Source organism: Neophocaena asiaeorientalis, unplaced genomic scaffold, assembly GCF_003031525.2.
Source record: "Neophocaena asiaeorientalis asiaeorientalis breed wild unplaced genomic scaffold, Neophocaena_asiaeorientalis_V1.1 scaffold134, whole genome shotgun sequence".
NCBI lineage: Eukaryota > Metazoa > Chordata > Mammalia > Artiodactyla > Phocoenidae > Neophocaena > Neophocaena asiaeorientalis.
The window spans coordinates 11,957,187-12,029,275 of NW_020185339.1; the positions used below are offsets into that span (position 1 = coordinate 11,957,187).

Here is a 72,089-nt window from a genome sequence, read left to right on the forward strand (position 1 = left end):
AGATGACTGCTTAGTTATTTGAGGATATTAGTGGTCCTGTTACAGTCATTTTTAGTAAGGTTACTTCTAACTCTTCCTACCATGTTGTGGAGGAGTAGGTCTTCCACAAAGGAATATTTTAATCTAAAAATGTTTCTCAACCCTGAAGCATAGACTGATAAATTATCCTCTTCTCTCCTGTGGACATACAGCTGCAAGAATGAGGGAAAGAAGGAACTACAAGACAGAGAGAACCATGACTTTTAGTTTCTAAGAGTGAGCAGTCAGTGAGAGGCATGAAGGCCCATATTTGGGACATGTTCTTTCACGTCATCTTATAGTTATGGGAGAAAATAATGTAACAGAAATGGAGTGGCATTAAATGATCTAATCAAGCCATAGCTACATTCCCTGGATATTCTTAGTGTCTTGTGCTTTTGGTTGAATGAGTTGTTCCAAAACGGCCTCATTCAAGGAAATCCAAGAGAATGATCAAGCAATGCAGAAAATGCATTTGACTGGCCCTACATAGCTGGCCTAAGCCATAACTGAGGGCTCTCACATCTGTGTGCTGCTCAGGATGACGCATGGGGTAAGTGCATCCTGATTAGTGTCTTGGGATGGACAGAGAGCTAATGCAGGAGAGTCAGTGGTTTATAAATCTATTACCGACATCTTGGCTGAATCTGACCTTTGCAGTGCCAGAGTAGGTGACAGTACAATACACTGATACCAAGGGCTAGCTCCCAGGAAAGTGTACGCTTCATTCTGAATAAAATTTTAATGATGAACCAATAGCAGAATCTATAGGTACTCATAGCCTTCCTATCTTTGATATTTTGTATTTTACTAGGACAGCATATTTCACATGTATATAGAAGAATATATACCTTATTTGGGGTACCTAATTTTTTTCTTAGAATACATATTGCTGTCTTTATGTATTTGTGTATGTGTGCGTGTATCAAACACTTTAGATAGATAAATCTTAACAAAACTAGAGCTGTGTTAGGTTGTAAAATTTAGTTGTCATTAACCATCTTGATTGAAGTCTGTTTCTTGAGTTGAAAACACTGCATTTTCCACTTAAGTCTTGAAGTTAAGTCCTTCCATTAATCAGGGAGTCAGTACAACAGAGTTGTTAAAGCATAGTGCTAGAGTCACCAGTCCTGACTTCTGATCCCAGCTACACCACCTACTGGCTGGATGACCATGGGCAAATTACTGGCCTTATTGAGTTTCAGTTTCTTCCTCCATCACAAAAGGAGAGTAACACCTCCCAGAGCTCTTGCGAGAGTTTGGTGTGAAAATATATATTTTGTAAATTGTAATGCTTTTCTTCCTCATTCTTAGTGCGCTTTTTATTTCACCATTTTCTTCACTGTATGCTCATACAGAAGAGTAGATTGTTCTGCTTTTTTGTGGTTAGGAAAAATATTTTTAAAAATTAATGGTGAAGCCACTCATCTGAAAATGTCTTCCCCCGTGAATTTCCAGTTCATTCCGTTTGATCCTGGGCCATTCTACTCTGAATACAGCTTAATTCACATCAATTCTTTAACTTGTAAAGATAAATTATTGCCCTTCTTTTTCCCTCTTATCTGTAGATATCTCTCAGGCAAAAGGAAAGGGACTTCGTGATTGATAAAGTGGCTCTGTGAAGCATGGTGCAGGGCAAGTACATTATGGATCTCAGTAACATTTTGGGCATTGTCACCTATTGCTCCTGTACACTTTGGTAAGTTCCTTGAAGTCATTTCACTGTCTCGTGTCTCTTGCACCAGCTCACACCATCCCACAGCCTCTCTTCATGCAGAGCAGTTAGAACCTGCTCATCCAGCTGGGCTCGGCTCATTTACTGTTCTCCACTAACAGCTTCTTGCCTGCTACACATTCCCACCTCTGCTGCCACCCTCCAAGAAGAGATAATCTCCTCTGGGAATTCCCCTGCGGTCCAGTAGTTAAGACTCCGCACTTTCATTGCCGAGGGCACGGGTTTGGTCCCTGGTCAGGGAACTAAGATCCCACAAGCTGTGCTGTGTGACAGCCAAAAAATAATAATAAAAATAAAGTCAAGCCATTAAAAAAAAAAAGAGATAATCTCCTCTATCCTGCTCTACATTACTTTAAGCATCCTTCTCCTTAAGTTGTTCTAAGCGTGATTCTACCTGCTGTGTGTCTCTGTTCACTAGATGCTAGACCCCAGAGTCCACTGCCACAAGCAGTGCTTCACCTTTCTGGAGACCATCTCCTGTGGGTGTGTCTCACCAGACCTTTACTGCCAGGTCTAGGGTCAGTGTTCTGCTCTGGCCCTCATCTAATTCTAGTGAGCTGCCTACAGGTGTCACTATTTATGTTTATTATATGGGCAGTAGTATATCACAGTGGTTTGGTATCAAATTATCTGATCGCACATCCTAACTCTACCAGTTTACCTTTTGGTTGATTACCTACTACTTGATTTGGGGCAAGTTGCTTCTCTGTACCTCAATTGTCTCATCTCTAAAATGAGATGATGATAATGCCTCCTTGTAGGGGTGTTATAAAGTTTAAATGGGACATCCATATGCTTAGAGCAGAGCCTGGCACACAGGAAGCACTAAACAGTGTTAGCTCTCATTATATTTAAATAATAATCATAATCAAATAATTTAAATAGGAAACTCTAACAGTCAGTGGATCCAGTTTCTTTAAAGTGTCCTGGGGAAAGATGGCCAAGATGAATGGTTTTCATCCATTTATAGACATGTTAATCTGGAGGCTCATAGCAGTTATATTTGGTTTGAGGACAGGCTCTGAAAGGCTTCTTTCCTGTATAAATTCTTCCTGACTCTCACTTCATAAGAAACAGAGACTGTGCATTTTGGGGGGAGAAAAAGTCCACATGACTAATTTTCTGTTTCTCTTTCAAAATGTAAATGATTTCCTTTAGGACACAGCTCTGTAGGCCAGTACCAATTTGCATGGCTCTCTCATATTAATTTCCATGCTTCTTTACATTGGAACTTTTTAAAACCTTGGCACAGTTTGTTAACCAAGGTTCTTCTCTAAAATACCAAATTGCCTTCACTAGTGTTAGATCACAGGTCAAGGGGAAAGCAGCATCTATGGACTCACAGAGAATATGTCTCAAAGAAATAAGGGATTGACTTTTCACTAATGGGCTAATTCACTTACTGTCCATTGACTTCACATGTCATGGGATCAAATCTATTGAAGGTATATTAGGTCAACTCACCAAGGAATATGAATTTTTTTTGCTCCTTTATCTTTTACAAGTAAATTAATAATTAATATCCAGTCGCCAAAATTACATCTGGAGGTTATTTTTACCATGCTGAACTCTTCTAGTAGTATATCTAGTTGAATTAGAAATTGGGAATTTTGCTGTGAAGGGGATTTTCATGCACAGTTTAATAATTCAGCTACCTGCACCCCTGGGCAAAATAAATAGCTGGCTGAATGCTTTTTGGCAAAGTCACAAAAAATTATATTATTTGAAACTTTAAATGTCCCCCCCCCCCCCGAAATAAATGTTGGGATTATCTGTGGGAAAGCAAAGGGTTCAGGGCATTATAGCAGCATTTCTTCATTTTACCGTATGTGCATTTTCTTCTTGGAGAGCTATGTAAGTGTGGTAAATTTTTTTTTTTTTTTAGGGAGGACGAAAATAAGAGAAGCACACCCACTGTAAGTGGACTACAGTTATTTCGCTTCAAGTCTCAGCCCTGCCGCAATTCTAGTACCTGATGTTAGATGAGAAGGGCTACTCCTCTAAGTTTTAAACACAGCTAAATATCTACTTAGTAAGAATTCCAAAGGGTCAGGATAATTGTCAAATTGAATTTTATCAGCTAATTGCTTTTGATTTATTCCTTTTTTTGAGCACCTGTTTTGTGTGAGGCACTACTGTTCTAGTCAGTTGGCATACATCAGAGAATAAAATTGTCAAAGATGGGCTTCCCTGGTGGCGTAGTGGTTGAGAGTCCGCCCTGCCGATGCAGGGGACACGGGTTCGTGCCCCAGTCCGGGAAGATCCCACATGCCGCGGAGTGGCTGGGCCCGTGAGCCATGGCCGCTGAGCCTGCGCGTCCGGAGCCTGTGCTCTGCAACGGGAGAGGCCACAACAGTGAGAGGCCCACGTACCGCAAAAAAAAAAAAAAAATGTCAAAGATATCTGCCATTGTAGAGGTTGGATTCCATTGTGGGAAGGGGGGTAAGGAAAGAGATAATAAATGATAGATGTAACAAGTAATTCTTTTGGTATGTTAGAAACTGATATATGCTGTGGGGAGAGGATACTGGGGAAAAGTGAATCTACAGTAGGGAAAGAGGTTACAGCTTAGAGAGGTTTTGGGCGAAACGGTAGTGCCACAGAAATGGTATGTGACACACCCATGTGGGGAAGTGGACGAGGTGGAGTGGTAAAGCTGCATTTATCTCTATTTTCAGCATAGAAGTCCTGTAAACGTATTAAAAATACATTTCACTCTCCCCCTTCTCTCAACTATTTGAGTGTAATTCCTAGCCTTGCCTCTCAGTGCTAGAGATAAAATAAATTATAAAGGAAATGATACTGCCTGGGCTCTGATCCTGTGACATCCTGTCTAATTTAAGCTCTTGTGGGTAGCATGTTTCCCATTAGTTGTCCCAATTCACAGAGGATGGAGGAAGAAAGCATTGAATGAGATATGCAGTTCAATTCAACAAGCACTTACTCCTACCTCTTATTTACCTAGAACCACTTTGTTCAATTTAAGTAATACAAAGATGCAGAAGTTCCTAGGGAGCCTTGGGCTGTGTTGTGAGGCAACGCTTAGCAAATGTTGTCTATACATTCAAGTGTGGAAGAGAAATATTGTAATCTGGAGTTAGCCCAGGGCTTTCTGGAAAAGTGAGATCAAGGTTAGACCTTTTAAAACTTGAATGTGGTACTGAAGCCAGTGGGAGCAACTGGGGAAGGGGCAATAGCATCCCATGAAGACACAGAGGCAGAAAAGTCAGAGTTGCTGGGATAGTTAATGGAGAAAGTCTGGCCAAGGGACTTCATGACTAGGAGTAATTAGCCACTGGAGTAACAGAAGCATCTCCACACTCCAATGTCACAGATGAGGGGGGAGGAACACCTGTATTTAGCCTGTTGCAGACTCCCTAGAGACACAGAGCTGCACGGCAGGAGACCAGTTACAGAGGTGATTCTATTACCTTTCCCCTTAGAAAGTAAAAATGGAGACTGAAGATAATTATCTCCAAAAAACAAAAAGGTGCCTTCTTCTCTTCAATTACATGGATATATCCCACTTCTGTCACTATGGTCATTGGCTTTGAGCTTGAGAAAGTTTAAAAACAGGGACCGCGCTGGAGACAGGCGAAAGAGAAAAGGGACCGTGTTGGAAAGAAGGCACCCCCAGGGTGCACGTTTACTGCTTACACCCAGCAGGCTGCCCCATGACCGCTCCCCCTGGCAACCCTGATTAGAGGAAGACACCTGTACTCTATTCCCATAGGCAGCCTGGAGAAGCTGGGCAATCTGCGGCCCAGGAAGCGTCAATTGCTAGCAATGAGCTCTGTCGACGTGTAAACCAAGATTTGGGGAAGGAGCAGGGTGGGTGTAGAGGTTGACACTTTCTTAGGCTCTCTCCTCTGGTTCCTCAGATGGGGCCTTCATCTAGTCCCACCCCCACGTTTTGGACAGATGCCGTACCCCTGACAACCGTCCCAAGATGCTTTTCCCCCCCGCCCGCGCCCCGCGGTGGAGCCTGCTCCCCTCGCAGCCGCAGCTAAGACCCGGAGAAATGGAATTTCACTTTGAAACTCGCGTGCGTGCGGCGCGAGGGCCAGCGCTGGGCATGCTCAGTAGCCGCGGCGCGGCGGAGCTGCTGCTCGCGCTGCGCTGGCCCCGGGCTCCAGGGCTGGCGCGGGAGTGCGCCCCGCCCCCCCGCGCCTTCCCCTCCGCGCCTGCGGAGCTTCCAGAAGGCCGAGCAGGAGCGGCTCCCAGGGCGTCGGCCCCCGCCCTGCGCCGCCCAGCTCGCCGCCGCATCCTACTCCTCTTCCTCTCCTCTCTTAAGGAGGCGAAGCTGGTGCTTCCTTCTGTGGGCGCCACACACGGCTCTGCCAGCCCGAGCCGAGGACCTGCGAATGAATCCCGGAGACCAGAGGACCATCGGCGGGGGCTCTTTCCAATAACACTTTGCCTGAAGTGGCGGCGTGGCTGAGTTTCTCCTCCACCTCTCATTGCAAACACTATGCGGAGGACGGTTGGCTTCCCTGCGCTGTGCCTGCTTCTTCACGCTGCAGGTAAGGGGTTGCCGGGCATAGAGCCAGAGATGTGGATGCGCTGGGAGACTGCACATGCTTGAGGGCTGTAGGAAAAGCCTGCTTCGCGAAGAAAGCCTTAGGAAGGCAAAGCAGGACAGTGCTGACAGGAAAGCGGTGAGGGAGTCATGCACCTGTTGGAAGACTGCGGCCGAAAACTTAAAGCTAAAATCAGCTATTGATTTTTCCTTACCTCGTATGAACATTTGCAGTACGAATAGAGGTTGGCTTGCTCCACCCCTCCCCTCCATGTAGACTCCCAGATTTTGTTTCTAGGCTCTGCACTTGACTGCCAGTTCTTCAGGAGGCAGACAAGACATCCTACTGGATGTAACCTTTTCTACTGCAGCGGCTACATCCGTAAGGTCTCTTGGTTTAGCGAGAGCTCACAGGGGTGCACTGGCTGTAACGTGATGGACCACATCTCCTCCGCAAAGATCGAAATACATGGTTCGCATTAATGATGCCGCTCCAGGCTCCTTTGGCCCCTGCTCTTGTCAGTCGAATTTTCTAAACCAATGAGAGGAACGAAAGATTTAAAATAAGACCCTCTCTTCTCTTTCAGCATCATGGTCAGATTGCGAGGGCACTAGACAGAAACCCAATCACAGTTTCAAAGCTGACAACCCCGGGGTCGGCACTGTCCCTGGGACAGATTTGATGAGGTCTAGCCAGGAGTGACAGTGAGACTAATTCCCAAATATAAACATATTTGATACCAGTATCAGGTTTCGTATGGAAGCAAACCTTAGGAAGTACCTGGGGAATTTTATATGCGATGTTGCTACAGACCCTGCTTTTTGGATACATGCAGCCTCTATGTAATGCAAGGACTTGCTGGACTGAATCCTTTATCATTTTTACACACACGTGAACCAAAATAGAATATGGCAGAGAGATTTTAGGAACCCTACTGCGACAGCAGTTGTCCATGCAGTATCCCTGTAGCAATCAAGGACTAGGTATTTTCCTAGAGTTTGCCTGTTATCCAACCACACACGTTCATTCATTCTTTCAACCAACATTTATAGAGTATGTACTACCTTCCAGGGGTAATGAATAAAAATAATGGTTGCAAAATTACAATTTTTGTATTATCTTTTAAAAAGAGTGTGGGTGAGTCCTTTTCTATATGGGTGATAATGAGAGTGAAATATGGTACTTCCTTATTTCTAGCTAATACTATTTTAACATATTGTGAATCTCTTGAACAAGTAATGTTTAGGGACATTCTGGCTATAATTAAGTACCCATGTTAATTGTATAATTATGATGTTATATTGTGGAATTTTCAGGAGTTCTTTGACACTTTTTGAAAACTAAGAAATAGCTGTGACTTGGTTATTAAATTATTTGCAAACAGTTATAGTGAATACTTTCATTACCACATACAATTCTTTAATGTTGAAATATAGGATGAAAATATACACATTGGGTTGAGGTTTATTTACGTTATTGTTTTATTGTAGCACTGATAGAAACATCTGTTACTGAAAAAGCCTCAATTCCTGTCAATTTAGCTGATTTAGCTGATCTGTGAAAAATTTTAGTGTCGTATTTTTAAAGCTAATATATAACATTTCTAAAGATAACATTGAATATATCTTGAGTAATTATAGCTTAAAAGCTATAAAAGCTATCGATAAACTTAAAACTAAGCAGGTGGAAAACATTTCTAAATTTATTGTAGATGAATATTTGGAATGAGGAAATAGAAGACTTTTGTTCATTAAAGGAGAAACCTAGGCATCTGTAGCCCTAGATTATACATGGAGTTCTGCCAAAAGGGTATATTACCAAAGACAAACCAGTCCAACTCTACTTTGACTTCTTAATTTGCAAAAAAAAAAAAAAAGACTATTTAATCAATTTGAATTTAATAAGGCAATGCATTGAAGACTATCTTCAGATTTCAATTGCAAGATGCTGTATAGAAATTAATTATATTCATATTTAATGTAGTGCTTTTGATAGGTGTTTTTTCACAGCAGATTGCAAGTTTAATATTGTGGTTGTCTTGCCAGTTTCATTTTGAATGCATTTTAATTTAAACAGCAATTTGTGGGTCACAAGCTGTCATCAGATTAAAATTCATCACAGTTATCTAAATAACATTGTTAGGACTTTTCATTAGAACTGAGACAAACCAGATTTCTTGATCTCAGCTCCTGTAGATTTGGGTAATAAGAAAATGAGTAAGTGGGAGGGCAAAGATCAAGAAGTCAGTGATTGTCTCTACTTGTTGAATGTCTGATTTGGCTTCTCTTGCAGAAGGTTTTCCTCTCAGGAGAGAAGTGAGCTTTATAAAGAAGGGAAATGAATTCTATAGAGTCAGGCCTCTTTGGCTGAAAAGCTAATTGATCCATTTTGGTTATGTCCAGGGTACCAGCAACTACTTTATACTGGTGGAACTGATGACAGGTTACACCCCTTTTGGGATGGGAGAAATTGGCTGCCAGGATGTGAGTGCTGTTTGTAGCTATACTAGGAACTGTTGACTTCAATTGTCATTCTCCTAATGATAAGTAGCAAACTGTTTTCAGCTTGAGCGTCATCTCCAATTATTTGGTCATGATCTCCTGAGTCACTATGCAAAAAAAAAAAAAAAATTTTTTTTAAAAATTCTGACCAACCCTGAGTTCTGATTGCCTTAACAGTGAAAAGTATTGTATCTGTTTGTAATGTCTGTGGGAACAAAAAGGGGAAGAGGGGGTACAATGCTGTGTAATTAACATCTCTGGGTAAGATAACCTTAACGAATTACTGAGCATGGAACTTGTTAGAGAACCTGGACTCAACTCTTATCTATGGCGGCTGATTTTCATAGATGTCTTTAACATGAAAAGTGTTAATTATTGTCCATCTAACTGCTTCGTGTACAGGTGAGAAAACTATGATCCAGTAAATGATAGCTGGTAATTACTTTAAAGTGCCAATTAACAGTATAGCCAGGGTAAAAACCTATGTTTCCAGGCCTGTGATTGCACACTATATAAAATCCTACACTGTTTCTGACAGTTGAGGCCACCATTGAGATAGTGGTGCCAGATTCTTTTTCACTAACTGTCCCCATTCTTTTTTTTTTTTTAACATCTTTATTGGAGTATAATTGTTTTACAATGGTGTGTTAGTTTCTGCTTTATAACAAACTGAATCAGTTATACATATACATATGTTCCCAACCCATTTTTTACCTTTCTGTGAACCAACATAATGTATCAACTTCTGTTGAAAAGACCACTTCAGGAATATGGAAGAAGGCAGCTAAAAGCTACCCAATAATATGGATGGCAAAAATATCATGTGGAAGAGCCATAGATAGCTTTTCTTCAGTGTTTCTTCTCTTTCTTTTCCCAAAGAACTATATTCTGTTTCAGGAGATGATATTTATTGGGTAGTATTGTAGTTGCAAAGGAGTGAATGTCTTGAAAATTATCATGTGAAAGCTTTCTTTTTCCTATTGAATAGCAGTAAGACATAGAAGCTGATGTCAATGGATTACTCTCTCGTCAAGCTCTGGAAAAGGTTCTTTCAAATTTCTACATTGTTCTTACTATTGGCCTTTCTGGATGACACAGAGACTACCTTCAGTGTATCTTCTGAAGATGCCTCTTCATTCTCAGAGAAGTGCATAGTCAGTTTCTCTAGTCTTTAAGAGGGAAGAATTCCTATGGGATCAAGAGGATCAGGGAAGTCATTTGCAGAAACATCACCCTCAAAAGAAAGGGTAGACGGATAGGAAAATATGTTTTAAGATGTCTTTTCCTCAAAGAAGAGTCCCTTAGAACTCCCAAATTGGTTTTTCCTGTTCAAAATCACTCAACGAAGTCCTTACACTGGCCCAAGTTCTACTCTGTTCTATCCTCCCATTACCTCTCTGATATCTCTCACTGCTTTCCTCTTTTTTGTCTCTCTCCAGCTACAGTAGTCTCCTTCCTATTCCAAGAAGATGCCAGGCACTTGCCCACCTCCCAAAAAAGTTTTGTTTATTTCTTTGCCTGAACTATCCTTTCTCTGTATTTCCATGGCTTAATCCCTCAATTTTAGGTCTTTGCTCAAGGGTTACTTTCTCAGTGAAGCCCTCACTGGCTATCCTAATTAATATTTCATATCCCACCCCCCAAAAACCCTCTGATACCCCTTCCCTGCTTTACTTTTTAAATTAATTTTATGAAGAATAGTTGATTTATAATGTTGTGTTAATTCCTGCTGTACAGCAAAGTGACTCAATTATGCATATATATTCTTTTTCATATTCTTTTCCATTCTGGTTTATCACAGGATATTGAATATAGTTCCCTGTGCTATACAGTAGGACCTAGTTGTTTATCCATTCTATATACAGTAGTTTACATCTGCTCATCCCACGCTCCCAGTCCTTCCCTCCCCCACCCCTCTCCCCCTTGGCAACCACCAGTCTTCTCTATGTCTGTGAATCTGTTTCTGTTTTGTAGATGTGTTCATTTGTGTCGTGTTTAAGATTCCACATATAAGTGATATCATATGGTGTTTGTCTTTCTCTTTCTGACTTACTTCACTTAGTATGGTAATTTCTAGGTCCATCCATGTTGCTGCAAATGGCATTATATCATTCTTTTTCATGGCTGAGTGATATTCCATTGTATATATACCACATCTTCTTTATCTATTCATCTGTTGATGGACATTTAGGTTGTTTCCATGTCTTGGCTGTTGTAAATAGTGTTGCTCCTGCTTTACTTTTTTTTACCAGAGGTCTTTCACCATCTATCATACCAAATATTTTACTTATTTATATTGTTAATATGGTTCCCCCTCTCCCCATTAAAATATAAGTAACTTGAAGGCAGAGGTCTGTTTTGTTTACTGCTGTTTCTACTGCAGATTCTGCCCAGCCTAGCACTGGGGGTGGGGAGTAGTGCCTGGCATAAAACTCCTAAAGACTAAATAAATACATTGAATAAATAAAAACAACACAGTAATATTTCTGGTCTCCTCTTTTTGCATTTAGTTTCTTCTTGGCACTCGTGCAAGTCACCTTGTCAGCTTAGCCACTTCCAGCATGAACTTCAGCAGAGCTCATTTATCCAAAACTCAAGTTGCTCCCCAGGAGTCTCACATGCCCAGGGGATATACCATCTCAAACAGACTTTGCTACTTTGGGAACTGAAGGGCAACTGGGGGTGAGCTTGAACTACTTATAAACTCAGTGGCAAAGTCCTTCCAACTGATTGCCAGATGCTATACAGCCCAATGCCTTGCTGGTTGGCTATATTTTTACTTCTTAGTAAAATGCTTTGTACATATGGGAATGGCTATAGTTATATGAGAGGATTCATACAGCTAATTTACAAGCAGGGTTTAAGGCACTAGGACAAACTTGTCTACTTCTTTGGCATTTGAGGCATAGGTATATGTATACAGTAAGTCCCCTACATATGAAGGAGTTGCATTCCGAGAGCATGTTGATAAGTCCAATTTGTTCGAAAGTTCCACAAAGTTAGCCTAGGGACCCAACTAACACAATCGGCTATATAGTACTGTACTGAAATAGGTTTATAGTACTGTCCTGTAATAAGTTTATAATACTTTTCACACAAATAATACATAAAAAACAAACACAAAAAATAAAGAAAACATTTAAAAATTTTACAGTACAGTACCTTGAAAAGTACAGTAATACAATACAACAGCTGGCGTACAGGGGCACGTTCATGTCTTTGAAAGTTCGCAATTTGTACCCTACCTTTGGTGTTTTCTTCCAAAAGGTCACCAAGTCTACTCACCAACTCTTCTCCACTTTCCGTGTCCACATCACTGCCTTGTGCTAGGTCCTTATTTCTCATATAGTATTTCACAATAACCTGCCATCAAATCCATCCTTCATAATGATATCAGAGGTAAAACTTGAAAAAGCGTACCCGATCACATTCTTTCTTTATAAGATTCTCTAATACAGCTATTTCCTTTTCTCTTAGAGTAAACCTAAACTTATTAGCATGGGAGAATCTTTTACTAACTCCATCTTTATTTCCTGTCATCATGTTCTGCTTTGCACACTGTTATCATACTAAGAGCAAATTTCTTTTGGTTTGCCATGCCTCTCATCCTTTTCACATACTGTTCTATTTATCTTAAATACCCACCTCTGCTTCTTTTTCCAGATAACTTTTTCTCCAACTTCAAATCTTGGTCATTGCCTACTTTGAGAACCCTTCCTGTGACACCCCACCTCATTCAAGTAGCTTTCCTAGGTTTTCCTTTTAGGCCCTGTATGTTTCTCTATTAATGCACTTAACCTGAATATTTAAACATTTTGAGGACAATAACAGAATTGTAGCTTTTATTTCTATGTACCAATAACATAGAACTGTGCTTGTTATCTAGTGCACCATCAATAAATGTTGAATGAATGACTAAACATATTCAGGATGTATTAGACAAAATAAATTATGATTAATTTATATTGACAGATTGTATCTCATTTTGATCATAAAGAGTAGAATTGACTTTACTACTGCTCTTTCAATCCAATTTACATTTACTGCTTACAAAGAAGTGGAAATGGGGCAGAAAAGCTTTCATTCAAACATAGTCTGTTTAAGGTAAGGTTGTGTTCTACAGGCATGATGCTTATTGTAGTGGAGTTGTTTGTTGAACTCCCCCTAGATAGACATTCCTATATGATATTCTAGTACTACTTCAGGATGGGAGTGAGATGAATGTCTTTATTTTAAAGAGACCAGATAATTAGGTCAGGTACATAGCATGATAGTTTTGCACTAAGGAATGGACCCAGAACCCCTGACTCATTACTGATTGGTTATCAGCTACCTTGTAATAACAAACATGAACCACTTACACATTCAAAATCAGGTGCGAGTGTGAGGCAGTGGGTTCAATAAACGGAGACCAAAAATAATCCAACCCTCCCTTAATTCCCCCAGACAGAAACCAAACGATCACAGAAAATGTCTGAGTATTTGGATGGTTTTATACATTTTTTCTGTCTCTTTATATACAGACAAAATCTTTATAAAACCGTAAACAATTTTTATGGGAGCCATGCTTATACCTGAAGAATGGAGACTGGTTTACGAATTAGAAAAAGTCACTTTTTATGAGACGATGGGATCACACATCAAAGGCTCATTTATCGCCGTTAGTATTAATGATAACATGGATGTTATGTTTCATGGTGAGTTTATTGTTAAATCTCTTAAAAGGTGTCTGTAAAGTCTGATTCAAAAGGTAGAGAAAGCCATTTTTCCCTTTAAAAGACGATTTTGAAAGATCCCACTTGGCCATGAGTGCATTCTTCATCTTCAAAGTACTTAGACAAATGCTGACACACTTAGAGTAGCACTGATGTTTCCCAACAAAAGGGATTTTAATACCCTGAAAAAATTTAATGGTAATACATTATTTTAAGATCAAATTTCCTAATGCTTATTGACCAAATAATATAACTGTGTCTATTATTAAGATGATACTTGCCACAGAATGACAATTAGCAAATTTATATTATGAATATGAGCACTTTCCATTTAAATTTTTATTCATAATGGCTATCTAAACTTTTCTCATAATCAAATCTCATTTGACTTCAATTTATTAAGATGTTGATATCCATTAAAATTGCAGCCACATGGACCAACAACAAAACAAAACTAATTGTTTACGTGAAGCAATACATCTAGATCAATATGTCTAATTGCACTGAAGTAGATGCCAAGTTCAGTGGGGATATGAATTATTTTTTGTCTTAGTTCAGACCTGAAGCAATGTACATTTGCTGACTTAAATGTGCAGAATGGCTTAAGGCAGCCCTAAACTACTGATTCTTTGGAAAAGATCAATAAATGAGCACAGAGTAAGAGTGTCTCACAGTGATTTACTGGCCTGTACAGCAACATGTATAGAATAAGACTCTACAGCTATTTCACTGCAGTAATGATCCAGTTCCAGATGAAGACTAGAGGGGACATGAAGCAATGCCCATAACTGCAGAGTCAGCTCCCATCACTAGGGTTACTTTCACTTACCTGGGAAAGATGCTGAATACAAAGTATGCCAAACATCATGATGAGTTAGTTTGAAAGGCCATCAATCCCTCAATATAAAGATGTGGTTTTAAGTTAAAGTAGTTCACCTTCTTGGTCTTGTTGATTCAAGACAGCGTTTTTATTCTCCCTGGAAGAAAATGAAATGGCGTAAGCAGAGAAGTAAAAAGAAAATTGAAATAAAGGAGAAAATGCCATATTTTTAGATGACTTTTAGCAGAATAAGGTAGTAGTTAAGAGCATGTATATTGTGGTCCAGCTCAAATCCAGGCATGATCACTTACTATCTCTGTAACTTAGGCCAACTTAATCTTTCCAAGTCTCAATTTCCTCTTTTTAAAATGGAGATCAGGTACTATACAACTGTAGGGTTGTTGTTGTGTGTTAAACAGGATAATGTAATGTAAAATAAACTGTGCTGTCTTAGTAAGTGCCATGTAAGTGTTAGGTATTATTTGACTAGGGGTGGGAGAGGTCAGATGCTAAATGGTCAACTAGTATCTTGGAGCAATTTCTCATTCTTTTTGTGTTTGAGCCAATGCTGGAGAAGCATGCATGCCCGAGAGAGATTCTGGATTCAAATCATTTCTTCAATTTGATCTTATCTGCATAGTTTTCCTCTACCTTTGGCGTGAGACTTACTAAGTGTGCCGGTTTGTGATGGACTGTGAAGTTCCAAAACATCCACCTATTGCTTTTGGCCACCGAGAGGCTGGAGAGAGCCTGGCCAAGCCTAAGACATCAGATCTCATTCTCCCAGCCCTTCCTCAATAGCCCCCACCAAGCCCCTCAGTAAAATAGTTTGACATCCTCCCCCCATCCCAGTTCACCTCCCCCACAAATCTCTCTGTAATTCCTAAATCTGGACATTAACTGAAGCTATGAAAATATAATAAAAGGGTCTCCTACCAAGATAAACATTATATTTTATAGGGAAGAAACAAATAGATTTCCTTATAAGAAAAGAAGGAAAATACAAAGGACTATTTCCTGAGTCCCTATGATGTGCTACACTCTATCCCAAGTGCCTTATATAAGATAATCATCTCACCCTTTAGGATGGAAAGTTTGTTTGAAATGACATGCTTGTACTACAGAAACAGCAAAAATACACTCTAACTCATGTAGCATAGTAAAAGTTAAAAAGTTCTAGAATCTGACTGCCTGGGCTTGAATCCCATCTCTGCTGTTTACTATTTAAATTCTCTGTGCGTCCCTTTTCTTATCAGAAAAAAAAGGCTAATAACATAGTAACTACCTCATAAGGTGGTTTAAGGATTTAAAGAGCTAATTCCTAAGGGCCCACAGCATGGGGGCTGGAACACTGAATACATTCAATGGCTAGTAGTTGTAAGAATTATCATATTAGCATGTGAAAACTTTCATTGGTCCTATTTTTCAGGTTCCATACTTGAAAAGGAAAAAATGTGCACATTGACTATCGGCCCACTAAAAAGAAAATCACTCTAAAGCCTTCTTTTGTGAAGAGTGCCTGCCATGAAAATCTGATTTTCATGCCTCCATTTAAAAAAAACCCTTGTAGAACCTTTGCCTTATAAATTAAAAAATGCTCATAATTAGCAAGTTTGTGTTGGAGGAAATAAATGCTGTTTTCCAAAGTGGAGAATCTAAGAGAAAAAAATCCTATAGCCCCCAGAAGCACTGCAATCATGGGCAACCGTCTTCCTGGTAAAGTATCTCTTAGTCTTAGGGTTGGGTAGGATTTCTAGTATCATCCCTTCTGCTGTCTCACTCTACAAACTGTCTGAACTCACAACATCCAACAGGAGTCCAAATATCCCACTTCTAATGCTGAACCCTCTCCATGTCCACGGACACCTTGAAAACCCTGTGCATTGTAGGGTTTGCGTACTCCACTTTGAGAGCCCTGTCCACATACCTTTGGTGTGTGTGTGGCAGGGGAGGGTATAGGCTTCATGAAATCAGAGTTTCCACACGTGCATTCTGGGGATCAGGCATCCTGCCTTCCCTAGTGTTACATTCTGCTGAGTCGACCATAAATTCTCAGCGGGTGCAGAGTCCATGCCTCCAGGCCAGTCCTGCCCCGTGCCTGAAGCAGAGGTGCGTCTGGTCTCCTATACTTCAGCCTAAAATCAGCCCTCACTGCTGGCAACCGCCCACCCCTACCCTTGATGTCTTGACATTCACCCTCTGGAGCCGTGTGCTCAGGCTGAACCTCAACCTCCTACTTTCTTCTTCCTCTCCACCCCGATTAAAGTCTGTAGTTCTTGCTTCCCATTGCAGGAGAGGTCTCTCCTCAGCTAGCTGTATTTTAGAAGAGATGTGACACACTGATCTACGCCTGATAAAAATAGCTGTTAATTGGATGGTCTTTCCCTAGCCAATGTTCATTTTGTCCAAAGACCCATGAGAAAGCAGTACCTTAGACCAGTGGCATTAATTTCAAGTGATGGATGAAGGGACTAGGGCAGGATGGAGTAGAAGTGTTGACCTGAAGGGCCTACCAAGTGCCCCTCAAATCCCTAATGCAGGCAAAGGATACTAGGTCAGGGATCTCTTCAAGTGGCCACTGTGGACCTCCTTCCTCACCCTCCTCTTGCCCTAATATTCGGGCCTTTATGTCTCTGTAGTATCATTGCTATGACAATATTGTAATTTTTTATATGTTCTAATATTCATTTTGCTATATTTTAATATAATTCCTAATCTACCACAAGAATTATTCTTAAAATAGATATTTCTTTTTCCTTGTCCTGCAGTGGAGTCAGACTTTTAAGTCATCTGGAGAACTCTACTGTAAAAATGATGGTAATATTTTATAATTCCTGTAACTATTTATAAATAGTAATATTTTAACTGTTTGCATAACAATGAGGCATAAATATCAGATTTTACAAATGTACTTGGTGCTTCCTTGTTCAGTAAGTGCGCTTGGAATGCGATTCCTATGATTTCTGCAAAGGCTCCTGTTTCTCAGCTTTATAACCCTATGATCATTTTTCCCCACTTCTGCATTTCCCCAGAGGGCATATCTTGACAGAGATCTTCTCTTAATGGCTGTGAAGTTTAAGAGATAGTAGCATTCACTCCTGTCAACCTCTCCTCCAGGCACCCTCCAACTCAGTTCTTCAGGAACTGGGGCGCTTCTGTCTGAGCCAACATAAGTCTCACTCAGCAGGGTCCGAGGCCAGTGGTCTTCACCCATTTCTCCTTTATGACTTATGTCTAGTCACGCTGCCCCAAAGAGTGCTGTCCTAAGTGTATTATGTTTCACTCTGTAATACATTTATCAGATGAAATATAATGCTAGTAAAGCTGGGCAAAACCCAGGAAACATGAAACTCTTTTCATTGTAATTTTGCCACCAGCGCATGGCAGGCACACATTTTTCCATTCTGTGACTCCCAGATAGAGTTCTCCACTGTGCAGCTCAACTTTGACTGGAAGGGATAAATAGGAAGAATTGAGGGTCACCCACAGTAGTTACAGTGGGCTGTAAGTGGGTGTAGGAGCCACATTTTCTAATGGAATATTTGAGGAAATGTGAAGGAGTGTTTATATCAAAGAACATGCAGGAAGAGTTTACAAGATGCCTTAATTAAAATCATTCCTTATTCTTGTAGGATTCAGGGCCTTTCCTACTTGGAGAAGAATAGAGGCAGCTCTATAAAAATAAGACTAGTTACTTTGGTGTTCGTTTCTTATTTTTATTTTAGATATACTAGGTACATCACTGGCCAAACATGTGAAGCATTTAAGTAGTATCAGAAGAAGACGCAGAGCTTCATCACGGGATTATATTTTCACATCCTAGAGACCAGTGCATAGATTAGATTTTAGGAAAAACATTTCTGGAGGGAGGTGTTCTTTCAATGACAAGCTCTTTTTTGGAGGGCCCATGATTGTTTACAATTTTCATAAATATAATTATAATTCAATTAAAATTTGTGTCTGTTATCTTTTAGAAACATATTTTATTTTACTTTTTATGACAGCATTACTGGTCTGAAGATGTACTTTTTTTTTTGTCAGATTGGTTGGTGTCAGGATATAAGATAAATGTGTACACATATAACTATATACATACATACATATAACGTATGTTGTAAGAACATAACTAAGACACACAAACTGAATTTTACAAAATTAGCTTTATATACAGACAGAGCCATAGTGGAGTCTTTCAAAACACTGATATAATTTGCTATTAAGATTAGTAGGAGTGAGCACAAGTTATACCTGGGAAGTTATTCTAACAGACCTCAGTTGTCACATCTTGAGATGGCTATAGTGTTCACCAGGAAGATTCAGTGTTGGTACTGTGGGTGCTTCTAACTGGAGATTAGTGCCGTGGTGACCTCATGGGTTAGCATTACCAATAGAATTATAGAATAACTGGAAGAGTGGGGGTTTTGTTTGTTTGTTTGTTTTTTGTGGTACGCGGGCCTCTCACTGCTTTCTGATGAGAAAACTGAGGTTTAGAGCGGTTGAGGACACATGCTCAAGTTCACATAGATGAGAGGGGGTGGGTATTGAAGCAACAATCTAGGTCCCTTATCTCTTATTCCATTGCTTTTTTTAAAAAAAATATGTTTCTTTCCTTTCTCAGTACTATTAATTGGCATTTTCTAAGTAAACTTCCACTGGTACTTGTGTATTTTTAACTTTGCCTGAGAGACATTTACAAATCAAATGAGAACCTTGTCATTTCTCATGTAGAAATTCCCAAGGGACTTCCATGATGTTATCCACTTATATCTCCTTTCTAGAGAAGAAAGTGCTGGCAATCCTTGAAAAACAATGATTGTCCTTTTACAAAATGATCAGAGAACAAAGTTGCCTTTGTTCAGAGAACATATAAAATTATATATAATATGTATTGTATATAATTATGTATATTATATATATAATTCTGCTTGAATTTTCATTGTAATTGGGGATAATTAACATCCTCATTATGTAGAGTCTTCCAATTCATGAACACAGTATGTCTGTCTATTTATTCAGGTCTTCTTGTTTTACTTTCTCAGCGTTTTGTAGTTTTCAGTATATATATCCTGTACATGTTTTGTTAGAATTATACCTAAATATTTTATTTTTTGCAACTGTTGTAGATTTATTTAAATTTCAGTTTTGAATTGTACATTGCTAGCTTAGAAAATGCCATTGATTTTCATAGGTTGACATTATATTCTATTAACTTGCTAAACTCACCTGATCTACAAAAATTTTGATAAGTTCCTTAGGATTTTATACAGACAATCATGCTATCTGCAAATAGAACAATTTTGTTTCTGCTTCTCCAATATGGATTCCTTTTACTTCTTTTCTTTGTTTTATGGCAGTAACTAGGACTTTCATTCAGTACAGCATTGTATAGAAGTTTTAAGAATATCATACTTGCCTTGTCCTCTATCTTAAGGGAAGGAAGCATTCAGTCTTTCACCATTAAACCTAATGTTAGCTGTGGGGTTTTGTGCAGGTGCCTTTTACAAGGTTGAAGAAGTTCCCTTCTATTTCTAGTTTGCTTAACTTTTTTACTATGCGTTAATGTGAATTTTGTCAAATGCTTTTTCTGCATCAATTGGTGTGATGTGGTTTTCCTTTGTTAGACTGTCAATATGATGGATTACATTGATTGGTTTTCAAATATTGAAGCAGCCTTACTTACATTCCCAGAATAAGCCCTACTTGGTTATGGTGTATTAGCCTTTATATTTCTGCATTCAATTGCTAATACTTTCTTGAGGAGTTTTGCATCTGTATTCATGAGTGATATTGGTCTATAGTTTGTTTGTTTTTTTTAGTACTGACTTTTTCTTGTTTTGTTATCAGAGTAATTTTGGCCTCACAAATGATTTGGGGAGTGTGCCCTTCTCTTCTGTTTTCTGGGAGAGGTTGTTTGGAATTGAAGTTAATTTTTTCTTTAAATGTTTAAATTTACCAGTGAAACTATTTGATCCTGAAGATTTCTTTTTCAGAAAACAAATTTAAGTAGGAATTCAATTTCTTTTATAATTTTAGGACAATTCAGGTCAGGTATTTCATCTTGGGTGAGTTTCTTTAGTTTGTGGGTTTTGAGGAATTGGTCATTTCATCTAAATTGTTGAATGTATATGCAAAGGATTGTACATAGTATTCTCCTATTATCCTTTTCATGTCTACTGGGTATTTAGTGATTTTCTTTCATCTGATTTTGGTAATTTGTGTCTTCTGTATTTCTTTGTCAATCTTGCTAGAGTTTTATCAATTTATTGATGTTTTTCAAAGAATCAGCTTTTGTCTCATTGATTTTCTCTATTGTTTTCCTATTTTCAGTGTAATTATTTCTGCTTTTAACTTTTTACTTTCTTTCCTCTGCATACTTTACATTTATTTTGCTCTTCTTTTTTCTCATTTCTTAAAGTGGAAGCTTAAATTCTAATATAAGCATTTATGCTATAAATTTTCCTCTAAGCACTGCTTCAACTGCATCCCACAAATTATGGTGTTGTATTTATTTTCTCCTGGAGATGTCTTTTTCTGCACTTTGGTGTCCACTGTGGGTTGCCTAGAGGATACTGGGGGCAGGGGGAGATGGTAAACTTACTGCTGATGTTGTGGAATTTTGAATTCTGTTCTTCATCCCCAATCCCTCTGCTACTGTTTACTTTCCAGAGTTCTCAAATAGCTGTTTTATGCATTTTGTCCAGGTTTTATAGCTCTATTTAATGTAAGCAACAAGGCGGAGTGTGTTTGCTCCATCTTACCCAGACTCAGAATCTTTCATACCCTTTTAAACCCTTTAAAATTATTTTACTTTTGTTCAGGGACTCAACAGGGAGGGTGCTTTGCTTTGTGCTTCTAGAATGCTGTCCCCAAACCTTTTCCGTGTTGAATCTGGTCCTCTGAATATCCAGGCTCAGCTGTCCACTGATGAATTTTAAATCAGTAAATCCTATGTAAGTGTTTAGAGTTGTCTTGTTTGAACTCTCAGACTGTCAGTGACACTGGACACTGACAATCACAGATCCTTGGTATACTCTTCCCATGGCTTCCATACTTCCACAGTCTCTAATTTTTCTTCTTCATCCTCCAGCTGCTCCTTAAATGTGGTCTCCTCTGGGTCTTCGCTGCAGACTCATAATTCTTCTCATTCTACAAGGCAGTCTCCTCACTCAGGCACTCAGTTTTCCATTACTATGCTTATGGTTTTTAAGTATTTATCTCTAGTCCAGAACTTTCTTCTGAGTTCCACATAAACATAATTGCTTTCTAGATGTTTCTGCTTCTTTATATTGTAGGCACCACAGAATTACATTTCTCTGTCTCAGTAAAGGGCACCTCCATACATTGGGTTGCTGACTAGAAATAGAATTATCCTTAAATATCTACTGTTGGTTCCTTCCTACAACATTAACTCAATGACTGAATTTATTCCCCTTTTTTTTTGGTCAATTCCTATGTCTTAACACTTCTGGAATTTGTCTCTGCTTTGTCGCTCTACTGCCACCTTGTCTGGGCTATTCTGTCATCTAAAATATTTTACCTGGTACCATTGCACTTAGTCTTACTTCCTCCCAATCCATTTTCTTGTATAGCCAGAGTAATTTTTGAGAAACATAAATTTTATAATATCACTTCCCTCCTTAAATCTTGTAAAATGTTCAATGTTTCTAATGCTTCATGTCTTCAATGCTGTTAAAGGTATTTTACACCCCATCATGTTATCCTCAGTATCACTCAGTCTTTCTGCATTAGTGTCCTGTTGCTGCATGACAAATTGCCCTAAAATTTATCAGATTAAAACAATATATATTTATTATTTCTCAGTTTCTGTGAGTCAGAAATCTGGCCGTGGCTTAACTGAGACTTCTGCTTCAAGGTGTCTCGTAAGACTTCAGTTAAGGTGTTGGCCTGCACTAAGCTCCTAGGAGAAGACTCAACTGAGGAAAGACTTGCTTCCAAGCTCATTTACATGATAGCTGGCAGGATTCAGCTCCTCAGTCATTGTTGCAACTGAGAGCCTCAGTTCTTCCCTGGATTTTGGCTAGAAGCCTCCTTCTTCACATGGACCTCTCCAACATGGCAACTTGCTTCATCAAAGTCAGCTGGAGTTTCCCAGCAACACAGAAGTGACATCTTTTTTAGCAGGAATGCTAAATGACATCCCATCACCTGTTGGTTAGAAGTAAGTCAAGAGCAAGATCTTGCTCACTGTCAATGGGCATGAATGCCAGTAGGTATGGGTCTTAGAGTCCCATCTGAAGAGTCCACTACAAACTCTTACCTTCTTTTTCTTATCTCCTCTCTTAATTTCTCTGTGCTGCTTTCTGAATTATTACCGAAACTTTTCCAACTTACCAATTCTCTATTCAGTGGTGTCTAGTCTACTGTCTAACCCATATATTGCATTTCATCAATTATGATATTTTTCATTTCTACGATTTCCACTTGGATTGAAACATGCCTGTTCTCTTTTCCTCAAATCCCTTATTCTTATTTTTCTCTTTTATCTCTTTGGATGTTTTAATTAACTTATTTTGAAGGCCCCTTTATTTTTCTCTTTTATTTATTCTTTCTTAGATAAGAATCTTCCTACTTCTCCATCTTCTGACCATCTCTCATGGCAATGGTCACCATGTGCCTTGTAATTTTTTAAGTCTATGCGTGTGTCTTCAGTGTGACTTAGCTTGCATGGAAACATGTGGAAATTCCATTTATATTCTAGTTTCTAGAGACATCACTATAAGATTGATTTTCAGTTGCTTCTGTCTAAGACCCTATAATGCATACAGGTTCTAAAACATTTTTTTTCTTAATCTTCTATGAACTACTCTTTCTTGGTTTTCCTCCTACTTTACTACCATTCCTTCTCATTTATCTTTGCTGGCTCCATTTCATTCAGCTCCTTGACACTAAATATTGTAATTTTACCAGGAGTTCTGTCCTATATACTATTCTCTTCTCAATCAATCTCCAGTCACTTGACTTTAAATTTTATCTGTATTGGATGACACAAATCTCTCTCTCTCTCCAACCATGAATTAAACATTTATTAAATTTCTAATTCAACATCTCCACTTTGATATTTAATAGACATCTCAATCTTAACATTTCTAAAATGTTTACTTGAGTATATTTATAATGTCAAAGTGAAGGAGGTGATGATAGAGGGGTAATGTTTGAAGACAGAAAAACTAAAACTTATTCCAGATACTAGCTTGGTGGTCCTCAACTTTAGGGTTGGAAAGTGAGAAAATTTCAATTAGAAATCCAGATTTGTAGGCTACATATCCAGAGATCTGCTATGGTAGTTCTAGGCTAAGATCTGGGACTCTGCATCTTAATATCCTAGGTAATTCTGATGTAGGGATCTAAGCACAACACTTTGTTTTTTTTTTTTTTGTTTTTTGCGGTACACGGGCCTCTCACTGTTGTGGCCTCTCCCGTTGCGGAGCACGGGTTCCAGACGCGCAGGCTCAGCGGCCATGGCTCACGGGCCCAGCCGCTCCGCGGCATGTGGGACCTTCCCGGACCGGGGCACGAACCCGTGTCCCCTGCATCGGCAGGCGGACTCCCAACAACTGCGCCACCAGGGAAGCCCAAAGCACAACACTTTGGAAAACATTTTCTTACCTAATGGCTATGGTGGGGTTCCTAATATTGTGTTGCCATCTTGGTTCTCATTACTCAAGGCCAAAGCAGGACTAAGTCCTTTCACATATACGACTGGATAGGGCTGGGAAATGTTAGTTGTGTTTCAACTGCGCTTAAAATTAGACTTTTTTACCTTTCCCTGTAGGCCAATTTTAGCACAAGAGACATCTGTTAGTTGGACTCACCTATTTACATAAGGTGGCTCTGAAAAGGTTTTCTGTGACTGAGATCATATAAAAAGAAAGATTGAAGATAGCTGTGTAATTTTCTCAGTTCTTCATTCATTTTTCCCTTCCTTATAAATCTGCATTCTCTGATCTTCTGAGCCGCTTCTCTTTCTTAGTGAAATTCTTCACCATCCCCCACTATGGGGTTTTTTTTGCTTCCCGAATCTTGCAAGCTTTTTTTGCATGTTAATTTTTATTAACATGACTATTTCGATAGCACTATCATGTTAGATACAGTTGCCATGCTACTGAATGTTATAGATTCCTCTTTTTGGTAGAAGAGCCAATCCCTCAGGTGAAAAACCCAAATTCATTCAAGTATGCAGTATGCCTTTCCTGAAACAAGAGACCATCTTTAAATGAGGAGTATTTAAAGAGTCAACTAGGATAAAAATAATATATGTGCTCTATTTCTTAACCCCAAGGTGGCCATGTCATTGTTGCTCTTCACAATGTCAGACTCAGTCCTTTAATAGGGGAGGGAGGAAACTTCACCTGTAGTATAGAAATGCTGTAGGACACTACAGTATCATTTAGTGAATTACTTTTAGTAAAATACTAAACAAACATTTGTGGTCAGAAAGTTAATATAAATCTAAAATATTTTAGCACTAGTCTCCATTAATAAAACTGCAATAGGGCTTCCCTGGTGGCGCAGTGGTTGAGAGTCCGCCTGCCGATGCAGGGGACACGGGTTCGTGCCCCAGTCTGGAAGGATCCCACATGCCGCGGAGCAGCTGGGCCCGTGAGCCGTGGCCACTGAGCCTGCGCGTCCGGAGCCTGTGCTCCGCAACGGGAGAGGCCACAACAGTGAGAGGCCCGCGTACTGCAAACAAACAAACAAACAAACAAAAACTGCAAGAATATTAACAGTGAAGGACCGTATTCATTTACATATGTTCCTAATGACAATGTCATTTCCAAATCTGAGGAACTCTTATTTCATTCAGAGAAACAAAGTTTACAGTCATTTCAGGGTAACACTGTCCAATCATCATCTTTGGCAAATTATGGTAGCTTGATTTTTTTTAAAAAAAAAAATTACAGTCAATTCAGTGTGCTCAGGATTGAAGACGTGAGGACTAGTTTCTCTTGGGTTGGCCAAAAATTTCGTTCGGGTTTTCTGTAACACCTTAAGGAAAAACCCGAACGAACTTTTTGGCCAACCCAATATGACTATCTCAGAATTCACGTGAAATGTATTTGTGATTTGAATGCTGTAAAAGCCTAAAGTCCCTGGGACCCAATGATTCCCAAACTATTACATCATGATGAAAGCACTTGAGCTGACTGAAAAAATAACCTGTCTTCTTATCTCTAAGTGAAATTTGACAGCATACTGGTAAGACAGGATTGCTGAAGGTGCTAGAAATATATACTGGTCACAGAGGCTTGATGGATGGAAAAAGCTGTAAAAACTAGCAATTCCTCTACTGTAAATATTCAGCAAGAATTCTAGGCACCCCAGAATTCTTATAAAAGGAGGGAAGTAATCTTCTAAGGACAGCACTTGTACAGCTGTTGTTGCCATAGGCATACCCAGGGAAAATCTGTGGTGCTTAGGGTCGCTAGGACAGTGTGGGTGGCATTACTATGTTGTGATCTGTTCAATCTGCTTATCATCTTATACAGAAGGTCTTAAATTTACTTTTCTAATTGGTGTTTGACCTAGTGATATTCTTTTGACTCACATGTGTATGTTATCTGTTTCCTCCTGTGGCCAATGACAAATAGGAAAAAGTTATTCAAGTCAGTGGATATTTACCTAACAGAAGAAATAAAGGAGCATGTACTACTTTATCTAGATGGCCATATTACTAAGTAAGAAGGAGAGAATGGATATCATTACACAACTGGAAGTTGCTACCACAATGCGTATACTCAGATTCCTGCCCTTAGTCAGCTTAAAATAGTCTATAAGTATCTTTAAAATTGCACATAGTTGATTATAAGTAGGATAAAAGAAGTATAAAATAAGAATTGTGTGAAATGCTATTGATTAAAGGGAAGAAAGCTTGAATATGATATAAATGGTTGTCATTTGAGGAACAGTTAGGACATCCAAGAAGAGATGCTCAATGGGGTATTACGACCATGAGCTTAGATAAAGGAGGAAATTCCTAACTAAAAGAGGCATTAGAATATCTTTTAAATAGAACTTTTTCAACTATACCCACTTCTGTCCACCCAAAGTCTCTGAGATGCCTCCATACCACCAAGTGTGTTCTCATTGTCGGGGATAATGGAGCAGGGACAAAAATGGAGATGAACTGATCTAAATCCTTCACAAGCCTTAAAGCTTCCTAAGAACGGGTAATTCTCTTTATCAGATATTCTATTCAACTTACTGAATAAGGTCTTTGATTTTCGTTTCTGTTTCTTCCCCCTTTCAGGGTGCCTTTCAAGAAATAATGATCACTTTTTGGCAATTCATCAGAAGAAGAGCGGGAAGCCAGCTTTCATTTATCACCATTCACAAGACATTGAGAAGAGCCTGGATATAGCTCCACAAGACATACAGAAACATAGCTACCATTCCTCTTCTGAAGCTCAAATAAGCAAACGCCACCAAATTGTTAATTCAGCATTTCCTAGACCTGCATATGACCCATCTCTCAATCTACTGGCCATGGCTGGTCAAGACCTTGAAGTGGAAAACCTGCCAATCCCAGCAGCAAATGTGATTGTGGTGGTAAGTACTGCATTTAACTGATGCTCATCTGATGGTTTCCTCTGTGGTTGATACTTTAAAACAAACAAACAAACAAAACCTAATGGTGAATAGTTATCATTGGATCTCAATGACTATTTACCATAGCACTTCTTATTCTCTGGTATTTCTTTTTTGTTACTTGATTATTATCTGTTGGCTTCCTCTTGAACGTAAGCCCATAAAATAAGAAACCTTGTCTGTATCTTCTCTACACAGCACAATGCAAGGTGCATAGTAGGTGTTAATAATTTGAACAAAAAATTGCTTCAGGAAGTCCTTACAGTTATGTTGGATCATATCGTGTATGGAGCCTCCTGACTTCTGTGATAATCTGTTCTAAGAAGCTAGGCCTGAGTCTCAGTTTATGTAAATAAATAGTACTTATTAAAGATCTTCTGGTCACTTGACTCAAATTACAAGAAATGAAGAGACCCTGAAAGGGAGAGAGTGATGTACAGGGAGGAGAGTTTTCTATAACTGGAGTAGATAAGATGGTTTGGAAGTAATTGATGGATAATATTCCTAATATCACTGAACAAGCATCACCTTTTATTAATCAAGGTGATGTAATGGTTCCATTTTTGTATTCTTAGGGTATGTAACCAGGCCAGAGGTTCCCAATTTGTGGACGTATCATAGTTTAAACACATGCTAAGGTTGACACACTGTTTGGACTATAGTCCCTCTCGAGTTTAAAATTAACAATAGGAGGATCCACATTAAAACTACAAGTCAGTAGCTAAATGGTTGTTAATTGCGTTTCTGCCCCCAACCATAACCAAATATGTTGACTTTTAAGGCAAGATGATTCAATGAACCCATGTTTGCATTTTGGCAACCTCTCTATAAACCTAATGTAATTAAAATTAATAAGCTTTTTCCTTTTCTTTATTTTTTTAATCTACTACATATAGGACACTTAGTATTGAGAATCAAAGATCCATTCATTGATGTTTTCAACTAGTATCCATTCAATATTTATTATGATCTGGCCATCATTCGGGGTATCTAGAAATACCCATCATTTGGGGCATCCACAAGTGAAATGGAGTCTCTAGTTTTGCTTGGGAAATGTCTGGGGAGAAATGTTGGTAAGCCAATAAAAATCATAAATAGAGAACATAAGATGAGCTGTTGTTAAGAGAAAATATGTGGGTGATTTGGCCTCCTGAAATACTTGAACAAATTTTCTGCATTTACACGAGTAACAGATGTTCTGAAGGTGAAAGCCATGCGCTCTGTCTATTGAGTGAAGACAAATGTTGTTAATAATGTCTCTGTATCTGGATATGCCTGTGCTAATGCTCAGGCTCAGGAGAGGTATTTCCTCTATTGACCATCATCCACCCATAGTCGTCAACTCTTCAAGTCGCTGTGAATTACGGTTCAGGAGGTTTGTTCTATCTTATAATGTCATGTACTGTCTAGTTAATTTAATATTATGGAGAATAAAAGGCATCAGTGAGGAACTCTGGCAGGTCCTTTCACTTTTAGCTCATTTGTGGTTTGGAGATTCATGAAGAAGCTGTGCTTTTTCTTTTGGGTGATGATGACATGAAGGCAATGGGGGATTTTGCGGCTTAGCCTTCCCTAACCTCTCTTGATCTAGTCTCTAACGGTGCCATGGCGCTGGTGGCTTGCAACAACCATTGCTAGTGCTAATGTTTCCTGTAATCCACTTACATTACTTAGGCACATGGTGATTTAGTAGGAAAACCAGGGAAGTGGAGTTATTTTTAAATAAATCAATAATTTTCAGCTTACTCAAAAAAGCAGAGGGTCAGCATTTAACCAAGTATCAGCGGGTTTGAAGGTTCATGCTTTACAGAAAAGAGATTTAGGAATAGAACGTACATGATGAAAGGGAGAGATTTCAGCTGCTAAATGAATTTGGTTGAGTAATTGATATGTGTTTGCATACGTGTGTATGTGGGTAATACATGGCACCAAAAGAATTCTTGTGGTACCAAAGAATTATTTTGTGGCTTAATTTATACCAAAATGAGCAGTATTAATGAGTATTCATTTCCTGAATTGGGGGAATTATTGTGATTTTCTTTTAGCCAGAGTAAAAAGCCACTCCCAACTTCCAAAGTGTACAAGTACATAACTTTTAAATCTTCCTAGCTCAGAGGAGAGATCAATTGTTTCTTTTTCTCTCACTTGTTTCTGACATCATCAAAACCATGAGTTTTAAAATTAAAAATTTAACAGGAACATGAAAGATGCATGTATCCCTCCTCCTTTCCTGATTCCAAGTTTCTGGCACAAAGCATTTCATAAGAACATTTGTCCACAAATGAATTTTTTCCTTTATCTTCTTTCTTTTAGAGTCAGGAAAATATGCAGTTTATTTATTCCAAGGAGAGGACAGCACAATTAGAATGTTTATCCCAAAGCATTCTAATTATGTTCCAGAGGTTCAATTAAGAAGCTGTTATTAAGATTTTTGTACAAATGCAATATACAGGGAATATGAATGTCCTCAAGGTCAAGGCTGTGGTAGGAGAAAAAAAAATGGCTTTAACCAAATGAGTGCTGAGAATTCCATCAATATACATCAGGCCACAAGGCTACCACTTTAGGAAAGAGGGAACCCCGGGGTGTGAGGGAAAATGGTAGAGTGGAAGCAGATGCAGGCTTTTCCAGTTCAGCAAGTTCAGCATAGGTTGCTGGGTGAAGAACATTTTAGCTTGTGCAAAGTATGAGAGAACTGGGGAATAGGTAGGCTTTGGAATATAAAGGATGAGGAGATTATGGATTACTCCTTTCCTTGAAGGAAGGAAAATAAAGGGAAGGAATAGGAGGAAAGGTGGAAGAAGAGGAGGAGGATGAGAAAGGAAAGGGGAGGAGAAGGACAGGAGGGGAGGGGAGGGAAGGGGGAAAGGGAAGGGAAGGGGAGGGAAGGGGACAGGAGAGGAAGGAATGGAGGGATGGAGGGAGGGAAGGAGGGAAGAGAGGGAGAAGGAGAAAGGAGGGGAAAAGAGAAGATATAGTGGCAGTTTTGGGGGCAGTGGGAAGACTTCTGTGAGCACATGAGAAGATGATGGCGAGTCTCCAAGAGCCTGAGATGGTCGCTGTGAGATTCCTAGAATCCTGAAGCTTCTTGTCTTGCTCACCACTCACCCAGACCATCACCCAGACAGACATTCTCTTGTTTTTTGACACAAAACATTCTTTGCAAAGATTTTTATCAAGTGGTTGATTTCAAAGACCATTAAAGCCAAAAGCTCTGGCTAACTCTGTGTTTCAGTTACATCCTGAGCTCTGGTTTATGCCTCTCCTCAACTTGGTTCTGCTGTTGACCAAGTTTTTGAGTTTCATCTTGCAGGTAAACAGATAATTCCTAGATGTGGTTTGAAGGGCTTTGAAAGTCTTGCCTTCTCATTTCTTTGCTACAGTAAATAAATTTTGTAGCATTTAGTGTATTATGTGATGTGTATAAATAATTGTATTTTAATAGACAAATTAGTTTAATCATAATTTTGTATTAGTATAGTGAATGTCCCAAAAGGTGAGTTTAAGCTGTATAACTACCCCTGGAATTCTTCCATGTCAGGGAAGGCTTAATGGTTAAGAATATTTTGTAGCAAGTGACAAGAACCCAATCAAAACTAAAGAACATTTCATGGTTCAAATGTATACTACGCTTCTGTAGTATATCTAGCTTTAGGTATAGTTTGATCGAGGGCTCAAATAATTGGCCAGGATCAATCTCCCATCTCTGCTTTCCATGGAGTGACTTTATTCTCAGACTGATTCTTTTTCATCTTATCATGGTTTCCTGAAACTCCTGGAGTTTTATCCTTGGAGGTTCATATTCAGTGGGAAAGAATGAGTCTTTCACAACTGTCAATAATATCCTGAGCATCCCTATAGACCAATATAAGTTAATTACTTACTTCATCCCTGAACAGTTTGTGGCCAGGTGATTAAAATAAGGCAAATTATCTCAAACCTAAACCATATGCCTTACCCCGAGAGCATCCCTAAAAACCCATAATCTGTTTATGAGAGGGGAGGTTACCTGAATAAAAATTGGGACACTATTAACAACCAAAGGCAGAATGGACACCAGATAGCAGCTAAATGTATGCTAAAGCAGAGATCTAGACTGCAGTTGTTACTAAGACATGATTGCCCCTTCAAGAAATAATGAGGATATGACAGCTTACAACTTGGCCTCAAGAATATGATTCTTGTACAAAAACAGGGTGACTAAAGTCATTCTCTGACAGTGGCCCAAAAAGGCAGCAGATTCACTCTGACACCGGAGAAAATTAAGGTACCTGGGCTGTGTCCTAACGCCCAGACTATTTGCCTGTGAGGACTGTGATGTAGGGCAATCTGTTGGACCCAGGATATTTTATCCCAAGAATGTTTCAAATTTGTGAAAACCACTGTAACCTGTATACTTCTTGATAGTGACTGCTTATGTGGTGGGGACCAGAAAAGCTACATTAGTACATAGGCTAAGTGAGTTGCTTGTGGTAGGCAAACTCACAGAACATGGGAAGCAAATGCCGGCTTTGGGAAAATTATGAATTATTATGTGTCAAGGGTATTCGGGGCCGTATAGTAAATACCAAGTCCAAAATACTACATGGATATAAGACACAAGTCTACTGCAGTGTAGGATGTGACTCTGATGCCTTCCAAGGCTGTCCTGGGACTAGACCCAAGTTCCTGGAAGGAATGAATATAAAAGCCTGAGAGAAAAATCTCTGCCATGTTTTTATATGGTAGTACTTTTATTAAAACAATCAAATGTGTAATTCTTTTCCTTGATTTTCAAATAAATGTAGTTATGTCTACCTTGAAAATGGCATTTTTTTCTGTAGACCCTACCACCTTTATCATTTTGGATTTGGTCTGTATTTATTGTCTATTGTTGCATAACATATTACCTCAACATCTAGCAGCTCTAAACAAGGACTATTTATTATTTCACATAGTTTCTGAAGGTCAGGAATCTGGGAGCAGATTAGTTGTGTAGTTCTGCCTCAGGGCTTACTGCAGTCAAGCTGTCAGGCAGGGCTAAGTCTTTGAAGACTTTACTAAGCTGAAGGATTCACATCCAAGCTCGCTCACATGGCTATTGGCAGGAGGCTTCAGTTCCTCAACACGTGGACCTCTCCACAGGACTGCTCAGACATGGCTTCCCCCAGAATATGTGAGGAGAGAGAGACATCACAGTGCCATGTATGACCTCGTCTTCAAGTCACACACCATCATTTCCACTGTATTCTATTCATTAGAAATGAGTTGCTAGGTCTCACCCACACTCATGGGGAGGGGACTGCAGAGGGCATGAATACCAGGAGGCAGGGATCATTGGGGACTATCTTGGAGTTTAGGTGTCACAGTCTTCAAAGCAAAATTGGAGAATCTTTGTATTATGCCATTGCTTGTTATGCACTTCTACCTATAAAGTTCAGGGAACATGAGGATTTAAGGACCTCGTGTAAACTTCAGGAGAGGTAGCTGTGTGCTGAAACTATATGGCTACTGAAATTGCGTCGTCTATTGTAAAGGTGGAAGAAATTGTGTCAACAAGGAACCTTTGAGCATTAAAAAAAGCCCCTCATGATTAGATGACAATTTACAGACAAAAAAATCAAGGCCCCAAATCAATATCTTTCTCCAGGTTAATCGCTTAATAAAAAGTGCTAGAGGCAGATCAGCTCTGTGCTTTGCGATGACCTAGAGGGGTGGGATAGGGAGGGTGGGAGGGAGATGCAAGAGGGAGGGCATATGGGGATATATGTCTACATACAGCTGATTCACTTTGTTATACAGCAGCAACTAACACACCATTGTACAGCAATTATACTCCAATAAAGATGTTAAAAAAAAAAATCAGTAGAGTCGGGGATCCAAAAAACAAAAAGTGCTAGAGGCAGAATTCAAATTCAGATTTGTGTGACTTCAAAACTCAAACATGTTAATTTTTAATGTAAGTTAATTTTTTGGTTTGCTTTGGGAAAGTATTGTAAATTTTCCCAACAGAAAATTTAACTTTATGAATTATATTCTATTTAAACTAATGATAATGTAAATTCGCATGCTCTGAAAATACAGTCATCGATAGCTAGGTGTTCATGTTGGAGCCAGAGGTTAAAATGTGAAAGACCTATAATGGCCATCCTATAGATCATCATAAAAAATGAATTATAATGTCAAATTAGATTTCACTTTAAGAAAGTCTAGAAGAAGAAATTCTGTAATCTACTTCAGGTATCTGGTTAACTTTCTACTCTTTTCTTAACCTAAAGGCTTAGTGTTGAACTATAAGAGCTTCTTACATAATCACCTTTCTTTTTAAGTCCCAAACGTTTGCATTTTGGAAAACTTTGTGCTTAGATTCTCCAGATATTATTGTACCCCTGCAAAATCATCTTGAAGTAGAAATTCCATTCTTGAGCTTGGCATCCTGACAGTCACAACTGTCACCATCTGTTGCTTTTCTACATTTCTAGCTACTAAAGCAGCAAGGAGGATGCTGGAACACATTCTGGAAAGCTAGAGGTCAAGCTACGCAGTACACCTGTTTGTTTTGCATAATTAGACTCAACATTAGGGTGATTGACGTCTTAAGAGAACTGGTTTAATGATCATACTAATTGGACATTGGATATTTAGTAATGTTTTTATTTTAACTCCAAAAGGAATATATTTTCATAGAGTTTCAGAATATTTACAAATATAGCAAAGGAAAAGGAGGAAGTAAAAATAATCCTTAACTGTTAGATAACAATGTCATCTTGATATATGTATCTGTATGGTCTTTTATATATATGTGAATGTAGACCATTTTTTATAAAAATATGCAATCTGCATGCATAAGGTTTTATAGTTTTTTTTACTTAGTTTATATTATGGACACTTCTCCATGTCATTAACTATCGTTATATAGCATCACTTTTATGAGCTGCTAAAAATTCCATTGTGTAATAGATTTTACAGTTCTATGTATTGACATATTCCCAACACATTCAGTAAGTTAAGGCAACTAATTCTGAGAAGGAGAAATAAATGTTGAATATATCAAATAGAGTATTTTTTTTCATTGCAACTACCTACTTAATAATATTGAGAGAATTAGGGAGCTTATCTTAAGGGAAACTACTTTCTTTATGAACTCTCTATATAATTGTAATATGGTATCTATTTTTTTGCACTTGGCCAAATTATGCGTGTTCCATAGACCTTAAATCTCAAGCAAGGGAAATATTTAAAGCAGCCAAAGAAATTAGCAGGACAAAAAAAGGATGTTCTGTTAAGAGCATATTGTATTTCAGGACTTTTCATTGAAGAAGATGGAAAGTACTATGTCTCATTATGTTAGAGCTTAAAAACTCTTCTTTTAGTCCAAACTTTTCACAATAGTGTATAAACAAATGGAGTCTGCAGATAAACAAAGAGGATATCTTTTCTTTGGAGCAAATATTTACTTGTCTAAAAATTACCTTTGGTTTGCTGGTTGTTAAGAACTGTTCTCTTGCACCCTCTGTGAATGACTTTGTACCTCTTTCTTTCCTTCCTCCTTTCTCTGTTCCTCTCTAATCATAAATACCTATAAATCATTCTTAGTTTTTTTTTTGTTTTTTTTTTTACTGTACAATGCTATATTTAAAATCTAACTACCAATGGATAATTAAACTGGGCTTTCTGGGCATCTGGCCTTGCCAGTGCATGATGGGATTGGCACCATTCAGCAAATGACTTAGTTTTCTCAAGATGATCCCTGTAACTCAGATGGTAGAAATAATTTGTTCCTTTCTCTTGTTTTAAGAAAACATAGGAGCTAAAAGTCTCTGGAAGGTTGTCTCCCTAAGCAAAGTTATGAAGCTTACTCATTGGTAACTTTTATCTTTAGTAAATGAGCACAGCACAGCTGCTGCTTCATACCATGGCTGACCATGTGGCCACCCAGGAATCAAAGATTCTTATCCCCTGCCCTTTCATCCTTTTTCTTCCCAAACCACGTTTTCGTGAACCAGAACTGTTATAGCAAATTCCATTTCTAACACCAAAAAGCAAAGGAAGAATTCCACCTGTGTTTCTCCTCTACTCTCTACATTACTTTCAATACTTCACTCATGACATTTCTGGCCACCAAATGTGAAGAGGGGGCGAATTGCCATACCAAGCAATTCTGCGACACCAGCTGGGTATCCCACAATTTAATTCAGTTCTGACACTATCTACTTGGAGAGAGCATCAGATCCCACAGGTTAAGGGCTCAGTCCTATAAGACTGGCCCCCGCTTCCATTCAGGCACCAATCACAAATCCAGGTTGTTACCTGTGTTTCTGATCAACTGGCTATAAACTGGAGTTCTCACGACCCCTTTATTGGGTTTAATTAATTTGCTGGAGTGGCTCACAGAACTCAGGATAGCAGTTTACTCACTAGATTACCAGTTTATTATAAAAAATATAACTTGGGAAAAGGCAAACGGAAAGATGCAAAGGGCAAGTTATGTGAGACGGGACACAGCACTCCCCTGCCCTCTCTGGGTGAGCCACTCTCCTAGCACCTCCACCAACCTGGAATCTCTCCAAACCCTGTTCTTTTGGGTTTTTATAGAGGCTTCATTACATGGGCACGATTGATTAAATCATTGGTCATTGGTAATGGATTCAACCTCCAACCCTTCTCCCTTCCCTAGAGGCTGGGGGATTGGACTGAAAATTCTGTCCCTCTCATCATTAGGTTATTTCTCCTGGCAACGTGCCCTCATCTTTAGGGGGATGGGTGGTCCAAAAGTCACCTCATTAACATAAAGTCAGGTGTGGGTGAAAGGGCTTGTTATGAATAACAAAACATACCCCTTTCGCCTTCATGACTTGAGTTAGTTCAGGAACTGGGAACAAAACTAAATTGAGAAAGATGTTTCCATTGCTCTTATGTAGGAAACTATAAGGGTGCCAGGAACTGTGGATGAAGACCTAAATATTTTTTCTTATTATAAATCACAATATCACAGCACCTTAGCCATTTATCATTGTGTTTTCATAGAGGAGATGGATCATTATCTTGTACTTTATACATTTTCCAAATTTTCTTTTTGAAGTATGACAGTATAATCCAGCCATTATTCATAGCCCAAGTTGCTTCTTTCCTTACCTGTCTGCTACATTTGGACCACCTGAATCCAGAAAAATAAATCAAGAGGACATCATCAACTTTACATATCTTTCAGTTTAGCCTACATTTTCATATGATTTAGTCATTTAACTGAAACAGTAAGTTAGCAACAAAAAACTTCAAGAAACAAGAAGCAAAAAGACCTACTTTTGAGGGATAGGCCAGATGTTCACAGACAGTTCCTAAGATTGCAGGGAGCGATGTTTGTGAGATTTGTTTGCCCCCCTTTCTGGAAATGACAGCCATGTGATACAAATTCCAAGAGAGCCGGAAAGACTTAGAGAACACTGAGCATACGAATTAAGACAATCAGGGCTAACAGTCTTAATCCCAGATTTCCTGGATTGCATTTATGAATGTCGTTCATTTATTCTGAATATCTTGGGGCTCTCTATGTGTTCGTGTATCTATAGTTCAAAAGCCTCCTAATTTTCTAATAATGGGAGCATTATTGACCTAGTGAATCTGCACTGTTTAAGAATTTGACTACTTTTCCTGCCTGAAAACATGGCAACTAGAATTAGGTATTTAACCAGAACAAGTTAACTGTGGTTCTTTGTGCTTTAAGCCATTAAGTTGCTTAGAACTGGTCTGTTTTTTTTGTTGTTTTGTTTTGTTTTTTTGTGGTACGCGGGCCTCTCACTGTTGCAGCCTCTCCCATTGCAGAGCACAGGCTCTGGATGCGCAGGCTCAGCAGCCATGGCTCACGGGCCTAGCTGCTCTGCGGCATGTGGGATCCTCCTGGACCGGGGCACGAATCCGTGTCCCCTGCATTGGCAGGCGGACTCTCAACCACTGCGCCACCAGGGAAGCCCCTGGTCTGTTTTTTAAATAGGAATTATTGGGCAGCAAATAGCAAAATCTGTATGGAATAGACCTCTATGCAAATTCTTTGAAAGTAGACTTTTAGAAATCAGCAATCATTTTTTTATTGGCAAATGAATGTCTTAAAATTTCTTCATGTATGACAAGTAATGGTATCATCTTTATTCTTAAACATAATTTTTAAAATTACAAGATCAACTGAATAAAATCAAATCTATGCCAATCTGGATTATGAAAAATAGCCAAGTTATAGAAAACAATATATTTCTGGTGAGTAACTAGTATAGATAAACCATGGAGACTGGAGAAGGGACTGAGAATAAGTAGGGGCAACTGGATCCTCAGACATGCAAAAGGTTTGATGAACACCTAATACTTGCTCCTTGAAACATTCATTCTTTCAGAAATATCATTGAGTACCTCCTATGTCTTAGGCAGTAAAGTAGGCTCTGGGGATACAAGAGTGGCGAGATAAACAAGATCATTGCAGCTGTGTAGTTCACATTCCGATAGGAGAAAGACAGTAAAATAAGTCGAGCAACTGAAGGTATTTCAGATGGTGGTAAGTGCAATGAAGAAAACAAAATGAAATTATGTGGCAGAGAGGAAGTGGTGGGGACTCTATTAGATTGGATATTGAGGGGTTCTATTATATATTCAGGGCTACTTAGGGATTGGATCAAGGTAGAGCTCCCAAATGGAAGCTGTGTGGTAGAAGCATAACTTTGGAGTCAGCGGAACTGTGTTGGAATCCCAAATGAGGTACTTATTAATTGTGTTTCCTTCAGGGACTTACTTAACATCTCTGTATTTCATTTTCCTCATTTGTAAAAAAAAATGATACTAATAATACTATGATATTCATGTGGGAATTGAATGAGATAAAGCGTTCAAAGCACTTAGCATCATGCCTGACACATAGTAAGATCCTTACTAAAACTGACTGCTATTATTAGCATTATATGAAACAATGGAAAATATAGCTTTCTAGTCTCAGTACCAAGAATACTTGTATTTCTCCTGAGCCACTGGCTTATAACTGTATCTTTTAAATGCTGTGAATCCTGTTTCCCTCTTTCTCTTGACTGCTGAAAAGCTGAGAGCCAAATTTGTGGTCTACCTCTAGCAAATAGAGAGAACTTTATTGAGGGCCTTATTTACTTTGTGAACTAACCTCATTCTTGGCTGGTTGTTTTGTTTTCTTCACTCATTTTCCTTCTAATTCAATTTCTTCATTTCCTTACTTTTTATTCAATTTTATTTTGTATTATATGTGTTTTTGTAAGCTGCCATAAATCCTTTGTGTAATATATTCTGTCTAAACAAATAGTCACTACAACAAAATAGAAATCAGTATGGACAAGTTGAGTCTGAATGCTACACAGCAGGAAATCCCCTTCCCGGGAGAATTTGTTTACCCCTTGGGTTTGAAAAAATAAGAAAATATAATTCATATTTTAAAATTACGATGCGTATGATGATCTGTTTGGCTCACTGCTCAGCAGACCCCAACCTCAACCCAATCCCCGTGTCATGGACCAACCTTCATTCCCGTCGTGAGCAGTTTAAGACAGTGGGAAGAAAATGGTTTTAGAAGGAGATGTCTGGAGTTCACATGCCTGTTCTGCCACTGACTACCTCTGAGATCTTGGGCAAGTCAGTGAACATTTCTGAGTCTTTGTTCTTCCATTTTAATGACAATTGTAATATCTGACCTGGCTACCTTCTTTGGCTCTTTCTAGGACCAGTGAATGTGTCCTGTAAAGCACAGCACATTGTCATAATGTCAGCCAGCACAGTCATGTTGTCGTTGGTGGTGGTGATGACGGTGATGGTGATAATCAGCAGGTTGTCAGTTTTGTTGCTGATCTACTCTGATCTTGGGGTAAAATCCCAGGACTGTAATGGGCTTCTTGCCTAGGAGGTACCCCTCACACTGTAGCTTAAGCCAACAGCATCCCCTGAAGCTGTGCATCACACAGCGCACACGACCACACGTGGTGGCCCTGACTAAAACCCTCCTTAAGTTCCATTGCTAATTACCTGGGTTCTTGACATCACCTTCCTTTCTTGAGTGTCTGCTTTGTTCGGCCAACCGGCACTTCAGTTTCTCTGAGCCTGGAAACCTGCCTTATTACTAGTTCTGTCTTTCAACTCGCATGTCACAGCCAGCCCACACCTCTACCTCCTGGTAGCTTTTCATGTTGCCATTGGCCATGTCTTGTGAAACTCCCACCTGCTGTTCTTATCTGCTGAAAGCCTAACCATCTCTTCTGTCAGCCAGAATGTCCTAACACCTGCTCCGCGTTCACCTCTTGTCACGCTCCCAGATGCAATGCCTTCTTTTTGCCTAGAATTTTCTGAAGTAAAATAATGTGTTAATTGCCGTCAGGATCTTAACACTTGCTGTATTGTCAGTAGTTTCTGTTACAAAAAAAGACTTTTATTTTTTAAAGGTGTTATTAATCCAAATGCAGACTAACTTATTGATAACCTAATAATTAATAACCTCATCATTTATTCCCTATTTATTAGGGAAGATCAGGTAATAAGGATTCCACACATATAAACACATACTCTAGGTAATTGAAGCTTACCTTTATAATTATGTAGGGATGTGAATCTTTTAAATTTATATTACACATTTCTTTATTTTAAATGCATATATAGTGTTTTCAATTGTTTTTTAAAAATTGGGTCAGACTCTACAGCTTGCTTTGCTTAATAATAACAGGTCATAGATATACCTTGAAGTCTTTTAGATATAAATTTGACTTATTTCTTCTAAAAAGAAGACTAATTCTAAATAATTTAAAATTTTGAAGTTTTTATATACCACATTTTCTTAAACTATTCCTCAGATTCAGTGTACATTCGGTTGTTCTTTATGTGTTTTGTAATTGCCATGACAAAATTGCTGCAATAAATGTCTTTAATATACACTCTTAGAGAAAAAAACATATATATGTATGTGTGTATATAATACGTATGTATATATATTTACACACATATGTGCTTGTACATATAGTATGTACATAAGTATATATTGTTCATTTATGTATTTTTATATATATGAATAAGAGATTTTCAAAAGAGAGATTATTTATCCCAAGAGTATTTAATATATTACCAAATTATTATTTTCTGGACAGTTGTAGCAATTCGCCCTCTGACCAGTAATGTATAAAGACACCTGACTGATTCAAAATCTCTCCAGCAGCAGCTGATTGTTGATTCTTTTTCATTTTTGCTGATCTGGGGAGTTGGGGAAGAACTGCACCTCGTTAATGCTTACATTTGCATTTCCGTGACCATGTAAAAGACTGAGCATCTCTCATGTGTGTTGAATATTTGGATTTCCTCTCATGCAATTGCTTATTTGTAGCTTGTGTATCAGGTTAATTATCTTTTTCTTAACAATTTGTAGAATCTGTTTATTGAGATATAATCCCTTTGTCTGCCATATGGGTTGCATAGATTTATTTTGAGATTCTCATTTCTCTTTTTTTATGGTGTATTTTGCTATACAAAATTTTAATTGTTTTGTGTTCAAACGTTTATATTTGCCTCCTTTTAAAAATAACTTTTTTGTGGCTGTCTCTCTTTTTTCTACTTAACGATATATCATGGTCATTTTTACAAGGCACATTTAACTCTTTCATTTATCTTTCTCTAGTTTCTTTATATGTGGATAAGCTTATGCATGCATAGTTCTACATAAGTGAGAAATCATTTTATTTTTATTGTAATCATTCTTGTTTAGTATGTTTTGTGTTTTCCTTCCCCTGTCCTCCTTCCCTTCATCCACTTTATCTTCTTCTGTTGAATGCCCATATTATCCTGGTCATTCATACTAAGAACGTAATATGTATCCTTTTATTTATTTTCTTCATGCTTATATAATCCACACATACATACATATCCATATATATGCATGATCACACACATATATGTACATGTATACATATATTGGAATTTTTGTCATTTTATGTTCCACAAAAGTGGTATAATATTATAAATACTTCTTTGCTCTTTTTTCCTTTCTGTCCCACTGATACTCATGGAAAACTTTTCTAGTCAATGGTCATACTACTTCATGATGTGGTTATACCATAATTTATTCAACCCTTTCTCTATTCATAGTAACTCACATTGTTTCCACCCTTATTTTTGGCCCTATGAATAATGTTATAAAAACATCTTTGTACATACGCTGCTACATGCTAGTGCTTTTAGTTCTACAGAATAGATTCCCAAAAGTGATATTGCCAGACTGAAGTAGTATATAGCTGGATTTGTTTCCCAAAGACAGTAGTAATTTGCATTTCTACCAATAAGTACTAAGTAGCCACCCTTCATCTCTATCAGCAGCGATGTTATCAGTATTTTTGTGACTGATAGGTATAAATTTATATCTCATTATTACTTCTAGTTTCTTAAAGAAGCTACCAAGAATAACTTGCCCTTTCTGGATGACAGCAGATCAGTTGATTTCCTTTATTACATTGTGCAGTCTGTTAGTTTTGTGAGTTTCCTTACTTCTCTGAATGTCTCAGTGTCACTGGCTGTACCTGCCTCCACACTACCTGCTTGGTTGTCTCTGATATGTTTGAAAAGTTTGGACTTTAAAACCAGAGGACAGCATTTGCCCTAAACATTTAAACATCAGCCAATAAACTCTCAATGAAGACCCAAAGAGTACAGTTTATAAGTTTAGCTTGATACTTCAGTAATTATTCAGTTCTTAAGAAAAATTTGTTTTCCAAAATGTGAGCTAATGAGCAGCAGTTAAAAGGCGGGGGTCTGTTATTTATAACCACTGGACACCATTTTCAGTGTGCTTGGGGTATTAATAGCCTCAGAACCCACTTATCACACAGCAAGAAAAATGTATAACCTCAAATCACCAGCTTAGAAAAGGGTGATCACCTGCATCATGACATACTGACAGATTCTTTAATGAGAAACTCTATCTGTCACTCACTCTCCCTGCATCCTGCCATCACGTCACTGAAATTTACAGACTCTGGTCTTTATACTGTCCTGAGTGTTGGTGTCTGGGAACATTTATTTACTTTCTCACGTCCCCCGACCATGTCCCTGGTATAGTCTCAGGGTAAAGTTGTAGCCTAGACAAATGACCCCAGTAGAAGATAGCGAAGATGGCTCACAAAAGGAGAGAGAATACATGCTGAGTGTGGTCCTGTACACCCAGCACTCTCCCAGGGAATGGAGTCTTTGTCAAAGGATCCCATAGGTTCATGCATAGTCAGAAAATCCTTCAGCTATCTTAAAGACTCTTTTCATTGATCATTTAAATTCCTTTTGCTTTGATTTTAGAATCAACAAAGGTGACTTCTGTTCAAGACTAGCCCTCCCATCCAGCTTAACTTCAGGATGAAAATACTCCAAGGAAAATGGGTTTTAAGAATTCTGGTTCCCAAGAAATTAAAAAAACAAAACCAAATAACAACAAAAAAAGAATTCTGGTTCCTGTGCAATCACTTCTCTTTGTAAATGAAATCACTAGACACCCAGCTCTCCCAGGCATCTTGATTGGCATGCGTTCTCTTCAGGGTTCCATCACAATCTAGGCACTGGCAAGAGGAGTAAAGTCTCAAAGCTCAGTTCCACAAGTTGGCATCCTGATCAATTTACCACACAGTTAAGTCTGGCCTGTTCCCACCACTTGATGGGTTTTGTTCAGAAAGATGAAATCTGTGTTTTCAAAAATAAGTTTAAAAGAGCCACTCTGAAAGCTCGTATTGTTACTTCTCTGAATTCTTTCAGGTTTCTCCACTGACCATTATTATTCTCTTTATGAAAATGAGGCCAAGGTGTGATATGAAGTGAAGAGAGATCCCTGCCCCCAAATACATACTCTGTCACAGTCTACATTTCCACCAGTAGAGGATAATTTAATAATGGCACTGAATTTCCAGGATATCTGGGATGAATAAATTCTTGATATCTAGCAATACTCAGGTACTGAGATATTCCCCATATAAATTTTCCAAATATTGCCACCAAATTGTTTACTTCTGTAGCATGCCTTATTGATCCTGGCATGATGATGTATATTGCTGTACATAAGGGGCTGTAGATCTCTAGCCTTGTCCTAAAGGAATAAATGAGTCTTCAGATAACATAATCTTGCCCACAAAGAGAGTGATCTAGGCCTGGAATATTCTTTAAGTTGGGCTAAATCAGGCCTGGGGTTAGTGGAGATCTGAAGACTCAGAGTGGGAAGTACAGGGTGTGGACACCTAAGAGGTGGCAGTGAGGGTGATTTGATGTAGGGATGGCTCTGAAGACAAACAGCTCCTACATCCTTCTTTTCCCTCAGGCTAAGTTTGGCGCTGTTGACTTTTTTAGCAGAGTATCCATTACTCAGAGGGGTCATATGCAGGGCCTGCAACTCAGTCTGTACTAGCCCTACAGATGGTACATCCTTCTTCCTTTACTCCTTGGGTTTCCTGCCTGGCTCCTGAAATCTTTTGAGTTTGTGACATTGGTTTTGGATTTCAAAATCCACCGAACTTCTATATTCCAAGTGTTGGCTGTATTTTTAATCCATTTCAAAATTTGTTCACGTCCTTTGCCTGTGTTTTCAGTATCAAATCTGTGAATTCACACCACTTTACATATCCTCTGATCAGTTAATGCAATAAACCTTGAAAACCTTGGTGCAAATGTCACTATGAATCTTTGCAAAGCCTAAAGGCTGCTGAATGCTGTAAGCACATAGTTGGAAGCTGCGATAATTAAGCTCTTCTTTAACAAGCTCTAGTAACACACTGTGTGTATTGTACATGATGGTTGTCAGGATGGCTTAAGCATGGTGGACTTTTCTAGAAGCCTCTCATTCTTCTGACATTCTAGTGACAGGAGGTTGTATTGTAAATATACCATTTTCACAGTGTCAGAAGCATCTGTTCTCCCTCTGTGTTTGAGGGAATAGAGTACGAAGATCAGAATGAAAGATTTTTGTTGTTGTTTCCATTGAGCTGCCCATTTACTCGGGATATGTAGAAAACTCAGCCTTGTGATAATGTTGAATCTAGAGAACATAGGGTAACAATAAAGGAATTACCATGTACTGTGTTCCCACTATTTATAAGACACTATGGTAGAGGCTCTTCATCCCTCTAGTTCATAATTCTATGTCATATTATAATTCTCATTTTACAGATAATGACATCGAGGCTCACAGAGGTTGTCACCCAGAAAGTAGCTTGTTTGATTTTTCAAGATAGTGCTTTTTCCACCATATGGCTCTGCATCCCCTCTCATCTGTGGGCTTTGGGAAAGGTCTGGTCAGGACTGGAGATGATTGGTAGCTGTTCTCCTGGGGCTCTAGCAAGAGGAGAATTATCTGTGCAAGGAAAGTCAAGGGCCTTCTAATAGATAGTAGGTTCCCTTGGTGCCAGGAAGCTCTGGAATTCATGGCCTGAGTCTGTGATAAAGTTCCCTCTCTAACTCTCCCACAGCTTTCTCTCTGGACCAGAAGAGGATGCCCGACTCTTTGGGAAGTTCCATGTTGCTGTATTAGTTTCCTATGGCTGCTGCAACAAATCTCCATAAACATAATGGCTTAGAACAACACACTTGTATCATCATATAATTCTGGAGGTCAGAAGTCTAAAATAAGTCTCACTGGGCTAAAGTCAAGGAATCTACAGGGCTGGTTCCTTCCAGAGGCTCTAGGGGAGAAATGGTTCCTTGCCTTTTCCAGCTTCTAGAGGCCACCTGCATTCCTTGGCTAATGGCCTTCTTCTAGCAATGGCTTCCTTCTGACCCAGCCATCCATCATCATATTTCCTTCACTCTCTCTGACCCTGACCCTCCTGCCTTTATCTTATAAGAACTCTTGTGATGACACTGGGCCCACCTGGAAAACCCAGGATAATTTCCCATCTCAAGATACTGAACTTAATCACATCTGCAGAGACCCTTTTGCCCTGTAAAGTCACATTCATAGGAGGAAGATGTTGACATCGTTGGGGGCCTATTATTCAGCATACCACAGTCACTGATCCTGGTGATTTCTCCATTGGTAATGATAGCCCACTTCGGGCAGCTCAGGACTGCCCCAGCATCTCCTGAGACACCGCATTCAGAGTTTCCCTCACGTGTCCCTTCTCAAGGCAAGAGTGTGAGTGGCAATGCCGATTTGTGCTTCTCGCTGTCAAACAGGACTTTCAATTTGGTAGACCTCAATCTGGATGCAGCCCACAGATAAATTTTGAATACACTTCAGTGCATTTTTTCTTAAGTTGGGGGTTTTATACAAAAATTGGCATTTCAAGTATTTCTTTAAAAATTGGGATAACCCAGCAATCCCACTCCTGGGCATATATCTGGAGAAAACCATAATTCTAAAAGATACATGCACCCCAATGTTCATTGCAGCACTATTCACAATAGCCAGGACATGGAAGCAACCTACATGTCCATCAGCAGAGGACTGGATAAAGAAGATGTGGTACATATATACAATGGAATATTACTCAGCCATAAAAAAGATCAAAATAATGCCATTTGTAGCAACATGGATAGACCTAGAGATGCTCATTCTGAATGAAATAAGTCAGACAGAGAAAGACAAATATCATGATACCCCTTATATGTGGACTCTAAAAAAAGGTTACAAATGAACTTATCTACAAAACCGAAATAGAGTTATAGATGTAGAAAATAAACGTATGGTTACTGGGGGGTAAGTGGGGGGGGAGGGATAAATTGGAAGGTTGGGATTGACACATATACACTACTATATATAAAATAGATAACTAATAAGGACCTACTGTATAGCACAGAGAACTCTACTCAATACTCTGTAATGGCCTATATGGGAACACAATCTAAAAAAAGTGGATATAAGTATTTGTATAACAGATTCACTTTGCTGTACACCTGAAACTGACACAACATTGTAAATCAACTATACTCCAATAAAAAGTGTTTTTAAAAAGAACCAGAAAAAAATAAATAAAAATTAAAAAAAAATTTTTTTTTAATTGGGAGATCCGGCATCACAGTGCCGTGTTTTCCAATGGCTGCATTAACAGCTTCCACTTTAGACAGAGTTTGTGCTTTCCCATTCATGGTAGTCCCTGGCACTGTCTGATGATGAATTACACTGGCCTATTTCACTTATTTTAACTGTTTGGACCCTGTAGTTTAAGTATCGGAGTTTACATGATTCTCAAACCACAGCATTAACATGCATATTAGAGAACATTTGTTCAGATAATTAAGGCAGGGACAGTAACTTTCTCTATATGTACTAGAAAACTTTCTGTTAGTCCCTGGGTATCCGGGCAAAGCAGAGAAGGATCCTTGTCATCCAGCATCATCCTGACATTTGCAGATTGGTTGGATTTTCCCTTTGGCTATTTCTTTTTTCAGCCTGACTTGCAGCCTTTGATCCACCAACACCTGGGCCAAGCATTCCTAATCATCAGTTCAATATTTCCATTGCACTGGAGGCAAAATTTTCTACCTGTCATTGGGAAAGTGACCATCTTGTCCCTCTTCCTAAGACTGTCTCATAAGTATATCAGTTTCTTAAAATTTAGAATCTACTTTATTCCAGATAAAGACTTTCATCCTCTTTATGTCCACAGTCTCAGAGAGTGACTGGCATCTAGTGGATGACTTATGGATATATACTGAATGAACGAATAAATGATGGTAGTGACATATTCATAATGGTAGCTAACATTTATGAGAACTTACTTATGAATGAATGTTGCATCTTTAAATGAGTTAGCAATTGCAATCCTGATGGAGACAAGTTCGCTGTGAGGGCTTGCCCTCCCATAGGCCCTGGAAAAGCAACCCTGTCGATCATGTGACCCTCTCTGTTCCTGGCCACAGCTGATGGGACCACAGAAAGACTTCTAAGCCAAGGACACCCTATCCTTAACCTGACCAGGAACCTACAACATGGCCTGTTGCGAAGAGCACTCCCAAGAAATGAACCTAGCCCTTGAGGGTTTTTTCATTTTGAGAACTCAAATCAAGAGAAATGGTCTGTCTAAAGTTGGCAGCAGATGCTTGAGCAAATGGGTCATGCTATGGATTAGGGACCAACTCCCAGTCTGGCTACATGCAAAATGATTATGCAGAAATAACGCAGCAACTGAGGGATGGAGGAGCATCTCAGTTCCTGATTTTCCAGTGTGCAGTTACGTTTTACATGAGGCTTGGCTATTTGGGGATGCCTCTGAAATTATCTTTTGTATCCTTACAATTTTGCTTCATCTGCCTTTAATTCAGAGAGGCTATCGTTAAAACACTCACCCAGAATGCTGCCTCAATCTGGGATCCTAGTATGACAGGAGAATTTAATGAAGGAGAGATTGTCAAATAGCATTGTGGCCAAAGTGAAGATCAAAGGAAACCAAGAATTCTGACGGTTTCATACTCCCAGCAAGTCGTTCTGAACAGGGACTGAACCGTTTTAAGTGTTGAATGTTTTTCAACGAGTGGCTGTTCCTGAGTCATTCCATTCTGAATGGGAAAAAATAATAAAAGTACCTGGGAAATACTTCACCCTCTTATAAAGCAAAAGGAAATGATAACGACTGGTTCGTTTGAATCATTGGACTGAAAAGGATGTAAATTAAGCAAAAAGAAACTATTAATATTTAATTAGGCGTTTGAGGAATCAGCTTGCTAAATTTGTAAAGATTGTATTCTTAGTTTTAGAATATGCTTCCTGGAATAACTACCTTCAAAGTGGGTATAATCTTTATAAAATAGCCTTGGCATTAATTTTTTATGAATTAAAAAGCATGCTAGGGGATTAAAACAGAATAATAGATGTAACATTACATAAAAGTAGGACACTCATAAATCATTTATGCTTTCCTTGCTCATCAGGACTTGGCTTTTTGAATCTTAATTGAAAACCGTCATGGCTATATTGTTGAAAAAAAAGTAAACTGGTAATTCTGATAGACAACTTTCATTAGGGAGTTAATTAATTTTAGGAGGCTGAGAGCCTGGTATATTAAACATACTTACACAGTCATGTTGAGTCGTGGGACTTTATTTAATTACAGTCATCTTCTGGTCAGTGCACATTGTTTATCTTTTATTTTCATTCTGATCAATGCTAGTCAGATACAGCATAAGTTATTGTGAGCTATAATTGTATAGAAAAGCAAAAAATAGTGTTAGGCCCCAAGTAGGGAATAGGGCAATTTGTTGATAAGAAGACATATTCTACAGCAACCTTGACACCAGACCAATCCTCATGCCATCCTGTTTCCATCTTCCTTTTTTTTGTTTGTTTTTTGGGGTTTTTTTTGCGGTACGCAGGCCTCTCACTGTTGTGGCCTCTCCCGTTGCGGAGCACAGGCTCCAGACGCGCAGGCTCAGTGGCCATGGCTCACGGGCCCAGCCGCTCTGTGGCATGTGGGATCTTCCTGGACCAGGGCACGAACCCGTGTCCCCTGCATCAGCAGGCAGACTCTGAACCACTGCGCCACCAGGGAAGCCCCCATCTTCCTTTTATGTATACTTACTCATCAACTGCTGTGATAAACTTGAACATTTTTTTAGATCCCAAATGAGATGCTATTATTAATGATAAATTAATTGATCTTTTCTTTCTTTCTTTTTGATAAATTAAACAATAGAGGGAATGGCTGGTATACTTTATTGTTCTGAAGTTATTTATATAATTTCGTTAGTTTTTACCCTTTGAATTCCCTAACCATCTTAGTTCCCTTCTTTAATACAAATAATTAGGTCTACTAGTTATTGTACACTTAACAACGCTAGTTATAATACCTATAAGTCTGTAAAAGAGGGATCATTATCTTCATTTTACAGATGAGGAAACTGAGGCTCATGTATGCCACCAACAGGTAACTTTTCCAGGGCTGCAAAGCTGAAGACATTTAAACTTGTGAAGACATTTCTTTTTAGGTAGGCCCTGGAGAATGTTCAAGCTCTTATAACTTTTTGCATACTCCTTCACTTTTTCCTGGGGACTGTGGGCACTCGCCCTACTTTCTCCACCACTAATCATAAACTTTGTCATACTGACTAGATTGGTGTGGGAAAGAAAGGTCTGATCATGAGCACTACTGATATATTTGCCTTGTGCCCTCACCCTCTGTCCAGATGTTATTCTGTTTAAAATTCTTCCTTAAAAGAGCATGACAGTCTGAGGATCATTCCATTCTGAATTTAAGTTTACAGCCTGGTTTTGAAATCCAAATTTTATTCCTCTAGAACTAGATTTGGAAGGCAGTAGCCAATTAAAGCCACCTGTTTATGTGCACAGTGATGTGTTTGCACATACAATGAAAGAGATTGATGGTCCTTCAACAAGGTCATAACTCCTATAGGCAAAGGACCATAACTTGGGATGGGGAGAATGGACACATCTGCTTACCCAAGCCCAGACTAAACAAAGGTCTCTGTGTGACCTGAGTGAGTTCAGTATAACCCAGAACACAGCCCAGACTGAGATCAATCCCAGTCATTCCACAAGGCCTTGGGAGATTTGCATGGATGCCATTGGAATTCAATCTCCACAAGGATATTTGGAACAGAACAGCCCAGCCTTATGGTTTTATAGATTTCACAATCTGACTGATGACCTCTATGAAAGCTTATCCTATTTGCCAGGCAGTTTCTCAAGCTCAACTTTAAAGCCACCATATGAAAACGTTTCAAAATTAAATACTTATCAATTCTAGGAATGGGAAAGACGATATGTGAAATTAATTTTACAGAAACCCATGGCAAGGAAATGGTTTAACCATAATGTTAACAAATGCCCTTAGAGACTGTGCTGTGAGATCCCTTTTAATCTTCCTTCCTAGCTGGCATTTTCTCCCCACGTGGGTATCTCACCTTTCATTTCCTGCTAGGCCAAGAGGAGCTTCTTCTATGGAACTTTCTTATCACTGTTAGTTTGCTGTAGTCTTGTCCTACTCTAAATCCTACTGCATAGGAGCCCTTCATTTACTCAGCAAATACTGGTTGAGCATTTTTACGTGCCAAGGTGAACACTCTGACCCACCTCTTGTCCCCCTGAAAGCAGGAAATAAATCTCCCCTCTGAAAGGTACCCTTTCTCACCAGGAGGTAGAGAGACATCCTTATCACCAGGGATAGAGAATTCAGGGTCTAGACACTGTGTAAACAAACTCTACTTAGATTCTTCACTAAATAGTACCCAAGCCTAAGTTTCTTCGTCTTGTCTGTTCTTCACAAACACATTGTTTCTTTACCTGAAAGGTATAAAGCTGCCTGCTTTGGCCATTTCTCTGAGTCTCATATTTCTACATATGAAATGAAAATGTGATTTCCCCTATCAATCTCCCTTATGGCAATTTAAATACTAGACTAGCCAGAAGAACCTAGAAATGTAGAGGAAATTTTTTTTCCCCAACAATGTTCTAATACAGAATGGAAAGCAACCAAGAGAGAAGAAGAGATTAAGACTGAAACGAGAGAAAGGGGCTAGAGCAGCATTTCTTTTTTTTTTTTTTTTATAAATTTATTTATTTATCCTTTTATTTTTGGCTGCATTGGGTCTTCATTGCTGTGCACGTGCACGGACTTTCTCTAGTTGTGGCAAGTGGGGGGCTACTCTTCATTATGATGGCTTCTCTTGTTTCAAAGCACGGGCTCTAGGCATGTGGGCTTCAGAAGTTGTGGCACGCAGGCTCAGTAGTTGTGGCTCGCAGGCTCTAGAGCGCAGGCTCAGTAGTTGTGGCACATGGGCTTAGTTGCTTTGCGGCATGTGGGATCTTCCCAGACCAGGTCTCGAACCCGTGTCCCCTGCATTGGCAGGCGGATTCTTAACCACTGCACCACCAGGGAAGTCCCTAGAGCAGCATTTCTGAGAAGCCAGAGCTCTCAGGCAGAGGATTTGTTCCCACATAGAAGAAAGGACATCATTTTGATTAGAACCACTGTAAAAGGCCAAGAGCCTGAAATGGATGACAAGACACCAGTGTGTATGATAGTGGAATTCCAGGGGAGTTGTCTCTGATTTATTATCACTGATGGGAAGAGAGCTTTTGAGAACAATGAAGAAGGTTGGAAATAGTCACTGTGGAAAACTGGATTGAGAATTGACTAGGAAACTAGAGTAAAAGAACAGGGCAGTTTGTAGGACCATTCCTGTGAAATGAGAGGGAAATAAGGAAGGATTGGCTAAGAAGATCCTCAGACTGAAGCGCAGCTCTGAGAAAGGCTCAGCCAGCCTGATGGGGAACGAGTGCCCATAGGAAAGATTGCCTGTAAACAGAGTCGCACATTGGGCAGGAAGGGCCTGGCTTTTGTGCCCCTGCTGAGCTCAGTGGTTGACTGGAATGGTGAGGAGAAAGTATGACCTCAGCATGAAATTCTGGTGGAGCCTGAAAGCACAGCAGCTGGAGACCATCAGCAACAGGTTTTCTCTCGAAGGGAGATCTGAGCAGCATACCCCATGGCTGCCGCCAGCTTGGTAAATGCCACTAACCTCTGTGTCTTACTAGTTCCTCTTCTGTGCCCCCAGGCTGACTTTTATCTTGCAGTCTATTGTTGAGAAACAATATAATTGAGTTATGTTCTTGCTTTCCAGGTTTTGCATAGATTCTTTTCCTGTCTCCCTGAGTTAAATCTTGTCACATTAATTAGGCTTTTATGTGTTCCCAAATTCCTATCACACATTCATAGACAATTTCACAAGTGGCCAATCATATTCATTGTGTATAGATTTCAAAAGTTTAACCAAATTATTTTTATTCTCCCACCACTGCCAACATCCATCTCCCAAATATGTTAACGGTATATTTTATGCTTCCTGGCTTATTTCATGCAAGATAAAATAAGTACTAAATACTATATATTCTGTTTTATAGTCTGAAAGTCAGTCATCTTGAAAGAGTCTACCTTCACTTTCTCAGTTTCCATTAATCCACGCAGTATGGATCCACATTCACTTCTCCAATGAAACAGTCTTATAAGGGTCTCAATTACCTGACTGACCAAGCCAATAATTGTTCACTCCTGTGTAGCTGGAGATTTTGATACCGTTGACTATTCCATTCTTCATGACACTTTATTCTGCTGATTTTTCCACTGCTTCTCTGTCTGCTCTTCCTCCACCTTCCAATCACCCTATAAAGGCCGTTGTTTCCCAGGGGTCTATCCCAGTCCTTTTTTTTACTCTGTATATCTTTCTAGTCAATATCATTTTCACTCAAGATATCAAATACTCAAGATATCATATACCTATTTGCTAATGGCTCTCCAAATATATGTCTCCACAATAGACTCTTCTCTACAGCTCCAGAACCAACCACCATTTGTTAATACAATTATTTGATCATTCGAACTCTTCATCAATATCTCCCTTCAGACGTTACACATGTACCTCAAAGGTAATCATTCTAAAATCATATCCCACATATTTCCCCCATCTTCCTGAACATAACTACAGAGTGACACTATATTCTCTCTCTCTCTCTCTCTCTCTCTCTCTCTCTCTCGTCCCCTCCAGCCACGTCTCACTTACTGTATCAAATTGAACACCAACCCTAAATAATTCTGATCTATATACTCTCTGCCATCCCAACCACAATGTTAATAATTAGGGACTTATAATTTCCTGCTCTTTTACAGCTGTAGCCTTCAAGCTAGCATTCCTGACTCTAGGTTTGATCTCTGTTATTGCTGAAGTGATTATTCTCACGGGCAAATCTGTTCATGTGACTCAAAAGTCTTCAATAGCTCACTGTCAAATACTGCTTACTCTACCACATGTAGCCCTTCACCATCTTGGCCCTGAAAACGTGTCCAATTCCACCCCCTCTAAGTCTCACTTACATTCCTGTGCTCTGCTTGAACAGAACTACGCACATGGGAATTCACCATGTTCATTCTTACCTGCGCTTGTGTATATGAAGCTGCATCTGCTAACATGGAAAATGCCTATTCTCTTCTTACACCCCCGGTGTGAGATTTGGTGTCTTTCTTCTGTGCTCCTATTCTTTTTTTTTTTTTTTTAACATCTTCATTGGAGTATAATTGCTTTACAATGGTGTGTTAGTTTCTGCTTTATAACAAAGTGAATCAGTTATACATATACATATGTTCCCATATCTCTTCCCTCTTGCGTCTCTCTCCCTCCCACCCTCCCTACCCCACCCGTCTAGGTGGTCACAAAGCACCCAGCTGATCTCCCTGTGCTATGCGGCTGCTTCCCACTAGCTATCTATTTTACGTTTGGTAGTGTACATATGTGCATGCCACTCTCTCACTTTCTTTCATGTGCCTTCACTGTAGCCACTACCATTGTCCTGTAGTTGTTGGCAAGTCTGTCTCCCCACCATAAATGACACTAATTAGATGCAGAGATTATATCTTTTAATCAATATATTCCCACAGCCTGGGCATTTAAGTGCCTCATAATATTTGTATATCAATTAGCATATGAATGAATTGTAAAAGCTATATAAGTTCAAAGAATTGAACCTTGAAAATAAGGTTTTTAAAATATGCCTTCTCCTAAATTGTTTTAAAATACTTGCCTAAAGAGATAGAGGAGAAAAAATATTGGGGAGTAAAAAAGGCTGTGGATTGTGGATGAAAATTTTCCTCTGTTTACTGAAGTGTACAGATTTCATTCTATTACAAGCAACTTCAGAAGATTATCTCCAACTACCTGTGATAGCTTCAATTGTATCAAATATTCTCAGTGTAAGTAGGACATGGGGGGAGTCTTAAAACACGTTGTTAGATGAAGGTTTTCATATGCACTGCTTTGTTGTTGTTTAAATGGAATTTGGCCTGAAAGCCTTTAAAAGAAAAACTATATTCGTACAGTACTTAACAGTTGCCAAACCATTTTCACACCCCGAGTTTATGTGGTATTTAAAGTATCTCAGTGAGGTAGTCAGGTCAAAAGTGATCATCTTTTAATATATACAGCAGAAGCTCTGAGAGGCTAGGAGGCTTGCTCAAGGCTGACAGTTACTGGAGCTGGAGCTGGAGCTGGAATGCATGACTTCTGGAGGCTAAACCCATATTCCTCCTCTCCAGGCTTGCTGCCTTCTTGGTGGTTTCTATCTGCAGGGCACAGAGCTGTGGGCTGTTAGTCACTCCCCAGATCAGTTTGCATTCCTACATTGTTTCTCATGGCCCCAAGGTTACCGGTCACTGTCAAAACCATGGATGTTATAGGAGTTCCCTCATTTCACAAGTGCTTTTCCTCAACAGCTTTCCCAGCTGCCCTAGTTGAGGCTGGAGCCGCCAGCTCTAGTTATTGACACCAACAAAACCCTTTACTGACCTTACATAATGATTATTGCTCTTGGGTTTGTGTCTAAACTGCAGTCCTGCGTTTGATGGTTTTATGGTTCCGTCTTCCTGGATGTAAAACAACCATCACAACAAAATTTTTTAAAAGGATAAACTGAAATTCTTTAATTCTGCAGAGGACTAGAATATTTATTGCCTCCCTCAGGGAAGAATTTCTTAGCCCACATTTCTCTACACAAGGCTAAATTCAGCAACAGATATGTTTTGTTTGGATTTCACAGTGCTTTAAAAAGAAGTTAGAATTTGGAAGATTTTAAGCAGACTCTGTACCCTTCCCTAGGCCCCATCCTAAGTCACTTATTTTACATTTCTGGTCCCAGAAGAAGTCTGAGTTTGCATCCCCTGTCTGTATTAATATACCTCATTGGGTAAAAATAACAGCTAATATTTATCAAGTACTATCTATGTGCCAAGCACTGTTTTCAACATTTTACAAATATTAGCTCATTTAATTCTCACAACAAATTCTTAACAGGTAGATAACTCTTAGTAGTAGGTACTGCCTCATCATCCCCATTTTATAAAGGAGAGGATACAGGCACCAAGAGTTAAGGAACTTGCCCAGTCACATAGTCAATAAGTGGCAGAGCTGAAATTCAGACCAGGCACTCTGGATCCAGAGCCGAGCTCTACACTCAAGTGCCCATATGCAAGGTCAGATTTTGTCAGATTCATAAAAGGAAACAGAAAACAAATCATTGGTCAGTAGTCCTTCTCAAAGAGAAGTGAGCTAGAGAGCTTGAATAAATGAACTGAGAGGGCCGTGTCTGCATGTGCAGCAATGAACATGTGCCTCTGTGGGTCTAATGAAGATGCACCTATTACTTCAGCCAAACGATGTAAAGGGCACATGGCATAGAGTGGACCCATCAAATCGAAAGGTAGTATGTGTCTTTGTGCTACTCTGATTTTGTATAAATGTAGATTACTAGATTATATTGGTAGGAGCAGCCGGCTTTGCTCTGCATTTTCCTTCTTATCAATTCCACTCCTCTTTGCAAGGCCTAAATATCACTCAGTGTCACACAGAGGTTGAATGAGATTCCCAAGAAACCCTTATCTGTCAAACTGGGAATTATACGTGATCATGGCAAGGGAAGGGGAGGGTAAGTAATTCCTTCCCAATATACGGCTTCGAAATAATTATCATTTCTCACCTGGATGCAATTTTAGAATGGAAAATAAGAAAAGCGATTCAGATGTTTCTAAGTGTTAAGATTTGATAGAAAAACTCTTAACACCGATAATAATAATAATGACGTTTTAACTACTGGAATTTCAGAGGTTTGTTGTTGAATCAATCTGATAGAGATAGAGATGGAGATACAGAGGGAGAGAGAGTGCTATATCTCACTTTCTGATATACAAAGAGTGAAGGACAGAAACATTCCTAAACTTGGAATTTTATGCTCCTTATCATTCCTACTTGTTGGTCTATAGTAGATTTTTTCATAAGCATATGTGATCAATGTTTTCTATTTTTGGTTATGGCATTGCTGGCTGACTTGACTTGGGTCCTATAGCAAGCCTGAGACCCTAGAACTGTCATGCCAAGTTAGAAGCAGTGAATCCAAAGATAGGATGTCCTGGGGTGAGCACAATAGGACCACAGAGCCCTGTACAAGAAGCAAAAACATAATTGGGGTTAGGGCAATGTCACAAGTCAGGTCAGAGATCAAAACTGAGTAAAGGTGGGTGGGAAGGCCAGAGACATGGACAAATCCAGGAGGGAGTTGGGTAGGGGAGGGGATGTGGCCTGGCAAGGAGACAAGGCAGTATTGCTTAATATAAGTTAAAAATCTGTGTTTTGGAGTCAAATCTGGATTCCCGCTTTTCTTATTATTAATTGTGTGAATATTGTAAGCAGAATGTGGAGTGGCTAGGTATTGGATTCTGCAGTCGGATTGCTGAGGTTTGAATCCTGTTTCTCCACTATCAACCATGTGACGTTGTTACCGACCTGGGTTCTTGGACTCTTTAATCAATAGAAATTGATAAGAGGCCAGATGAGAAATTCAGGCAAGGCTTTACTGGGTTTCCTGCTACCACACGAGGGAGCAGGAACAAGTAACAGATGCCCTTGCTTGCTCCCTGATAGGGGGTGAGCAGGTCCCTTAAATGGAGTGAGGGTGGGGGCGGATTGATGGGTCCGGCAGGAGGGTTGTCTTAGGTGGTCTGCCCACCCCCTTGCTGATGCTGTGTGCAGGGATCATGCATGGTACCCTGCTTTTGCTCCTGGCACCTGAGAAGTGGCAGTGGGATTTTGGCTTTTTTGTATCTTATTGTTCATACTTTGCCCCAACTGCACATGCATGCAGTTATTTTTAGTCCCTTATAGTTTTTTTGTATTCTGTTGCTCCAGGAGATGTTTGTTCAGGTCCAAGCACTTCAGTAAAGGGTCCCAGGTCCCAGGTGCCAGCCTGTCTCAACATGAATAGGTTATTTAATCATTGGATGTTTCAGCTGTGAGTCTGGGAATTATAGCAGACCCTTCTTCATAAGGTGGATGTGAGGATTGAGTGAGTTAATGTATGAAAAGCCCTTAGCACAGTACTTACAGACAGTAAGCACAAAAAATTGTTACTATCATTATTAATCATCTTTTTTGTGTTTCTGTTCCTCCTTTATAAAATGGAAGTCATAACACACACCCTAGAGGGCTGTAGTGAGGAATAAATGAGATCAGGCAGGGAAGCAGCGGCTCCGGAATAGTAGTCATAATTATTTTCAGGTCCATAGAGGATATGTTTGCTAAGGTAATATCCCATGAGGTCAGAACTTCTTTTAAGAGCCGTAAGATCCTACCAATACATCAGATAAATCATAAAGCATATACTCCAAGCCCAACATCTGACAGCAGCAACTTTCCTGCCTTCTCATCATGTAAATCATAATATCAGAAAATTGAAGAGTATGAGATTGAAGGAAATCTAAAATCTTAAATTCAGTCTGTGCTTTGTACGAACAAGGGCACAGAAGCCCAGAAAAATAAGGTAATTTGCAGCGTCACACGGCTAGTTTGTTACAAGGCTGCTTCTTGAATTCAATTACTTGGACTCCTAGACTAATATCTATTCCACTACACCATGCTAATGCTGCCTCTTCTAAATTCTCACAGTCTATCCAGAGCCTCCTCTGGGGCTGACTTAAGTTCCATGATGAGGCTTAGATTAACTTCAATATGGAATGAGCCTCTCCTGAGTAGTTCCCCAATTTCTGCTTGATGAGTGCTAAGTCCTTCTGATAGTAATCAGAGTACAAAAAGAAACAATACAGTATTAATCAGGAAAGCATTATGCTACAATGTGAAAGCTATGTTATGGTCACAGTTACTTATGCCATTTTTTTTTTTTTTTGCACAGGCTCCGGACACCCAGGCTCAGCGGCCATGGCGCACGGGCCCAGCCGCTCTGCGGCATGTGGGTTCTTCCCAGACCGGGGCATGAACCCGTGTCCCCCACATCGGCAGGCGGACTCCCAACCACTGCGCCACCAGGGAAGCCCTACTTATGCCATTTTTAAACACAATTTTAATTCCAGATTTCTCTTAGGTATTTTTTTCTTCCTGTAATTGATAATTTCTTGCATGTTTTTTATATCCTTCACAGAGCATGAACCCGTGTCCCCCACATCGGCAGGCGGACTCCCAACCACTGCGCCACCAGGGAAGCCCTACTTATGCCATTTTTAAACACAATTTTAATTCCAGATTTCTCTTAGGTATTTTTTTCTTCCTGTAATTGATAATTTCTTGCATGTTTTTTATATCCTTCACAGAGCACATAGAGCATATTGAACTCACATTGGTTAACTTAATATCTGTTGAATGAATAATTTGAATAATTGATTTGTCTTAAGTCTGACAACTCATTTTGACCCTTGATTCAACTTTTCAGCCCTTTACATTTTTCTGATTCTCACATTTGCCAGGTAGTTTTGGATACTGATTTGAAAAGCTTTTAGAGTATCCACACATTCTTCAGCTCTCTACCCCTTCACATTCACACACTCATACATTGTGTGCCTTCCTTCTTAGACCATTCTGCCTTTCTTCAGAGGACTTAGTACAGCAATTAACTTTTACATCTAAACATAAGTAGTATTCCCACAAAAATGATACTAAAAGCTGATGACCAGGCACAAAATCTTTGAAAACATATGACGAGAAAGTGAAAAATAGAATTTAAAAAAAGAAAATGTTAATGTACTCAAACAGTTAATTCTCCAAATGGCTTCTTTTTTCTTCTCTATTCTGCCTATAATAATAAAATGGTCTTTCATCAATTCCGAGACATACTTTTTTGTAACATTTCACCATCTCTAACTTTAGGATGGATCTCCAAATTGATGGCATCTTGCATTTATAATAGACACTTTTTCTGTAGAGTAACACAAAAAACAATAGGTCATTGTGTAATGGAGGGTGTTTTCAATATGATGAACTACAACAATAGCAATGTTAGTGGCTATTGTGGGCCGGTTGTCTTCTGAGTACTTGATACATACTAACTTCTTTAATCCTCACAAATACTTCCAGAGTGGGTTCTCTTATCCCTCCTCTTTTCAGATTAGTGGAACAAGGGCAGAGCGGCAGTTGAGTTCCACATCTAGTCAGTAAGAGAGCTGGCATATAAACCCAGACTCCTTCCCAAGGCTGCACTCTTGACCTCTACCTACCACATTTTTCTGGTTTTTCCACGTAGGACTTTGGATGTTCTTCTTGTTTCCATCTCCTGGTTTGTCTTTTAGCATACTTCCCCATTTTCCATAAAATCACTGTAATATCCATTTTCAGTCTTACTGTAACTTGAAATTAATTAATTAATTTGTGTTTGTCTGGGTATTTTTCCCAAGGGTCATTATTAGAGTCAGGATAAATGCAGTAGTTTAAAAAAGCATCTCTGGGACCAGAAACTACCTGAGTTCAAGTACTGGCTTGCCCACTTACCAGCCCTCTTACCTTGGGCAAATTACCTAACCTCAGTTTCCTCATTTAAAAAAAGTAAGCATTTAATCTTCTTAGAAGTTCTACTTTATAAAGTTATTTTGAGTATTAAATCAAATAACTTATATATAAAGTATTTAGGACAGTGCCTGAACATAATGAATGCCCAACAAATGTTAACAGTTTTTTATGAAATTGCAGTATGTGGGACTGAGGTAAGAGGGGAAGGAATAAGTAAAAAAAAATCTTAGGAAGAAACACTCAGAAAAGTTAGCAGTTTACTAACTTATTTGTATATTTGACAAAATACATATGAGGTTGTATTTTGTCCAAAGCAACATAGGGGCAGTATCTTCCTTCTTTTAACTAAAAGTCTATAGAAGGAAGATACCTTGCAAAATGCCTTTGTGTTCTGCACAGGACCTGGCACTGAAAGAGTGAATGAATGAATGAGTGAATGAGAAGGAGAGGTACAGCAATTCTTATCCCCCAAAAGAGTAGAGAGCCACTACTGGGCATATACCCAGAGAAAACTATAATTCAAAAAGATACATGCCCCCCAATGTTCATTGCAGCACTATTTACTATAGCAGGACATGGAAGCAACCTAAATGTCCATCAACAGAGGAATGGATAAAGAAGATGTGGTACATATATACAATGGAATATTACTCAGCCATAAAAAGGAACAAAATTGTGTCATTTGCAGAGATGTGGGCGGACCTAGAGACTGTCATACAGAGTGAAGTAAATCAGAAAGAGAAAAATATCGTATATTAACGCATATATGTGGAATCTAGAAAAATGGTAAAGATGACCTTATTTGCAAAGCAGAAACAGAGACACAGACATAGAGAACAAAAGTATGGATACCAAGGGGGAAAGCGGGGGGTGGGATGAATTGGGAGATTGATTTTATATACACTACTATACATAAAATAGATAACTAATGAGAACCTACTGTATAGCACAGGGAACTCTACTTGGTGCTTTGTGGTGACCTAACTGGGAAGGAAATCCAAAAAAGAGGGGATATAAGTATACGTATGGCTGATTCAGTTTGCTGTACAGCAGAAACTGACACAGCAGTGTAAAGCAACTATATCCAATAAAATAAAATTAATAATAAAAATTTAAAAATAAATTAAAAAAGAGTAGAGAGGTACAGAGCTCTGAGTGCTCAAAGAAGGGTGAAATCACTCCCAGCTAAGATGGATTTGAAGAGATTCACTCACCAAATATTTAAGTGCCTACAGTATACTCTCTTCCAGATACAGATAATAGAATGTCCGCCCTGCTCTCAGAGTGATTCTTCTAGCACTTATTTATTTATGTGTAGATATTAATGATGGAAAATATAACTAAGGAGTTAGGTAGTCATTTTAGTCAACAGAGTTGGATTCATCTTATTAATCTAGGCAAGCTGGCTCTAAACTGCTGCTGTATTGTTCTTTCTTGAATGGATACAAAAGTACCTTATTCCCATAGAGAAATGTATTACTCTACTTAAATATTTGAATTAATTTCAAATTTATGAGAGCAAAAAACTCAGATGAATATTTCGGCAAAGGCAAATAAAACAGTTCCATTTATAGTTTAGGCAATTGGCTATTTTCTGTTTGTTTGTATGCCATTTCTTCTGCTAAATGATTGAGCTTAAAAACAGATATTAATTGGTAGCCAAGAAAGTCACATGCTTATGTTTTACAAGGACAAGCAAATTCATCCTCAAAGAGCCTAGTTTGAATTGATGAAAGAAAAATGACTAAAGAGGCATTCATTCAATAAATATTAAAGGACTAGATTAAACAATTATCTTACCCAAATCACCTGATCATGAATAGTTATTGCTACTTGTCAACATATTTATATAGATAGATTTATAATTTTTTCCCATGGAAATGTCAAAAACACTTAAAATATGAATATGAAAACAAAACCCCTATTCTTTTGCTTATTTCATCCACCAGATGTCCCTCTTCTCAAACATGGTGATGTGTTACTACACAAATAAGTGTCACACTATGTTAATGAAAGTAACTGGTAGCTGAGTTGAATAAAATCCACAGACAATCCCAAAGGCTTATTTTGGCAAACTGCAAAATGACAAAACCTTAGCAGCTAAGTCTAAACAATCTTTCCAGACTGGGTTTCCCTCTACACTATCATTGCTAAGAGGCTATCTGACCTTTTCTTAAGAATCTACTTCAGCGTGAAATCCAAATAGAAATCCCCAGCAGGACTTTTTGTGGAAATTGACAAACTGATTCTAAAATGTATATGGAAATGCAAAGGACCTAAAATAGCCAACATACCTTTGAAAAAAAGAACAACAACAGCAAAAAAGAATCTACTCCAGTGAGAGAGCTATTCCTATCCAAAGCAGCTGGTCTAACTCTGGTCAGCTCTGCCTATTGGGAAATTCTTTCTTTGATCAGAAATTTCCCTCTGGGCTTCCCTGGTGGCGCAGTGGTTGAGGGTCCGCCTGCCGATGCAGGGGACACGGGTTCGTGTCCCGGTCGGGGAGGATCCCTCATGCCGCGGAGCGGCTAGGCCCGTGAGCCATGGCCGCTGAGCCTGCGCGTCTGGAGCCTGTGCTCCGCAACGGGAGAGACCACAACAGTGAGAGGCCGGCATACCAAAAAAAAAAAAAATTTCCCTCTTATGCCTATCAGCTACTGTTGGAATTTCTACCTTTGGAAACTATATAAGTAATTACTAATATGTTTGTTCCAAGTAATAGTCATCTAAATAATTCAGTAGCTATTAAGTACCATCTGTGTATTCTTTTCTCCAGGCTAAATATGTTATGTCTCCAAAATTCATTGATGAGTCAGTTGTTTAGAATTAAGGACATGTTTTCACATAAACACAAAATTATAAATGGTGATTAGGGTTGTGGGCTAGATCACAAAATTTTATTTAACTTATACCAAGATGAAATAGTCACAAGTTACCTTTATTCAGTAAATATTTGTGAAATACCCAATTAAGAATTCCCACTAAGGGTTATTTAATTTGTTAATTGTATTTGGTTGAATGGAAACTACACAGAAATTTATTTGAGAGTTATTTTCCCAGATTCAAATCATAATTCTAAGCATCTGTCACATATTCTGCCCCAGCGTTTTGGTGTAGCTGTAAATAATCTGAATTGTAAATGATTATTTTACATTATTCAAAATCTAAGAGTAAATAGCATTCAAAGTACATTTCCATTCTTAAATTATCAGATAAGTCTCTAATCTGATCATTACAATTTAATATCCATTAATCTGCATGAACACAGATGAGCATATAAACATCCAGAGGGAGTAGTACTGAGAGAAGGAAATTTGATCACAGAACCGGATAATTATTGCAAATGGAGACTACTGAGTGCCAGTACAGCTGTCTACCCACTAATTCATTATATTTTATTTTTAAGAGATGTTTGATGGTTAGTTTAGGCCTATACTGAGTCAACATCTGAGCTCTGTTAATTTTAAAGGCATTTCTCCCATTATCTGTAATATGAGTGGGCATTTCTTATAACTCCTTGTAATGACCCCATATACGTTTAGTTCTAGGTAGTAATAGGTTATGATCCTGCCCACATGAAATAGTTTTCTCTTCAGAATCTCAGTGACAAGATGGAGTACTCCAAAATCAACTGACTGCAAATTATCTTCACTGAAAATCATTATGTTTATGCAAATCAAGTAACACAAATTACATGTTCCAACTATTTCTAAACTGGTCTTTACAAAAAATAGAACAAATACTTCTTTAAATGAAAATCCAGTCAGGTTTCCCAGTTCTGCTGAGTCTTTCTGGGATCTCTAGGTGTCCATCTGGTACTTAAAGCCACAGAGTTTGAAATTTAAAAATTCTCTGCTTCCAAGCATTAGGGTTGTGGGAGAATTAGACCTAAAGTCCATTATTGACAAATCCTATTAATTGGCATTTCATCTTTTGGGGAGGCAGGAACAGGGAAGCAGGTGCATGAGCTTTTTCCAGAAAATCATCGAAAAGATAGATCACCAGACAGTTCTTCAGTGGTAATGACTCCCCAGAGCAAGATGCCAGGATTAAGTGAATTGCTTTCTTTTCTTTCTAGACTTTCCATTTTTCTCTTAGCTCCCTAGGCTCTATTCATGTGGCCATTTATAGAACTACTAGGCTCAAAGCACAGCCCTGGATTTCAAGCCTTTCTTGGGCATTTTAGTCAGTGAAGACCTAGGATTCATGGTGTGGTTCAGGTGGTTCTTAAAGGAAATAATCGACTTTTTAGGTTAATGAAAAAGTATATGCATTGTAGGTGTGTGGGTGGGCGTGGGTGTGATAGAGATGATAAATCCAGAAAGAACACAGGCGTCATCGTAAAGGAATATGGAAAAGCATGCTAAATGTCACTGCTCTAAGCCCATAGACAAATCCTTTCCAAATGTGTCCTGCCATGATTCTGACTTTTCAGTCTCCTCTCTTCGATGATGTAAACATATATTAAGATTCTGTCCAGTGCAATCCCTATGGCTCAGTATTGTTTCTTTCCTTTTTTCCCCCTTTGATTTTTCTAACCAAGATAAGTACTTCCAATATTCTTGCTCGTTTTTATCGTGAGCTTTGTGTTTTGGGAGAAATTTCCTGTGCACACCTATAAGCTTCTTTCTCCCTCCACTTTTTTTTTTTTTAATTTTATTTATTTTTTTGGCTGCATTGGGTCTTCGTTGCTGCACGCAGGCTTTCTCTAGTTGCGGCGAGCGGGGGCTACTCTTCCTTGCGGTGTGTGGGCTTCTTACTGCTGTGGCTTCTCTTGTTACAGAGCATGAGCTCTAGGCGCACGGGCTTCAATAGTTGTGGCACATGGGCTCAGTAGTTGTGGCGCATGGGCTTATTTGCTCCACGACATGTGGGATCTTCCCGGATCAGGTATCAAACCCGTGTCCCCCGCATCGGCAGGTGGACTCTCAACCACTGCGCCAGCAGGGGCAGGCAGATTCTTAACCACTGAGCCACCAGGAAAGTCCCTCCCTCCACTTTTATATTCCTTCAACTCTCAGCTCCCACTGAAGTCTTCCTAGAAGAAGGAAATGAGCACCTGGCACCCTCCATGATCTGCTTTCCTGATTTTTGGAACTTTAATGAGAGCTTGAACCAACTGCATTCACATCAGCTGTCCCCTTATTGCTCCTTCATTCACTATCCTCACTTTTGCCTCTTTGCCTTTGCTCATCCAATTTCCGTCCAGCTATCTTCCCTAACTTCCCCAGTCTTCTTTCTTCACTGTCCAATTCAGATCCAATCTCTCTTTCGAAACTTTGTCTGATTCCTGTAGCCCACAAAGTCTTCCCTTTTATGTTCTTTTTATTATACTTTAAAAATGTACCTCAGACTTTTGTCGTCTATGTATTGATTATTGATCTTTTTTATGTTATTGTTGTGGTCTTACCCTCAACCAATTTCTAATTCCCTAAGAGCATGCAACATGATTTATACTTCTCTGATATTTTCATACCATACCTAGTACAATGCTAGGCATATATTGTACATATAAACTGTATTGATGCTTTATTTTCCGTAAATATTTGTCTACTGGTTAGTCTTTCCACAGTATCCAAATGATTAATTTTAAAGTCAGCGAAAACTATCATATAATTCAAGTCCAAATCTGGTATGAACCTTCTTACGTAATGTAATCAAAACTGATAATTGGTTGACTAATTCAGTTAGAGTAGGGAATAATAAAAATGATATATCTTTTAGTCTTATTTTATTTTATTTAGCTTCAATTATATAACCTTAGACCACTCTTGATTATGAATGCACTGATTAGGTTACCATGTTACCTTTCTTATAAAAACCATGCTCAAATTTTATCATATCTAATTTCTACTTTTAGTGTCTTTAAAATGGAGTGGGAACCCCATATATAAAAGTAAACTCAAAATGGATTAAAGATCTAAATATAAGACTGGATACTATAATAAAACTCCTAGAGGAAAACGTAGGCAGAATACTCTTTGACATAAATCACAACAATATTTTTTTGGATCAGTCTCCTTGAGTAATGGAAACAAAAGCAAAAATAAACAAATGGGACCAAATTAAACTTAAAAGCTTTTGCACAGCAAAGGAAACCAGAAACAAAACCAAAAGACAACTTACAGAATGGGAGAAAATATTTGCAAATTATGTGACCAACGGGAGCCTAATTTCCAAAATATACAAATAGCTTATACAGCTCAATATCAGAAAAACAAACAACCCAATCAAAAAAATGGGCAGAAGACCTAAATAGACATTTCTCCAAAGAAGACACACAGATGGCCAACAGGTACGTGAAAAGATGCTCAACATCACTAATCATTAGAGAAATGCAAATCAAAACTACAATAAGGTACCACCTCACACCAGGTCAGAATGGCCATCATCAAAAAGTCTACAAATAAACGCTGGAGAGGGTGTGGAGAAAAGGGAACTCTCCTACCTTTTCTATTTCCATTCCATTCCATTGGAATGTAAATGTAAATTGTAAATTTACAATGTAAATTGGCGCAGCCATTATGAACAACAGTACAGACGTTCCTTAAAAACTAAAAATAGAGTTACTGTATGATCTAGCAATCCCACTCCTAGGCATATATCCAGAAAAGACTAAAACTCTAATTCAAAAAGATACATGCATCCCAATGTTCACAGCAGCACTATTTACAGTAACCAAGACATGGAAGCAACCTAAATATCCATCTACAGATGAATGGATAAAGAATATGTGGTACATATATACAGTGGAATATTACTCAGCCATCAAAAAGAATGAAATAATGCCACTTGCAGCAACATGGATGGACCTTGAGATTATCATACTAAGTGAAGTAAGCCAGACAGAGAAAGGTGAATAACATATGATATCATTTATATGTGGAAGCAAAAAAAATGATACAAATAAACTTATTTACAAAACAGAAATAGCCTCACAGATACAGAAAACAAAGTGTGGTTACCAAAGGGGAAAAGTGGGGGAGGGATAAACTGGGAATTTGAGATTAACAGATACACATTACTATATATACTACTATATAGAAAAAAGGTAAACAACAAGGACCTACTGTATAGCCAGGGAACAATATTCAGTATCTTGTAATAGCCTATAATGGAAAACAATCTGAAAAAGACTATATATATATATATAAAACTGAATCACTTTGCTGTACACCTGAAACATTGTAAATCAACTATGCCTCAAATAAAAAAATAAACAGGGCTTCCCTGGTGGCGCAGTAGTTGAGAGTCTGCCTGCCGCTGCAGGGGACACGGGTTCATGCCCCGGTCCGGGAAGATCCCACATGCCGCGGAGCGGCTAGGCCCGTGAGCCATGGCCGCTGAGCCTGCACGTCCAGAGCCTGTGTTCCACAACCGGAAAGGCCACAACAGTGAGAGGCCTGCGTACTGCAAAAAAAAAAAAAAGGAGAACCTAAAAGATACAATATGAGTACAGAATCCTTCTAGAATTTTGTAATTTTTCCTAGTCTAGTACAGTTGTCTAATCTAAACCTAATTCATCAGGGATTCTTTTTAGCTACATATGTGTCTTAAATCTTTCAAAGTTTTCAACTTAGTTTTCACAGAAATAACAACAATCTGGGTGTACATGTCAACATGTACACACTGCTATATTTAAAATAGATAACCAACAAGGACCTACTGTATAGCACAGGGAACTCTCCTCAATGTTCTGTAATAACCTAAATTTGAAAAGAATTTGAAAAAGAATAGATACATGTATATGTATAACTGAATCACTTTGCTGTACACCTGAAACTAACACAAAATTGTAAATCAACTATACTCCAGTATAAAATAAAAATTAAAAAGAAAAACAAAAAACAATCTGGGTTTTGGTACTTATTTTAATCATCCTACATAAGAGTTCTTAAATTACAGCAATGACAATAATAAATGCAATTGGCATAAACAGATTTGGAAACACACCCGACTGACTTTTAGTGAACAGACAATGAGTTGGTGCAGAATCACACAGACCTACTAGAAGTGAATCCACTTATCACCAGCATTCAGCAGGCCTTGAGATTTGCTCTATATTGTACAGAGCAATTGGAGAGTTCATTGAAGAGCACTTAATTATGGAGATATCATTGAGAGCTTCTATGAGCATATAATATTCACATTGCCATTTTAGACTTTCATGTCCTCCTACAGATAGTCCTAGCACACAAAAAATGCTCAATAAATATCAGCCATTCACAAGTTTCATGAGAAAGTTAAATATTTTTAAATGTTTTAAGTTCACAAAGACTTTCGTAGACTGTTTAGCTTGCAATCTACATTTCTGGGATAAGAGAACCATAACTGAAGAGCATTAAAACTAACAGTTAGTAGTGAGACTGCAGAACAAGTAAAGGTCTAGTTCATTCCTTGTATGTCTTAATCCAACAATCAATGCATTTTTTTAATAACTACTTTTTGCCAGTCTCTGCTCTCAGTGTAACAAAGTCAATTATACAGACAATTGTCACATTTTAGTACAAGTATTTCTGTGTTTTTTTTTTCATTTTATGGGTAATTTCTTTCAACTCCTGGAGTAAAATATGTTTTCCAAACTTAATGAGAACAAATTTCTTAAAATATTTAAGTAGAGTATATATGCAAATTTTTTTCTAGGATTAGCTCTAGTTCTTCAAATAAACTGAGGAAACAATGGAATTATAAGGAAGAAAAACTAGAAGATTTCAAGCAAAATAGTTTTAAATATCATGCTGTCATAGGCTAAATAATGGCCCTCCAAAAAACCTCTACACCAAATCTCTGGAATCTGTAAATGTTACCTTATTTAGAAAAGTGGTCTTTTCAGATGTGATTAAGTTAAGGATCTTGACTTGAGATGCTCCTGGACTATTCTGATAGGCCCTAAATCCAATGACAAATGTCCTTATAAGAGAAAGACAGGTAAATTTGAGACAGACAGAAGAGAAGACACAGAGAAGAGAAGAAGGCAATGTGACCACAGAGGCAAAGATTAGAGTGATCTGGCCACAAGTCAAGGAACGCATACAGCTGCCAGAAGCTGGAGGAGGGCAAAGAATAGATCCTTGCGTAGAGCTTTTGGAGGGGGGGCGGCCAGGCCAACACCTTGATTTCAGACTTCTGGCCTCCAAAACTGTGTAAGGATACATTTCTGTTGTTTTAAGCCACCGGGTTTGTGGTACCTTGTTACAACAGCCATAGGAAACTAATATGCCATAAGTAAAACCAGTAAGCATCTGTCAGCGAATCCCTATACTGGGAACAACCAAGAGTAAGTAGATATTTGAGTTTTCATTAGACAAAGATTTCCAAAGGAACAGTATTTGAGCAATTCAATGATTTTATGGATCTGATTGTGTTCATTATAATCTGTTATGTTGCTTATAGAGAATTATGGGGAAAAGGTAAAATATTGATATATTCATATGAAAAAGCAAAATTCACAAGTCATGTAAAAAGTGGTAGTAGTTGGTTACAAATACAGTGTATTTTCATTTCCATAGGAATTGCTATATCGGGCTTTTAGAGAGGAAATTTGGTCCTGAGTTCCTTCAGGGAAAATAGTAACATTGTATTTGGTTTTTGAAAACATGTAAAATTAAATTTGAAGATACGAGACCTGAGTGTTGATAAAGAAAATTGGCAATGCTAATACTAATAGAGCACATGGGGATGTTAACAGAAAGGCTTATCCACAAAGTATTAGTAAATTGTTTCATAAGTACTGTGTGCCCACACATATACTCACACTAATAGAATGTTAATTGGACTTTGAATTCATAGTGAAACTTAATGCCATGAGCAATTAAATGAATAGTAATCTGGTATCAGAAATCTCTATTAAATTGGGAGGAAAGTTGTCTTTGCTTTTATTCAGCTTAAGTGAAACATTTGGAATGTGTTGAATATTTTTAAATATTTTTGTAAATTATTTTGTAAAATATTTTTGTAAATATTATTGTAAATCAGGATTAATGTACACTTTCAATCCTTACATTATTTTCAATAGACTTTCAGTTCTATGGCAAAGGTTTTCTTACTTTACCCAACCTTAACACCATATTGTGCAATTATGTCCCAGTTTTCAGCTTTTCCTATGGACTCTGGTACTCAGAGTCAGGGAGTCGAGTTGCGAGACTTTTGTTCTAGGGATGTTAATCATTTTGGGGAGGTCACCCAAGTCGGGGTTGAGGGAATCAGCCAGGGAGTGAGGGATATCCAGTTTGTGATGCAAATGGAGATAAATAAGAAATGTAGAAAACTACGTGATACCTCTATAGGAAATTGAGTCACCCATATCATATTAATCAGTTTGAAATTAGATCTTCTTGTCATGTAGCATATTGGGGCACTGCATCTTAACTCTACTGCTGATTCACAGTAGTTCACAGTCGGTGGTTCAGGTGAAGGCTGGCTGCCGCTATTTATGCATTGTGGTATTATCTTGGTACACTGGAGTCTGAGTCCAACGGCAGTAGCGCTGGAATGGAATTTCCACTGAACAGCTCTTCTGGGGCAGAGAAAAGTCTCAGTGCAGGAATTTCTCTAAGACCAACTAAAGCAGGCTTAGTTACTGAGAGTACAAAAGAACTTCATTGCAAGGGTCTCTTATTTCTGAGGTAAAGCCAGTTTAAAAAAAAAAAAGCTGTGAAAACTCAAGACGGAGAGAAAGATAGTCTGACCACATTGATCGTAGTATACTTGTATGCATGGTGACTTCATGGTATCTCTGTTAAATCTAACCCCTGTCCTGATGATTTTGGTGGAGGAGAATATTCTGGAATTCCCTTAATCTTAATCTCATGCTAAGTAGTGAAGGATATTCAAATGGAGACACAAGGACAACTCCTGCCCCTCCCACAGTGCCCCAGCCATTCTGAAAGGGAGAAGAATTTGCAGTGGGTGCTCCCCTTGGTTTTCAGGGATGATCCATGGTTAACTCTTACGTGTGCTTTCATCCTAATTGTTCAGAGTCACCTAAATCTCTATCCTGTGTTGGAAAGAGTCAAGTTGAAGAAGTAGTCCAGCTACAATCAGAGACTCAGAAATTAATCCATTTAATTCAGAAATGCTTATGGTAGGCAGAATAATGACCCAAAGATATCCACGTCCTAATTCCTGGAACCTGTAAATGTGTTACTTTACATGGCAAAGGGAAACAAAGTTGCAGATGGAATTGTTTGCTAATAAACTGAGCCCACTGATATGAGGAGATTATCCAGGGCCCAATGTGATCACCAGGGTCCTTAAAAGTGGAAGAGAGAGGCAATGTGAGAGTGATAGAGCATGAGAAGGACTCAGTGTGCCATTGCTGCCTTTGAAAATGGAAGGAGGGAGCCACAAGATAAGGTACATGACATCCTCTAGAAACTGGAAAAGGCAAAAGAAATGGATTCTCCCTGGCCCTGGCACCTGCAGAAATGAATGTGGTCCGATAGACACTGATTTTAGTCAGTGAAACCCATGTCAGACCTCTTCTACAAAACTGTAAGAAAGTTTGTATTATTTAAGAAAACAGATTTGAGGTAATTTTGTTTTGGCAACAATATTAAATTAATATAGTGTCATTCAGGAACAAACACAAAATCAGAATCCAGTGACCATGGTTACTTAATTTATGTTGCAAAATCCAAAGACATGATCACATTTATGGGACAGCATCAAGCCGAGAAGAGGACATTAATATTGTAGCATGGCATAGGCACTTTGGTTTTGAAATAGCAGTGGTTTATATCTGCTTCTAAAAAAGGTATTTTAAGCACCAATAAGAGTACCAACCACTACTCTATACCTGGCTCACACGTGAGCGCAACCAGTCAGTCACCAAGAGGGTAAGCCCAGAACGATATCATAACCAGGTTCTTTGTCCCTGTCACAAGGTTGATAATCCAATAATCATTCCTTTTACTTGCTAACTGTTTATGGGTATTCTTATACCAGCAAAAGAAAGGGGTTTGCAGACCATGAAATGATTTCTCATGGAATGTTTTATCCTCCTCACTTGGATACCCCAAATCAATATTGATACAATTAAACTAGATTGTAATAATAGTTTTAAAATAACCTGTATAGTTTCAGATGAAGCATATTTTGCAGTTATATTCCCAAGATTTTTTTTCCCTTAATCTTTAGCGATTTAAGCCATCTGACTTGTGGTAGTCATGTTCAAACGATCAATGATGTATTGAATGTCTTTAAGACATATATGTCCACACATACAGAATAAGGAGGAATAAAAAAGATTGAGTTAGGATATCAGTCCAGTGGCTTTCCTTTCCTTTCCTACAAAAATCTGACCTGACAGGCGTATCAAGTGGGCAGGAAAGTTCTGATCTATAAGTTCATCAGAGACCCATGTTGTGTCTTTCTTGCCACTCCACCCTACTTTAGGAGATAATTCTATCCACATTCACATCACAATGTCACATTACTCAGCATCACAATATACACATTCTGGTCCATAAGTAGCGAAAAGAAACAGAGGGCAAACAGCTCTGTTCAAAGGTATGCAGAAAGGTGTACACATTACCTCTGCTGACATTTCATTAGCCAGAGCTGAGTTATATAGCCAAGCTGCAAGAGAGGCTGGGAAATGTAATCTGTAGATAGGTGGCCACATGTTCAGTTAAAATTTGGAGTATTCTATTAGTTAAGAGAAATGGAGAGTCTGGATATTGGGGGAGTAATTAGCAATCTTTGTGTAGAGAGCTAGAACAATCCCTACCAGTCAAACCAGATTTGTCCCAGACCTTTGTATGTGTATCCTCACCTTACTCCTGCTGTAATACGCCTGGTTTTGATCCATTTCTGGCTGCCTGTTTGCTCCTTTGTATCCCGCTCTGTATCTCTGTTTGCCCATCGTGGCTTTACTTGCCTTTGCTACCAGTTTACAGTCTTTCTCCA

At 38.8% G+C, this 72,089-nt stretch overlaps 1 protein-coding gene across 1 annotated transcript; it reads left to right on the forward strand.

The window, feature by feature from the left end:
- Positions 1-6,185: 6,185 nt before the first annotated feature.
- On the forward strand, positions 6,186-42,256 carry LOC112394359 (receptor-type tyrosine-protein phosphatase R-like). Its single transcript, XM_024737142.1, has 3 exons — positions 6,186-6,276; positions 26,578-26,876; positions 42,216-42,256. The coding sequence occupies exons 1-3, from the start codon at positions 6,225-6,227 to the stop codon at positions 42,228-42,230; spliced, it is 366 nt and encodes a 121-aa protein (XP_024592910.1). The 5' UTR covers positions 6,186-6,224; the 3' UTR covers positions 42,231-42,256.
- The last annotated feature ends 29,833 nt before the right edge of the window (positions 42,257-72,089 follow it).

Excerpts from the sequence above, each read along its gene's own strand:
- LOC112394359 (XM_024737142.1), top strand. The coding sequence starts at position 6,225 with ATGCGGAGGACGGTTGGCTTCCCTGCGCTGTGCCTGCTTCTTCACGCT. Across the intron at positions 6,277-26,577 it reads CCTGCTTCTTCACGCTGCAG|GGTGCCTTTCAAGAAATAAT; the intron begins GTAAGGGGTTGC and ends TCCCCCTTTCAG.